Here is a 72089-nt window from a genome sequence, read left to right on the forward strand (position 1 = left end):
CCGGAAATTCTGTATAAATAACATAGTTGAAAATTTTATCGTAATAGCTACAATTATTTTATTTTAAAGGTGGTTCAAGTTGTTTTTCACAGAGATTGAATTTGTATAAATTTGTATTTGTATTGAATTTTGTATTTTTTCCCGAGAAAATATATATATAAATACCAGAGCTGAAAAAAAAATTATTGTCTTTTAAGTTACATTCTATCAATTGTCGTAAGTTTAAAAGTGTTTTTTTTCTAGTTGAATTTTGACTTGATTGTGTGTTTTGTATTTTTCCCTGAGAAAATTTATATATATATAAAACCGAGAAACTTCTATTTAAATAACACCTCGTGAAAATGACAACTCGTATAACCGACTTACCACTCGAACTGCTGCACAAGATTTTTGCGTACACATTCGACGGAGGTAAGGATGTTGCGAGGTTCGTCGACTTAAGCAAAATAGCGCCTGAGTTTCGTCCACCGTGCGAGATGATTTTTATGGACAATCTTCGCAAAATAAGTGGTATGGAAAACTTGCAGAATCCCGATTCTCTTTTTCGGACAGCAGGTAAAAAGTTGACCGATAGGATGGACGAGCTTCATGAGGCGAGGGAAGAAAGGAGACGATATACGGACGATTGGTATGAGTCAAACGCGGAAACAGACAGCATCATCACACAACTCATCGCATTGACTGAGGCGCGAACTTTCTTCCTAACCTCGCATGATATATAAATAAAATACCATCACCATGAAACCCAAAGGTGTCGTCTATCAGGTACCATAGACGGACCATGGTCGAACCCTGTCAAAAAAAAAATATTTTAGCATTATTCTTAATTGTATTTACATCATCTGCATATGCTAACAGTTGAGTCACAGTACTTCGTTAGTTTCTTTTACCTTCCTAACAGCATATTTTAAGGTAAAATTAAAAAGCAATGGATATGATGAATCTTTGTTTTATAACCTTTCATGAATTGTACATTTGTCAGACATATTAAAAAGATTGTTAGGTATTCCAAATTCAAATAATTTATCTTTTTAGCATCTTTAACTTCAATCAAGTTAGTTTCTGGAACTATAGGTTCTGTTTAATTTATTTCTGATTTATCTCCTACATGAACATTTAAAAAGTCATTAAAGCCATTCTTCCATCTATTTGAAATAGTCAGCCATTTTTCATCAAGTTTACTTTAGGTTGCCACCCCTTTCTAAATTCATTTGCACCTCTGATACTTTTATTTCAATTGCGTTAATTTTACTTTTCAAGTAATCTCCTTTTTTTGTTACTTCTAAACATGCTCTTCTTTAACCACCTAAGTCTATTTCTATTAGGTTATGCAAACCATTGCTTACTTTTTTCTTGGTTTATACATTATTTAACTGTTGATTCTATTCTATTATGTAAAAACTCCCAATTCTTATTTAAGTCTGTTTCATTTAAATACTGCAGAATAAAAAAATGTACAATTGTATAGGTTGAGGTTCTTATGTGGAAATAAATTTCATTTTTTAAAAGTTCATTCTATGCCAGGAATTGTATTTTTTATAGTGGCATGTGCTTTCATAACTAACTAACTAACTCTCTAGCCTTCATAAACCCAAAGATTCGTAGCTGCAGCAATACAGGCCTTCCATCTGTCCCTATCTTGAGAAAGATCTATATACTCTTTTTCCATCCCTACCGATTTCCTTTAGGTCCATCTCAATGTTGTCCTTCCATCTTCGTCTTGGCCTTCCTAAAAGTCTCTTACCATCAGGTTTTCCAACAAGAATCCTGTAAACTCCTCTTTCCTCTCCCATTCGTGCCACATGACCTGACCACCTAAGTCTTCTTGATGTAATTATGTAGTTCTAAATTATGTAACCTTCTCCACTCATCTCTTTTAGGTCGAACTATTTTCCTATTTGATTAGTTAGCACGTACCATGTAACCATACACCACACACTACACCGCTCCAGAACATAGTACTACACATACAGACACCAATTCACGTAACTTCGTCACAGGGGGAGGGGTCATGACATTCCCGAGCCAGTATTATCGATGTAACATTCTTAACAGGTTAATATCCACACATAGCTGTAAGTGCATCAATCTCTACGCACACACTTAGGAATGTTTGGAATGCAAAGAATTCTTGTAACAAAACAAGTAATTGGAAAATTCCCCTTAGCCAACCATTCAGCTCAAATCACATGACCCTCTCTCTCTCGTTTTTATAAAGAAAAGGGAAGGGCATAACATTCCCAAGACAGTATTATCGATGTAACATTCTTAACAGGTCAATACCTTAATGTTTACACACACACATAAGCGCATCAATCTCTACACACATACACTCACACAGAAATATTTAGAATGGAAAAAATTCTCAGGAAATTCCCCTTAGCCAAGCAAACCACAAGTTACATGACTCTCTCTCTCTCTTTTTCATAGAGAGAAAAGAAGGCCATGACATTCCCAAGTTAGTATTATTGATGTGACATTCTTAACAGGGTTCGACCATGGTCCGCCTATGGTACCTGATAGACGACACCTTTGGGTTTCATGGTGATGGTATTTTATTTATATATCATGCGAGGTTAGGAAGAAAGTTCGCGCCTCAGTCAATGCGATGAGTTGTGTGATGATGCTGTCTGTTTCCGCGTTTGACTCATACCAATCGTCCGTATATCGTCTCCTTCCTTCCCTCGCCTCATGAAGCTCGTCCATCCTATCGGTCAACTTTTTACCTGCTGTCCGAAAAAGAGAATCGGGATTCTGCAAGTTTTCCATACCACTTATTTTGCGAAGATTGTCCATAAAAATCATCTCGCACGGTGGACGAAACTCAGGCGCTATTTTGCTTAAGTCGACGAACCTCGCAACATCCTTACCTCCGTCGAATGTGTACGCAAAAATCTTGTGCAGCAGTTCGAGTGGTAAGTCGGTTATACGAGTTGTCATTTTCACGAGGTGTTATTTAAATAGAAGTTTCTCGGTTTTATATATATATAAATTTTCTCAGGGAAAAATACAAAACACACAATCAAGTCAAAATTCAACTAGAAAAAAAACACTTTTAAACTTACGACAATTGATAGAATGTAACTTAAAAGACAATAATTTTTTTTTCAGCTCTGGTATTTATATATATATTTTCTCGGGAAAAAATACAAAATTCAATACAAATACAAATTTATACAAATTCAATCTCTGTGAAAAACAACTTGAACCACCTTTAAAATAAAATAATTGTAGCTATTACGATAAAATTTTCAACTATGTTATTTATACAGAATTTCCGGAGACAACAAGTAACATCTGATCACATCAAAACTCAAGCTGATCGAAATTACTATGAAAAAAATCACTTGATACACTTTTCTTAAACTTAAAAATAATAAAATAGTATGTAGCTTTAAAATAAATTAAATACTTAACTTTTAACAAAAAAAAAATATGAGGAGCACTACAACAACACCTCCGTACTCTTCAACTGATCTCGCAAAACTGACTAATCTGTCACGTCACATCTTATCATAACAGGTTAGTATTTTATTAAGTTTCAGTTTTTTGTAAGACTATTGCTCAGTATGTTTGGTCTTTAGTGTTATTTTTCATGTTGGTATATATTGTAAAATGTCAAGAAAATATCAGACTCTGCAAGTATTGCAGAGTATTTTGGTGTGGTATTTAGATAGGTTGCATAAATTCAAATAATGTAATCCAAAAAACTTTTTAAGTACCTAAAAACATCTGAGACAAAAAGCTAATCAGAAGACACTACGTCAAATACAAGTCATTATAATATTACGTAATAACCTGTTTGCATAAACATAATGCAACAAGTTAACTTCCGTGCTATTGTAATGTTGCGTAGTGTTATGTAATAACCTGTTGCATAAGCATGATGCAAGCAATAGTTTACTGTTATAAAAAGACAATAAAGGAAGCTTAATATGAGAGCATCACAATATTATGTAATGTTGCGTACTTTAACTCGAAAAAATTATGACACTCGTACCAAGTAGAGATTTGCAATAGTATAAAATCAACAAAAACATCGTCAAAATAGGTTTTCCAGTTTGGTTAAATTAATAAAAACAATAGGCCTCGTACCAAGTATGAGGTGAAAAAAACACAGATTTGCAATAGTATACAGAAACATCATCAAAAATAGGTTTAACATTGTGGTTAAATTAATAAAACAATAGGGCCTCGTACCAAGTATTGGTTTGAATCGGCAAAATTACACTACTGCAATTTTCTTTAGAATATATAAACTTCTGCCATATTTCTGGTAGCTAGCGAATCCCCTGGCTATAAAACGATGGTGGTTTGTAGACTATAGAATCAACAATGCTATTTTCCACCTCTTGAAGGTTTCCAAAGTGGAAATCCACTAGCTGCTGCTGCTGCACGGACTGGAACAGGTGGTAGTCTGAATGGGTCAGGTCAGGGAAGTAAGCCGAGTGAGGCAAAACTTTCAGACCCACTGAATATAGTTCCTTTTGTCTTGTGCTGCCTAGCGTTATCATGCATAAATATCACCTACCTATACCCAGTCCTGGTAATCTCTAGAGCGAGCGAACGAAACAAGTCTTCCTGCAAGCAGTGACTCGAGGGCTGAACCAATGAACGTGTGTATATTTTAACAGCAGTAGCTGTTCTCCACCAAATCGCTTTCTTCCCTCCTCCTTTGTTCTGCGCGACTTTGCTCCACAGTTTCCAGAGACAGAGTATAGCATCACTGCCGGTAAATTATTTTTCCTCTCAGTTTCGTTACTCCCATGATTCTGTTGAACTTATTATTTTTATTTTCGTTCAACAATTGCTCCAAATCTTTTCTCCTCCACTTTCTTTGGTTGTCCAGGACGTTGCTCATCTTCCAGAATGATATTTCCTCTCGCAATAGCTGAAGCCACTATTTCCAAATGCTGTATGATACAAATCTTCAGCCAAGGTCGAACATATCATTTCTATCGCCTCAGCTGCAATTTCCTTCAGTTTGATAGTGTGCCTTCGGTGCCTGACGTGCTGTTTCTCGAACGGGATCGTACTCACAAAGTTATAATTTGAACAATCGCAACCGTAAAGTATAATAGATGAATAAATTTAGGGACCGAAAATTAATTTTTACAACAAATATTAATATGTGGCCGCGGTGGCTCAGCCAGAGGTTCCAGGGTTCGAGTCCCGGGTAAGGGATGAGTATTTGTGTTTGTCCAGATTATAAGAATTTGATAAACTGTAACAATTGAAAAGTGTAAAGGTGAGAAAAAGTATGAATGGTGAGGGATACCTCCGTCCGTGTAGGGGGTATTTCCTTTATAAAAAAAAAAAGTCGGTAACGCGTCTGACTACCATGCTAAGGGTCCCTGGTTCGATCCCCGGCCGGTTCAAATCCGGGAACTTTTCTAACGTTGGAAGAGGCCCCGGCGCCCACCCAGCGTCGAATGACATGGGTACCTGGGGGTAACCCTGGTGGGTAAAGGCGGTCAGGGGCGTGATGCTGATCACATCACACCACTCACGACCGGATCAAGAAAGTGTGGGGCGTTACCCCCACACCCCCTATACAACTTCATGACGTGGTGCTAAGCACAGGGGAGCACTTTACCTTTTTTTTACACCTGATATTAATAGTTTGGAATGGCGAGTTTAATTGTCTACTTACGATTACTAAAAATACCTATGGATTTATTATTGTAGCATTTTAGGCTAATTGTATATTTCAATTTATGTGTATAAAATATGCTAACAAAAGTATTATTAATTAGATTTTGTCTTAAAAATATTCGCGTACATTTCCACAATAATTGTATTTTAATATTCCAAGTACATTGATTAATATAGATCTTACACCAGGTAAAATGTTCTGTTTCCTAAGTAATTTCGCCTACTGAATTCAAACATGCTTTAAGATTTTCTCCATCATCCACTGTTTTAAGTCGTATTATATGACATATTATTTAGTGTGTTACTAGCTGTGTATAAGGAGAGCGTAAAACAGCTACTGTATATCTGCATATTATACATAATACACCTTTGGCATACATTGATTGTTCTCTAGCTTAAAATCTCTGTCTAGCAGAATAATTCTGAAAGCTGATCCGGAATCAGCGTAACAGCACTATTAAGCCCTGTAAAGGTAAAAATTAAAATACAATTTTGTGGCGGGGTGTTAGGTTTGTAAACGTATTCCAAAATAGTAATTTCAAATGCGAAAAGGCCAAAAATATCATTCTAATCGGTTAAAAAATGTGCTCGAAAAGATGTATAGGAATTTCATATCCAATTAGTCTACATTTTTGGAAAATTTACTTCAAGTTTAAATGTCTGGAAGATATAATACAGTAAACAAAGGGTTAAAACTTATTTTTTAGTAGCCTTACTATTGTTTACCATTTCTCGCAGATGAGAAGTATAACCTCATTCAAACCATCTCCGCAAATGAAACTGAAGTTGTCAAAGCAACAATTGAAATTAATAAAACATTGTTGAACTACTTGGACCATGTTATGTTGCGTATCTTGGAAATGAACACGATTTGCACAGTCTGTTGTATCCAAAGAAATATGGACATTTAAGGATTTAAGGATTCAGAAGAATTAACTACATAATTATTCTTAATTTTAATAGACAATTCTTTTGGACGCTGCAATAGTTTTCATTTGGATTGACAATCGAGTGATGGCAGATAAAGGTGACATGATCTTGGTAAAAGAGGACTTCGTGGATAAATTATGGCTACCCAAAATTTCCTTCTACCCTGCAAGGAGTTTGAATGCAATATCTGGATTGGGAGCTTCGTCGATTCGCATGTATTTCCGAAGGAGGCTGAACTATTTTGGTTACGAAACAAGGTAACGTTCACATATTATTTCTTCTGAGAAGTCACAGGTTCAAATCTTTTATCACAGTTTTACTTTTTCTTTTTCTCCAATTAACAAAAGAGTGCAATTGCTGTAGTAGTCCGTATCCACGAGTCCAATCCGAAAACATGTTATGCTCCTCTTGCATTCCTTGTCACAAAAATATAAAAACTTAAATTAAGACTGGAATTATTTATAACAGAAGACAATTCAATAAAGTAACAACATAAAGAAATCAAAATAATATAGTAACTAGTTACCGTAAGTTTTCAAAAGAAGGCGTTAATGTACACAACTTAATGAAATCCTATTTCAACATTTATTGATACTGTTAAGTACTTAACACACAATGATTGTTAATAGGGCAAATTATGTTTCGTGTAGCGACAGTAACAAGTTTGTGAAATGTATTTCTGTGACAATGAATTTGTTATAATTAAATTGAAGTTTCGTTCATGAAAATTTTTAACAGAGCACGATACAAGAGTATAATTTCCCCCAAACCCCTCTCCAAGACAACCACGGTAACGTAGGTAAAGGGAAAGTTCTACGTGCACCTAGCATCGTGTTATAAAGGCATATTTTACGGGATTTGGGGATAGGACCCCACGCATTCTTGATCTCCGCCATTTTGGAGGTGATGTCATCAGCACCAAGCTCCGGCTGCCTTAAGCGACTATGTAGCGCGCCCTGTTTCTGATCAGTTGGCACCTAGAGCAAACATGGATTTAAAAACAGAAGGAGCATCATGCTGACCTAACCGTCTCCACTATGGCCGACATCGAGAATGTGTCGAGCTCACCATACCACCATATCTCATATGTGCTTTTAAGGGGCGGTGGAATGTGCTCTCTTGACAGTCAAAAATGAAAGATAGAGTTTTTTTATTTTCATATGATTACTTATGATGATTACATGTGATAAATGGTTGAAAACTCACATTTGAATTTTAAATGTGAGAAATGTATATATTATTTCTATTTAAGGAACTTTTCTTTTTTTTTCAGATTATGTACATGTGAAACTACATGCAATTATGTAATTTCCATTTCTAATTCCAGATGGTCTCTTGACTTGATCTGCGAAATGCAATTTGATTCATTTCCAATGGACGTTCAGGCGTGCTCATGGATTATAGAAGGGAGTAAGTGCTGCTCGTTACTGTAGTTCTATTTCAGGAAAGGTTTCTTCCCTTTAGCTGAAAACCAAGCAGCTACCCTTTGATCCCTTATTTGTAAATTTCTCATGAGAATTATAGAAGCAGAATCACATTGTTTGAAAACATTTTCTGACACCTAAACACAGTGCGTTCGTTTTGACTCCTTCCCGAGATAGCGCGTGGATGCAGAACGGCGAGGCACGGCGCGGATGTCGGCAGTTTCAGCCGTGACGTTCAGCTTATTTTCACACCCATATCTTTACCATGCGCGTAATGTGTGAATGTAGTTGGCCATCACCTTGAACAACTCTTATGGCTCAGGTTAGTACTCGCTATGCAATATAAATACAATTTTCTGCATGCTAGAGATATGTGCGTAAAATTCAGGGGGACGTAACCGAAAGAAAATGCCGGCATCTGTGCCATGCCTTGCCATCTGCAGTCACACGCTATTTCGGCCCCGAGCCAAAATGAACGCACTGTGTATTGTATATCTGTTCCTGTAGTAAATGCCACGTTTTTTACGCAATAAACAAGAATCACTTTTTCTCTGATGGCTGTGTTGACAAGTACAGAGGTTCTACATCCATGCAGAAGTGTGTATTTTATATACAGGCAGGATATATAAATTAAATTGAAGTTTTATGCTTCATTCACAGGTAGGTTAATATTTTCAGTTCATTTTACGAGCCCCTTAGCTGTAGCGTCAGATCATCACTTTGTGCAAAGTTTCAGACGTAAGTGGTATTTTATTGTCAGCTAACATAACATTGAAAAGTTTCTTTGCACTTGGACTTACACAAGAGAAAAAATATAATCCATTTTTGGAATAGCAAGTGTAAAGGAAACTTTTAAATAGCTTCAGAGAGCGAAAGTATGCTGAATATGACCAAACATTATGCTCCAGCACATATAAAGTAGTCGATTGTTCATATACCGCGTGAGGCACCTAAAGGTACCACCTGAAATAGCAAAGAAACCAGAAACAGTAGCGATGTGAGGTTTGCAGCAAACAATAATATCAAATGGGGCTCGTAAATCGAAGGTATGGGATGGGTCGAAAAATATCGACAAATGGGGCATCTAGAGCAAAGTCATATTTTTTTTAAATGGAACGATATACAATAACATGCATAATATAAAAGAGCACACGCAGAGAAAAACAACGCCGTTGGTCTCATGCATCTACTGCACATAGGAACGAAGATATGGCCATGTGAAAATATGTAAACAAACTAACAAGTGGCCCACTTGACCGTCAGTACCACGGCATGTACAAGTATGAGATGTCGGAAGCCATTGGACAAGATGAAGACAGAACGTGTTAAAGGAAGAAAAAATACAGTAGACATAGTCAGCACCATGTATTTGACAGTGTTACAGCATAATGAAAATGACCATGACAGTATGTCGAAGAACCACTGCGTAAGAAGGGAAAACCTGTCAAAGTGTGTGTTCAAAGTGGTGGCCGTCAGCTGCGATACAGGCAACGAGGCGCCCACGCAAAGATCGTTGCACAGAATGTAGCATCTCGTAGGGAATGTCCCTACAGGCCCCAGTAATGCGGTGTTGCATTTCCTCTGGAGTTGTTGGCACATCCCGGTAGACAATGTCCTTCAGCTTTCCCCACAGGAAAAAGTCCAACGGTGGCAAATCTGGGGAACGAGCCGGCCATTTGACAGGCCCTCCACGTCCAATCCAACGATTTGGAAATGTATTTTCCACACATGCTGTAGCGCGTCTTGCACTGTGAGCTGGGCACCCGTCATGTTGGTACCACATTTCCCTCCTTGTCTGAAGTGATATGTCCTCCAATAGTACAGGCAGTTCATGTTGTAAAAACTGTATGTATCGGTCAGAATTCATTGTCCCTTGTTTAAAAAAAGGGCCAATGAGATGTTCACCCACTATACCACACCACACGTTCACACTCCATGGGCGCTGGCGTTCCACTTGGCGAAGCCAATGTGGATTTGTCACCGACCAATAGTGCATGTTCCTTAGGTTGACATTTCCATGATTGGTAAAAGTTGCCTCGTCAGTGAAGAGGATACGTGACAAATCGGGTGTGTCGTGTCGTAACATCCATGTGTAAAACCGAACACAGTCCACAAAATCATTCCCGTGAAGTTCCTGACGGAGGGAGATATGATAAGGGTGAAACTTGTGTGTGTGCAGAATGCGCAATACACTTCGCTGACTCATCCCAGCATCCCTGGCAATTTCACGAAAGCTAATGTGCGGATTCACAGCAACAGCGGCGAGAACATTTGTTGCACCTGCCTCACCTGTAGTTGGCTTGTTCCGCACACGTGCTCGTGGTGTTACACTTCCGGTGTCTCTTAATTTAATAAATAACTTACCAAACAGACGTCGAGATGGCTGTCGTCTGTCCGGATATCTCTCTGCGTACACACGGTAGGCTTCTGAGGCATTATTTCGGCATTCACCATAAATCAGGATCATGTCCGCTTTTTCTATGTTTGTGAACACCATAATCTTCGCTCTTACCACTACGACTGCTTGCTATGGACTAACACGATCTCGTGGACCTGCTATCAAAACTTGCTCTGCGTAAAGGCAGTTCTGTCAGGCACCTGAGAAGTCTTACATGCCGTGGTACTGACGGTCAAGTGGGCCACTTGTTAGTTTGTTTACATATTTTCACATGGCCATATCTTCGTTCCTATGTGCAGTAGATGCATGAGACCAATGGCGTTGTGTTTCTCTGCGTGTGCTCTTTTATATTATGCATGTTATTGTATATCGTTCCATTTAAAAAAATATGACTTTGCTCCAGATGCCCCATTTGTCGATATTTTTCGACCCACCCCATACCTCCGATTTACGAGCCAAATTTGATATTATTGTTTCCCGCAAACCTCACATCGCTACTGTTTCTGGTTTCTTCGCTATTTCAGGTGGTACTTTTAGGTGCCTCACGCGGTATATGCCCCATACATAAACTTAATTTGGATTTTCATAAAATGAATTTCTATATCGTTCAGTAACATATCATCCTTACAAGTAATTTAAAATGTGGAAAGTTAAGAAATAACGCTTGATAAAATTCCCTCTGGGACCTTCTTGTTATTTCCTTTCAATATGTAAAAGATCTCCATATTTTTCTGTTGTAATCCACCATTAGCATAATTTCCCCCCGTACTAAATTAAATACATGTTCATAACTTTTCAGCATATACGAAATTATATTTAAATATCTTCAATAGGCCTAATCATATTCACTCGTCCTGTCTACAAATGTCAACAAACTATATATCAGAAATTATATTTGATATTTGTTGTTGCAGTAATTTCAATCTGATAAATTTATCAAGTAATAAGTAAATTAGTCATTAGTCATCTCGAGTGATCCTCTGTCTGACCGTGAGAGATATACGACGATTTCACAATTTTGTAAAAATTCATTTTTCCAGATGCACCTTACAAATATCTGAATTTGACGTGGTCCCCAATAGGAGGACTGAAGCTGAAGAATAGTTCGTGGGGATCCACCGACATGAAGCTCCCGAGCTTCAAACTGAGATTCAAAGCACACGCGAACAACCCCAAGAGAGGTGAGTGTGATTCGATACCATTTAGTCTGTAGACTGAAGTCAGATAACATGAGCGCTTCAAAAGCACAATGGGCAGCAGACCACTTTTAAAGTTTTTGTCTTGAAACGGATTCTATACACTAAGAACGTGCCAGAGGCTGTTGAATTTTCCACTTTTTTCCCCCGACATTGATCAAAAAACAATAGATAATGTATGACATTATGTGTATTAGTGTATTATTCAAAATAAAATATATTATTGTCTAGATTTTCATGGTTGGATCTGAGCGCCTATATGCATTGATCATCGATCATCATATCGCTACATGGAGCTAGACGCCAGATCCTCGTTAGTCCTCAAAATACAGTTCAGGGTGTAGTACGTGGAAGTGAGGTTGGCATTTGGGTGTCTTGAGAAAGGGTCACCCATTATACACCTCGAAACTTAGAGTACACCACTACAGTATGCATCGATCCCGAGGAGCAGAACACATACACACACACACATCACCTAATAAAAGAAAATAATATATAATCTCGTATTACATATGTAAGATGTCTGTTAATTCCTTTCAAGATGGCTTACTTTAAACCTACAAAACTTTGGAATACAACACTTGGCACGGTTGATTTGTAGTAGCGATAATTTTTGAACGATACCTTTATGATAATTTGCCACCAGAAACCCTACACCTACTTTTAGTTATGATACAGGCATGATTTTTGCCCAGGAATCATACACATGCTTTGAATGATGCCTGCATGAAATGTTGCCACCAGAAATCCTATGCATTCTTTTTTCATAATGTCTGCATTATATGTTGCCCCAGGAATCCTGTACGTGCTATTCCTGTATTATTTCTTTTGGCCCAGAAGTTATATCCATGCATTTTGAATAATGCATGTATGACTATTTGTCCCCTGAAATCCTATACATGCGTTTTGAATGAAGGCATTATTTTCTTGATCCAGAAATACTATGCATGTTTTTTGCCCGATTCCTATATATGCTTAATTACCACTGACATTCTACACATATTCTTTGCCTGTATGATTTTGTGTCTGACTAAATCCTACACACTGTGTTTTTAAATTATACCCTTTTGATTTTTTGCCACAAAAATCCTGCACATATTATTTAATAATGTCTGTATGATTATTCTGCTTGAAATTTTACACACAATTTTTGTTTGCCCCAGAAATCCTATATGTGGTATTTGAATGATCCATTATGATCTTGTGCCACCAGAAATCCTACACATACTTTTATAATGATGCCTGCATGATACTTTGCCCTAAGAATTTCAACACGTATTTTCTGAATGATGCCTGTACGTTATTTTTGCCCAGAAATCCCATACATAATTTTTGAATTAGGCCTGTATGACTATCTGTCTCCTTACATTCTACGAATATTTCATTTTGGAATAATACTTATATGATTTTGTGTCCCCAGAAATCCTACACATTTTTTTACGTAATGCCTGTATGACTTTTGCGGTCTGAAATTTTATAATTCTTTTAGATAACGCTTGCGTGATTGTTTGAGCCAGAAATCTTATATATTGTTTTATAATGATCCACGTATGATTTTTTGCAACAAGAATTTGAATTGTAGACATATTTAAGAATGAGGCCTGTAAGACTCTTGGCACCAGAAATCCTCAACATATTTTTTTTAAAGATGCCTGTATGATATTTTACCACAGAAATACTGCACATACTTTTGACTATTTTCACTCTGAAATCCTACACATGTCTTATTAATAGTGCCTGTATGATTTTGTGCCCTCAGAAGACCTACATACATATTTAATGTAGTCTGTATGATTATTTTTCGCAGAAATACTGCACCTTATGTTACAGCGTAAACAGACTGTTGGTTGATGCGATATATGGGAGGGGAGGAGAAGCGATCTCTTTGACTGTGATCAGTAGTAAACTAGTGGTCTCACTGCCAAAGGTTTGTGTTTCGAGTTTCGCCCTGAGTGCGAGCGTTATTTTTCGAGTCCCACTTAATATTTTTAGTTACCATGCATCTCCGTAATGACGATTACATAACAACGACGGAAAGAAAAAAACAATAACAAAAATTAAAAAAAACAGAAATCTACAAACAATAAGGACTCCTCGATAAAGTAGTAATAACGCTGTCGAATGGTAGTGAAGGCGTCCAGGGTTAGGTCGCGTTAAAGGATAATTGCCCAGTAATACGGATTCTAATTTAGACTGCATATGCAGTTTCTATAGCCTATCTGAGTAAATCAAATGGCACTGTCAGTTACTATGATGTTCAATTTTGTTCAAAATAGTGCACTGAGGTTCAATTTAGAGACATTTCACCAATGATTGGAATATTTATATTATTTTCCTCAGTGAAATATTTTACGAGAATATTAATATTATATATATTTAACATAATTTATTTAGGTTCTTCTGTATAATACTGTTAGAGATCTATCCACACATATTTACTTTCAGATTTTCTCATTAAACGACTGTACCTTACTGTGTACCTGTACAGGGATCTCTCCCCTCACTTGCTGATGACGTACTTCCCCAGTGGACTCCTGGTTGCCCTGTCCTGGTGCAGCTTTATTATAAACCCAGAGATGGTTCCAGGGAGGGTGACGCTGATGATGACCACTCTCCTCACTCTCGTCACAATGTTCAACTCCCTCCGGTAAGTGAACTAACACTGACCTTCAGATGTGATTTCCAATTCATTCCCAATTGTGCACTCAGCACCTTCGAAATACGAAGTTAACATAACATAGGCGCCGAATTTAAGAGCCAGGCAGTTTCTGCTCCTCTTCCACCACGGTAACCACTCATATCATATTAGCCAAATAAAATGAGGGCTTCACCAACACAATAGATTGGAAGTTTGTTATAAGTTCTTGACTGCAAATTCAGGTTGTGCACAAAGACTGTGTGCTCATAAGTATTTCCAGACATTTTTTTTCGCAAGTAGTTTGTTTATTATAAGGTATCTATGGTAACCACCTACAAAGGAGCATTGGTTACAATTAGAAATTTATCATCCTCCTTCTGTAGCGATGCCAAATAGACTTCCAACAATAGATTAATAAACTTGAGAGGGAACACCCGACAGTAGCCCAGCCTCCATCATCATACAATCAGGGCTATGTGCTTGTTGTCCTGGTACCTGAAGTTTACACCAGGACCTCATATCCGTTGAATTTCTGTTCCAACGTCTTAATTTTCCTCTATTTCTTTATTTTTCAATTGAACATTACATGTATGTACATCGTTGTTCGGAGATCCAGAACAACGATGTTAATTCTACAAATAATACAATTGATACAACTAGACTTTCATCATTTTTCATTGATGATGGAACATACTGGAAGAGGTATTTATATTTTTCTATTTTTTTTTAATATTTTTTTTATTTCTTATGTTCGTGAGTGGTTTAGTGTGGAAACTAGTGAGAGTAAGAAAGTTAATATTGTTGTTTAGTAGTAGTAATTAGAGTAAAGTAATATGAAGTATAAGTATAGACTTCCAACACACAAATGCACGTATATGCATATATGTGTGAGTGTGTGTGATGTTGACTGATTTTTTATAGCTATTTTTCAGTTTGAAACCGTTTGCAAAGAGAATTTGCCTCACTAGTAGAGTCCATTTTGTAGACAGAAGCCTGGGATAGACTTTCCTCAATCCAACCTGGTGTACGTAAGGAATCACCTAACTGCATTACTCATGAAGCAACACATAGTTGCAATGTATGAAATGCATAGAAAAGTAAGATTTTGAATTTTTTGTTTAAAAAAACACCTGAAAGAAAAGAGTGATTACACGTCGAACTCTCAGATTTTGATAAATTTTCGTGGATGTCGATTCCTTTTTGTTAAATCTGCTGCAAGAGTCGATTTAAAAAAAAATCGCTTATTTACGAGACACGATATTTTCAAATACGTATATCTTTCGAAGTAAATGCCACGAGGTTTTGCAAGAATTCTCCAGGAAAATATTAAGTAACAAGGAACACGATATTATCAGAATTTCCATGCTAGGTGTTTGAAAATGTTCCTAGAATAGCGGAGAGTTAAAACCGGGGTCAGAATTAGAATGAAATAATGTGTTGCGAACATTTAGGGGAATACCGTAAAAATTTTAGCGGTGGTTGTGGGGTATGTGGAGAAATTATTGGCAGTGTAGAAATTTTGGGGGATTTTTGGAGGGTTGAATATTCTTTGACATTTACACAAATAAAACTGTCACACTTCTCTCTTTTGACAGTAGCTATACAATAAGGAATTAAATGTAAAAATATGTGTTGTATTTACTCCGAAGTATGTTGTAAATTGTTATTCAACGCAAGACGAATTTCAGAATGAATGGCTGCGTCTACTTGCAATTCCAAACCGCCAACCACACTACACGTAAGAAATATAAAAGAAAAAAATGCTTGAAATATTATTTTTTTATTATTGAAAACTTCCAAAATTGAACACATCGAATATTTGACCGAATAGTGTTAGAAATACCCTTTGACCGTCTCTATGTTCAAAAGATGACCAGTTTAATCTCTGTAGCTTTACTCCGAGATACACGAATTTTAAAATACAGTGTCTTATAAATAATCCGTTTTTAAAAATCTTAAAAATCGGACAAAACCCTTGACTTAATATTGGGTGAAAAATCGACTCGCTCACCAAAAATAGTCAGATCCGAAGATTAACAGTTAACACCTGCTTATTTGTCTTGGAATCCCGTAAACACTTTTTTAAAATATATTATCAACAGGCAGAAGCTGAGTCCTTCGTTCGAGGTGAAGCCCGTGGAGCAGTGGTTCATCGCTTGCATGATGTTCGTGGTGGGAGCCCTTCTGGAGTACGCAGTCCTTCTGTTGAGCAGCCGCTGCTCACTCATGCGAGAGAAGGCATCGGAACCACACCCCCACGCTGTTCCATCTCTGACGCGCATCAAGCTTTTCGTAAGTATTTTTATACCATAACAGCCGCCACGAAGGTGGCTGAATGAGCTATTGCAATTTATCGGAAAAGCGAAGAGAGCGAGGGAGCAGAGTCGCTGGTACCTCTACACAATAACGTCGTCTAGTTCGCTGAACATTTCTTGTCAGTTCGCAAGCCACCTACTGCATGCCATGCACTAGAAGAACTGCTCAATATGAGCTCAAAATGTTCATAATGTTATTTTTCAGTTCATAAAATATATTAGTTCAGTTATATGCCTCAAGAAGGTCCCCGTGTTTCATTTAGATGAGAATACGGAAATAGACGCCAAAAAATAAAACTTGCTAGCAAAGTGAACATTCAACATTCATAACTTCAATGAAGATTCTTCATGTTGATTGCTATGTTTTTCCCATGAAACAAATTCCAGCCTGGGTATAGGTGTTGTTTGTGAATGTCCCTTCATCAATTTCATCATATCATCACTCATCCTCATATTCACGATTAGCCAAAAATGGTACAAATGCGAAGTAAAATAAACCAAATCTATCAAATGTTTTCTTCCATGCGGTTCTATTTTGTTAGCATTATTAGCTTTGTATGGGCATGAGGTTATCTGCTAAGCTATTCCCCTGAGCATCATGTGATCTTATGACACTTCAATGCAGCATTTGGTAATAGAGATGACTTCTTCAACTCTAGCACTGAAATTGCAGTAAAATCGTCGAATGAGAACGAAAGGAACTTAACTCCAAAAATGAGGTTTTCATTTTGTATAAAAATATTCTTTGAAGAGCACTATTTGTACTCAGATCGACATATCTTCACTTCTAATCAGGGAGTCGTAACGTACCCAATTTGCGTTACACGTTACGTTCCATTTTGTAGGAGGAAGAGTATGGTTCAGCAGCTGGTACCCATGTAACGTAACGAAATGCAATATGTTACAGACTGACGTTACAGAGAACGTAACAAAATGTATTATGGTAGATATTAACGTTATAAAGGAACGGAACGAAATGAGCACATTGGAACATAACGTAATATGCAATATGGTATATACTACCGTTACAAGGATACAAGGAACGTAGTAACGAAATGCATTGTGGTATATACTAGCGTTACAAAAAAACGTAACGAAATGCAACATGGTAGTAAATAACGGTACATAGGAACGTAATGAATGCAATCCTCCGTAACGGAACGAAGTGAAAGGCAATATGGTTAATTAACGTTACATAGGAATGTAACAAAATGTAAACCACTGTAGCGGAACGGAACAAAATGCAGTTGGGTACATACCATCTGCATAAGGAACGTAAATAAATTCAGTATGGTAGATGTTAACGTTACAAGGAAAGAACAATTCACAAATGTTTGCTAGTAACGTTATAGGTGCGTGACAAATATAATCTATTAAACATCAAGGAAGAAAAAGGAATAGCCCAAATCTCTTGCCATTCATTGGAACATTGCGAAAAATAACTCAGTATATTGTGTGGGATTAATGTTTCGTTAAAAATATGGTTGTTTGTAAATTAATGAATTTCCACCAGGGTTGTTAAAGGATCAGGAATTTTAAATCAATTCAATTCAGGTTCAGCAGGGAATATTAGCAAGCATAAATGGATCTGGACCGTAAAGAGCCTTTTTATGTTTAAGGTATTTAAATAAGTTCCAGGAACCTTTTTTCTGGATCAATTGAAATACGGCACAGGGTCCTTCGTTCCGGATCAATTTAAAGACGGTCTAAGTTCCATATTTGAAATGAAACAATACGCAACTTGGACCGAATTTACACTGTGATAGAACAGGTTCCGGTATTGTTGCGGAACCCAATAGAACCCATTAGTTGATGGGTTCGTGGACGTTTAAAAACCCTGATTTGAAAATTACACTTTTGGCTCGAAATTGAATAAACCTTCCATGTAGTGTAGAAATGAGTAGCCATAGGCGTGCGCACGAAGTCCAAAAGGGGGGTTAATGCCCCGCCCTAATCATGGACGTCTGCAGATATTTTCGACGGAGGGAGAAGCGAGGTATTTTTCCATGGGGCATATTACCCCGATAATAGTGTTGCCCCCTCAAGAAACACCACTTGAATTCGAAATTATCGCATTCCTGCATACCCATTATAATAATTAATGTAAATTACTATGACTGGAATCAAATTATACGTGTGAAATATATACTTTTAGCTGACATTCGTTTTCTAAAGGAGAGAGGTGGCCATCCGCACCCCCCTTTCAGATTTCCATGCCCCTATATTATTATACTTTAATCCAGAAAGTTAGGGGAGAGGAATTTTATCGCCGGTTATTAAACTATATTATGCTCTTGAAGAAAATGAAGTATTTTTAAGCCAATGAAAGTTCACAAAACAACTACGGCTAAAGAAGGTGCAGTGGCGCAACCACAGGGGGGGGGGGGAGATTGGGCCTCAACCTTGGACGGAAATCAATTCTAAGGGGTAAGGTTGCAAACATTGAACTATGGAAAGAAAGGTTGCAGAATCTAAGAGTTGCAGGACAAAACGATACTAAAGACGGATTTAGTTTTCACGTCTTTCGTGCATTATTTCTTCCAGACGGTCAAGAGCATCTGCAAGGAGGCACAGAAGGGCAATTGCCCCCTTTCGATTTATATCTTTATACAAATGTAAATAAAGTTATATAAAATTGTCTAGCTCGTTTCGCTCGCAATATCTGCTTTTCTTACAGTCTTGTCAATTTCAAACCCTTAGCTATAGTGGAACCATGAGCAAAACAACCTGCGCAGACCCACGACTCCTGTACACCATACTCCCGCTTGTAGGGGAGGGGGAGAGTGGACCATGCTTCCTTATGGCCCGAGGTGGAGGGAAGAAGGGAAAGCTGCGCGGGGACTTTTCGTCCCAAGGTTTTTTTCCTTGTGGTCGATGTATAGGGGACGGCGGCAGTCAGCCCTGGACGCCGAACGATGTAAATAGAAAAAAAAATGTAAAAGAGAATGTCATGGGCCTCCATGATTTTTTTGCGCCATATTAAATCAATATTGTTTTCAGTTTGCAAAAATTTGGATCTAAACGTTTTCTTGATCGCTTCGCTAGCAATTTATTTTCTGTAATGCATTGTAAATTACCAGAGGGAGAAGTAACAAGAAGTAAGTACGTCAGACTATTACAAACAGTTGAGTCTTAAATGTATGAACAATTGTTTGGGGGAGAAGAAGCGCACACATTTCAGAGGCATATTTTTTGTTGTTTGTTGTGGGGCGAATGAATTCATTATGTAATGTATTAATATAGGCTATATAAATTGTGTACGTATAATAATAGTGCCATTATTACTACTATTATTAATAGTTTATCCAAGTACTCCCCCCGCAGACAAGAATTTGTGGTTACTCCTCTGAGGGGGTGCATCATTTTCTATGTAATTGAAAACTATCGCGCTTCGTTCTCTGGCAAATTTCTTAAAAATAAAAGTAAGGACATTTTGAACAGGACACTTAATAACATAATGGCGATGTCTTCCATTCCTAACTCCCAGGTGTGGGCAGACGTTGTAACATGCACTTTTAGTGACCATTGATTTCTACCATAAATTGCTACTACTAGATAGTGAACATAGAAGTGCATGTTTGGACACACGCCAGAGATTGTGCTTATGGCAATGGTCATCGTTAGTGCTCGAAAGTTGATGTGTGTGTGTGTTCAGTAGACTTTCAGCTATGCAATTGCGGGCGCGCACTTATGTGTGTGTAACAAATTTACTTTGTTTTTATATAGTCTTGTGTAACGTACGCATACTGTACTTTAGCGAGGACAAGAATTTACATGACCCCAACTCAGCCATGCAAAAATTAAACTTTGATAGTTATTGGAGCCCATTTTAATATTACAATTGTGGGTTCAGTATTTTTGAGGTATCGATAAGACATGTGGAACGACTGATTCTAACAAAATGAGTCAAGTTCAAAAGATATGTGGATGCTATTTGTCATCTCCATTTACATTCCATGCTGTTACACGGGATGATTTGGTAGTAGAGTGATTGACTATTCGGTTTCCATTCTTCAAAAACTCATTGTCCAGAACATTAGAAAGTAACATGCTGATTTGGATACACACACAGGCAGACACGTGCGTCCATCAAGGTAATTAATGTACATTAATTTGCATTTGCGTGCGTCTTTTGATAATTTATCAGATGCCATGCAATAATTACTTAGACAAGATAATGACAATGATGTTGCCATTTTTTGATATTTTATTAAGAGAATTTTATAACAAGAGAACTAAACTTAACCTTAGGAAGTAGCGTGTTTGAAAAACAAGAATTGATTTTAGGTTACATATTAGGAGGCTAACAGTAACGTCTGTTATTGAGTGGTGTTCCTGAGTAATGTGCTCTAAATGTTACATTTTGAGGTACATTCTAAAATGGCTGTCAAATTTATCATAAAAAATCTAAAAATTTACACTAATCTCTCACAAAGAAACAGATATCATGGGAATTAATACAATAAAAAAAAATTAGGATTTGTTCACCAACCAAGGAATAACAATATTTGCCATATATTCAACTCCCTACAACATCGAAGCTCAATTTTTTTTAAAAAAATGTAAATATACACATATTTAAAGTATGCATTCGTACTGTATAAGCATAAGAATAGAACGGAGGTTCTGAAAAGTATATATTGAAACAGTTTTTAAAATTTTGTTGAATATCTTTATTATTCTCTTAATCATTCCAAGGTAAATTCTAAAACAAGGAAAAAAAATACCTTATTACTTAAAAAACTAGAGAAATTTTGTATCTTTCAAAACAAAGCAAATACACTGTCATTTCCTTCAGGTGTCAATTTAAAACTAAACAGAATTCCACAAATTTGACATGAATAAAAATATATTTCATACTCTTGTATAACATCAGTATATCTGTGCAATTTTGTGAACAGGTAAGACAGCTACTCAAAACTAAATTTATTAATTACTAGGAAACATTAAACAAGTACGAGCAAAATTGTTCTTTTAATTAAATTACTTCTTATGGAACCTCTGAAAAGATTTTCTTTGGTTACAGCTACTTATGTATAATGAACTATAAGATCACAAAAAAAATCAAGTAATTATATACATTATTAATCTAGACAGTAATATTCCCCACATTTTCAACATGTTGTACAAGATCTTTCTGTGGTGTATCATTGGATTCCACAAAGTTTGCTACAATGTTTGTAGTCAATTCTGTGCTGCTATTTCTGAGATTGCTTTTTAATGAAGATTTAGTTAGATTTTTTTTCATGAAAATATAATTATTTCTAATAACAAGTATGTCATCAATAATTTCGGTTGCCATATTACACCTGAGTGGGTTTAGTATGAATTTCAGAGATGAAAAGAGTCTCTCGACACTAACTTGTGTTGCAGGAGTAGAGAGAACAATACAAGCCAAAATGTACAATTCGGGACAACTTGATTTTCTAATTTCCCAGAAATTTAGAACATTTTCAGTCCTTTTCAGTCTTCGAGTTGAAACAAAGTAAGTGTCCAATAATGACGCAATATTAAACTTTGGTGCAGATATGGTATTCCGCCGCAATAAATCTTGTTTCTTTAAGTAGTTTGTGACATGGTCACTGTCATCATCTTCAGTGCTGGAATCTTCTTGTTTCTTTACCTCTCCACACACTGATAAGGATTTCATGTGTTCAAGTCTTAACCACAACTTCTGGAGATACACCTTCGCCACATGGATGTTTTCTTCACTTAAAACAGAAAAGTACCTGGGATCCATGTAAATAGAAGCAAGAAATCCTGGATACTCAAATAATGATGGAAGTCTCTCTTCGTTATTGACATATAATGCTTGTTTTTCTCGTTTGTCCATGCCCTCTACTATGTGGCGTGCAAGGTCTGTGTTGATTGTTGATGTTTTAAGGCGACACTCCAGCCATATCCCGTAGAAGTCGCCAAGTAGAATCTGTTCTTCTTGCAGCCTCTTTGTGGCTACTTTGGCTGGTTCCAGTGACGTCAAAATAGCCTCAATGTATATCCAGTCTTCTTGCTTTATTTTAACTTGCTCTTGATAGTAATCCCCTATGAACTTTTTAAGTGTAAAAAGTGACTGGAGCATATCATTTGTGCTGTTCCATCTTGTCGGGACATCAAGGGATGGTACCGGCAGTGATTCTGCATTCAATTGACGCCGTGCTGTAGGCGATCGTAAGACACGGCATGCTGCTTGACATGTCACAATAATATCCTTAACTTCAGGAATGGAATTGAGAGCATCATTTACGATTAAATGAAGAGTATGCGACGCGCAACGAACGGATTGGAGACGATAATCTTTACTCGTCAATTCCATTTCAATATCTTCATCTTCGTAAGTGTCTTGAGAAATATTAGACATCTGTGTTTCTTGATCTTCCCCAATAAGTTTCCCGGCTTTAATCATGTTTGCTCCAGTGTCTGTAGTTAAACTATATATATTCTCCACGGGCACATTATACTTATCCAGAATGTTCAACAATTCGTAACGCAAATTGCTACCTGTTTGAGACACAAATAACTCTTGAACTGACAAAGTACGCAATTGGAGAGCCCCATTTACAACAAACTGAACGTTGACACCAAAGAATGATCGTCCATTTTTCGAAGTAGAATCAACTTTTAGATGTATCAATTTTCCCTCCATTTCGCCGCGTATTGTTTCTCTGATCTGCTGGGCCTGACTGAATAGCATGTTCCGTACACCTTCCTTGTTCACGATAAACCTGCAGAGAATAAAATTTGCTTTCATCCTTAATTGATAAGTTGTTTCTTGATTTTTGAAATTTTCAAGACATTTGTTTCAAACCCAAAATAGAATTAAAATTCTTAAAAATATTTTTCAAATAGTATGAATTAATTATATTATCAAGCTTTCATCAACTAGGCAAATGCTACAAATATGAGAAAGCAGAACACTTTTTTGGTGAAAGTGAAAAAGATTGTTATTTAAAACCATAATAGGTTAACCTCTATCAGTGTGTCTAGAAACTAACGCAGCTTGCATGCAATAAACAGTGTTATTTGATGCAATCAACGCTCTTTAGTAAAGTTTGAACTAATGAGGAAGTTATAACACCACCCTCCCTGGTCACAGCACTGGGCTTTGGCAATAGGTCTTTTTGCTTCATTCAGATATACCTAAGGCTGTGAAAAGGATATATGTGACACCTATATTTTTTTTATTTTCTAAAATATATTAACAATAGTATATAGGGGATATCTAAATAAGTTGTACTGCATGCTCAGTTCCATCCAGCACTGGAAAGCTACAGAATGTTAGCATAACCTGTCTCTAGGCATATGGAGTACAGTGAGTTTGTTTTGTCTCTGCGCAGAGTTAGCACGTGATATGGGACAGATGCCGGCACTTTCGTCCCGTAACGTCTAGCATGCAGACAATTATACAGTATTTATATTACATATTCCGACCTAACCTGTGTTATAAGAGTTTAAAACGAACGCACTGTATATGTAACAACTTTGTAAAATTGAGGAAAATTTGACATAATATTTGAAAACTTTATATTAATTAGTTTTGTTTGAGTGTACAAAAGTGTGTTAAATATCATTTGATGAAAAAATGTGTCTCATACATATCAGTCTTCAGAAAATTACTTTTCCAGACAGTTATACTTAGTTTACTTATTCAAAGAGTAACTGTTGCAGTTGAAATTACTCATGATTATGTCAGTGAGTAACTAGTTTTACAGTTATTTGAAAAACTAACTTAACGTAATTGCATTCCTTCTAAACATTGTAAGGATATACAGAACTCTCTACCTTCATTACATGAGGCTGGATCAATAAAATCAATGTATTTGAAGTAACCTGAAATGAATTTCTAAGGAATTCTAACTAAAGAAGGTAGCTGTAACCGTAGCAGAGTTTCATTTTTGCAATAGATGTAACTTTATGACGTTACTTTTACTATTCTTTAAGACAAATTTTTAACTTTAAAATTTGTAGCGTTGGGGGAAAAAGTTAAATTTCGCAACACTGTTTCAACTATGGGCTCCCGCGTAGCCAAATTATTAGTGATTTAACATTTGGCGCTAGCGGTCCAGGGTTAAATTCCTGGTGGGAGCCCTCCAAAATTTCAGTCCTGCCCAGCTACGCGAGGACAGTAGTTGAGCTAGTTAAGGAGTGGGTTCTGTCTTGAAAGCCAGAAATAGCTGCGATGGACTATGCGCGGACCAAGCGTCATCCTTTGAAAAATCAGCTTAGAGTTGTTGGCATTTGAATAATTAGTCTTGTTTGTATACGTCAAATTGATTTAAGGGCCTTTCTCTTAGAGGGGTAGTTTAGCTTCCAACTATTTCTTTTCTGGACGCTTTTGTTTCCTTTTTTTTTCGGAATCTCCTACTAAGGCAAGAAAGCTGGGCTTCGTTCCATTTTGAATTTAGGACATCCACGCTTTGTTGCAATTCGTCATTTCTAGTTGCTCATTAAAACTTCAGTGTTTGGTTTAATCTTGATTGTTGTCATAATATTACAATGCGATGACATACCACAGACATAAAATCCAAAATAAAATTTCTTAAATATTTATTTTCTTGTAATTAATGATCATTGGGTGTGTTCAATTTTTCGCAATAAAATATCCAACAGAAAGTAACTGCAAAAGTAAGTTATTCTTAAATTGAGTAGCTGCACCGAACCTACTTTTTGAACCAAGCAACTGACTCTAGTAACTTTCCGAACACTGATTAAGACTGTCCGTTACTAACAATGAAAATAATTTCATTCGTATACAATGTGAACATACTAAGGAATACATGTAAAGGACAATCTGACGACATTGATGAAAATACGCACCTGTCAGAAGCTGGCATCGCTTCCAAAAGAGGATTCACTATATCTTGAAATGCTTGGTCATTCATCAGTGAAAAAGGACGTCCGTGCTCCGAGATGAGTCGGATGCAAGACTGCCTGAGGATGTCTGCGGTCATCTTTACATTTAGGAGAATATTGGCTTTCGGATTACTAGAGATAGCATTTCTCATTTTCTTCTTCTGCAGAAATGACAGCTTATCTTGATGCCTCCGCTTGATATGTTTCTCTAGGTTACCACTATGATCTCCCTATAAAGAAAATAGTTTTATTCATACTGAAAGAATTAATATCAAAGTAAAATCTATGTGCGAGTTTGTGTATTCGTACAATATACCCATATACGTAAATATATGGAGACCACTAACTGTCATTATATAACAATATGCTTAATGTATGGAGATTAGTCACAAATTGGAATCCCAGCACTTTTTACGCCTGATTAAAATACTATAGAATACCCTACACATAGTGGATGGTAGTGAGCTCGCCCTGTTGAATAGGATGGGATTTCTGAGTGGAATGTTCAATGCAGCATATTGATCAAGATACAACAACTGAATTACGGCGAAGTAGGTTAGAAACCCTGCGTGCTCAAGAGCAGCTTCGATAAGGCACCTGAATTGTCTAGAGCTGAACAAGGAAATGGGCGATCTTTATTTCCCAAGGCCATTCCGCAAAACTAATGCCACAAGAAGTTTCCTGTGTGGATTTGTGAGCATGAAATTGTAGGTTGATGATAGTACTACAAGACGTCAAGTGGATTTTTTCCGTTTCGTTATTTTATATCGCTTTGCTACCTATAGAGTTTGAATAACTAATTAATCATTTGATGAGCAGACAAACACAAAGTAGCCGATCCCGTGGCAAATTAATTAGCGTAATACAATGCGAAGTCTAAAGTCTGATTAGAACCTGGACTAGAAGATATTGTCTTTATACCACTTCCATCATCTATCGCATCCTTTATCATCGCGATTAACAGTGGTAGACGCGAAATAAAAATAGAACCTTTGCAAGGACGTCCGAAAGAGGGGCAAGGGGTGGACGACCCCCCTGGAAAATGAAAGTCAACCAAAAATTATATATATATATATATATATATATCACATATAATGTCATTTCAGCTACAATAATATATGTTAATTATTGCATGAACATAACTTCAAATTAAAGTAATGTTTTTTTTTAAAAGACAACACTTATGGTGTAGGACATGCACCTTGTTTCCCCCCCTGGAAAAAACTACCTTGCTTGCCCTTCCCTGAAAAAAAATGCGGGCGTCCATGAACCATTGGTATCTACTTCGGAGTATAAAGCGTTGTTTCTTCAATGTATAGCGCGGAAGTAGACCGCAACAGCCTCTTATTTGACAGGAAATAGCAACACGAGAATAGGGATTCCTCGTATTTTAGATTTTCTCAAACTAATTTCAAGTATGTGGTGGAAATTCCTTCTATATAGTATGCAAATCGAGGTTTGCAGTTTGAATGGGCGTATTCCTTTTCTCGGTTTTTCCTGGAGACGATATTTTCAATTACTTTGAAGCATTTTGTACCATTTTTTATTTTTATAAGCAATTTCATTAATTATACATATGATAGAATGATCTAAACATGAAACTCATTGTCTCTTCCAATGATTAACAGTTTTCCTTGCCTTTCATTACGCTAGGCCTCTCAGTCGCTATCTTTGTTGTGAACCTAGATTAAGTGTGGGGCTTATCCTCTATGCTTTCATCATACAGCATGGCTGTGGGCTACATGCTTGACATCTTAACACAACTCCTTTCAAATATTTCTCGGGAAACGTATTTCACCTATCGTCCTACGGGAATCAGACGAACGTAACTACAAAAATGCGGTTTTCAGTTTTGTTAAAAAAAAAATCCTCTGAAGGGTATTTGAAGTAAATCGACATTTTTCCACTTCTAATTCTTATCTGTAAGACTGAGTCACGTTTAACAGTCAGACTTTATGCACAGTAAGGCTAATCGGAACTGAACCTACAGTTTATAAAATTGGATCCGAACCACTGTGTGCCTCCACCGGGTATCGAACCCGGGACCCCTGGAATACAAGGCGACGACGCTACCACTGCGACATCGGGGAAGCCGACCTTCACTTCAAGTATTGCTATCACTTTTTAGTAGTCAAGGAGTATTGCATTCATTTCAATTTGGAGTAAGAGTTCAGCATTCACGTAAATCAGCAAACTTTGAGTTTTAGATACAATGTTCAATAACAACTTATATCGTCACGGCCAACAAAATAATGGCCATGAAAAAATTAGTATCAAGACACCATACTAAAATTGCTGCTTGAAGAACACCGTAAAGACTAAAGTCGTTGCCTGCTCCGTGACTGATCAGCTAAGCTGCTATTTGAAACCCTGGCTAAGGTATGGACGTACCATTGAGTTTGTCCCAATATCTATTCAACCTCAACATAGTAAATAACTGAAGAGGTAGGAAAGCTACGTAAAATTGCCGAAATAGGAAATAAAATACTCCTCTACCCCCCACACATGCATATGGAGCCGAGTTTTGAAATGCCGAAGCAACTATTGCCCACGGTCAGACTATATCAGTTGCTTTCAAACGTTAACATGATGAAATGAACGTTTCTATATGCACCTCCATGCAAATAATTTCATAGAATCCCAAATAAAGTTAAATTAATTAATGTATTGAAACTAGGCATTTGAATTTTCCCAAGGCAAACCTGCAGACATGAAAAGATCTGCCCATAGTCTTCAAGCACCTTTAAATACGCTGGCTCATAGCAGAATGTGATGTGTGAGCAAGAGTGCACTCGTGCACAATCCTACGTGTAATTTACAAACGTTAATTATTTTCCATTTCCTTTCGCCTGCATCCTAACATTTTTTTAATCCACGACAATCAGAGCAAAAAGTTTAGTTAGTTTTTTATGATAAGATTGAATTCCTGCAGAAATGAACAGAAACTACTGTGGGACCACAAGGATATAAACCTGAGCAGACTCGCGGCTCGCGTGCACCGTACTCTCGCGTGGAGGAGAGGGGCACAGTAAAGCATGCTTTCTTATGGCCAGAGCTGAATGGAAGAAGGAAAATCTGTGCGTACACTTTTCGGCGTTTTTTTTCCCCCTTGTGGTCGCTCTATACGACGTATAACCCCATTGCACTCTAAACTAAGGCTCTCCGACATTTAGACGAGCTGTTTTCAGTTTCCTTTTTCGAGACCACGTTCTCTACGTTGACCCTCACTGGCAGAACAATTGAGAGGAAGAATGTAACTTATAAGATAGAAAACACTTATGATGTTTAAATAGTAATAACACGATCAAGGTGGCTTCGGTCTAGGACGGCTATGAGATTCGACAAGTTAAGATAAGTCCCATCCTGAAATCCTAAATAACGGAATTTACGGCGAGAACTGAAACATTTCAACCTGCCCGAAGATTGCACTTACCGCAACTTTCTTTCCGCAGCCCGGAATAAGACAGTGAGATTCTCGTCGTATGTCATCAAAGGAGAAAAACATGCGAACGGGATTTTTTCTCTTTCTTCCCTTGGATAGCGAAGAACCTTCTCCTTCCATTGTAACCAATCGTAAAAGACCGAGATTCCCATTCACGCTAGTTTTAAGGATCCCAATTTCTTCATCTACCTCCGCTGTAAAATGTAGTTCTAACCTCCTACCCCTCCCTTAAATCGAACACTGCGAATCTGAGTGGCTCCATGTAGAAGCAGCTTGTGGCGTATTTGTACACTGCTGAAAAATGCAGAAGCAGAAATAGTTATTTCCGTGGGTTAAAGCAAGATATATATATATATATATATATATATATATATATATATATATCTTGCTTTAGTATATATATATACTAAAATGACAAAAAGGTAAGTAAAATAACCTAATTCAATTAATCATATACATATACACACCTGAACGATTATCGCCTGCACCATATTACTGAACAAATCCAAAATAAAACTTTATAATCACTCATTCCACTAAATGCCCTTGAGAACTGGAGATAGGTTGTCGTCGTCTTCTTTGTTTGGCACACACCGCCTATTAGCGATTTCTTGCCAGAGGTCCTATTTGGTAGTATTACACTTCTCTTAAGAAAAACACTTGAGGTGTTTTATCAAACTTTCTAGGGTGCACGCAGTGATTCTAATCCATTTCACCAAAAATATACTTTTGTCCCTATGGATTCATGTCTCACCATATGTACGCTTAGATTTATTTATTGATTTATTTATTTCAGATGTTACCCCTAATGAAGTTAAGGAGTTTTCATTTAATGCCCTTGCATTTTCTTTCTTGTGTCCCTCTGCTTTGATACCGAAATGCTCTTTTGTTGTAAAACACACCTACAAATACTTAAAAAAATAATAATTCTAAAACGTATTAGCTAAAAAATACATTTTTCTTGGACTTCTTTATTAGGCACAAATGTGTACACTAAATACATATTCAACAAATACAAAGTGAGATCACTTACCTTTAAGAAGCCGGGTTCGCATCCAGGATAAAACGTTCAATAAATGTTAGTATTAATATCTCCATTTCCTCTCTTCTTTTTCACTTAGAATTCCATCAAATAAACAGGCGTAATTCTGCAATTCCCCATCATTTGACATTTACAATCAGTGAATATGATAACAAAAGTGCTCACATGTCTACAAATGTCTTTATACTTCACTACCTTCGAGACGTTACGTTGTTCACGTCGCAAACAACAGAAAAACGCTTCGCTAAATAGGTAGACTCTCGAATATTTGGCCAGATAAGACGTTTTCATTTTAAGGCATGTCAGACACATTTTAAATGAAGGAACGTTAGAATTTTTTTTAAAAAAATATCTTCGGTATCGTAGATGTGTGATACAAAGTGGAACAATTTTGAAAAAATACAATTTAGTCAGATATTAAATTATGAACGTTGGACTTTACATAGCAGCAACATTAATATTCGGATACACTTAATAAAATAAGGAACAAAGGAAGTAGCTAAAAATGAGTACATAAAAAATATTACGTGGTAGAGTGGCACAGCACGCTACGACGCCAGGGGTTCCGGTTTCGAATCCCGACCTGTGCAGGAGTGTTCTTTGTGATTGTCCCTTCATCAGTTTCACCATTTCGTCGCTCATACTCATCGTTGCTTTCTTAACCGCCAGATTACCATTTCGGATGTACAGACGGGATAAAATGAAATGTACTTCCGTTTTCCTACCAACTCAGAAGCGAGTTGGAAACTCTTCATTGCTCCTGTATAGATAAGAAAGTGGGGGAGGGCAATAGCAGACAAGGCCAGCACGCAAACTTGTTTCCGGCAAAGCGTCTTGTTGGAGTCTTGGCAGTTTGTGGAAGGATTTTGTGTTCCTCCCCCACCCCAACCCCGCCTTTCTCTCTCTCCTTGAGTTTGTGTTTGTGTGTGTGTGTGTGTGTGCGCGCGCGCCGACACCTGTTTCATTTTAAGTTTGACGTATTTTTATTGCATCGACTAATTGCTGTCATGACTGGAAATGAAACAGGTTAGCAATGGAGACATAATGAGGGATCAAAAATACAAAAATTCCGGGCATGAGTACTTAGTAGTAGTAAAGGTAAGGTAAAGTTCGTCGTGCGTATAGAACCGTGCCATGAAGGCACATTTAAGGGTTTGTGGCAGTAGGGTGTCGCATATTCTCGAGTTCGGACATTTTGGAGGTCATATGACCAGCACCACGCTCCAGCCGTCTTTACTCCCCAAGGATGTAGAAGAAACGAGAAAATAAAAATGTTTTACATTCTGCGTATGTGACAAGTAATTTTTTGGATATTGTCTTTGAAGTATCTGTTAACATCCTAACCCGCAATTTTGTTTAAGGATAAAACTGGTTGAAGGCCGCGAGTGTTCCTGAGAAGTAATGAACATATCACAGAACGCGCAATAGTTTAGCTCGCGTTTTTCTGAAAAAAAGAAAGAATGATATACAAATCAATTCTACGAATGCTTACGTCATTGTGACCATGGAGTGCATTTTGCACACTAACGAGGATCTGGCGTCATGACATAAGGTCAGTATAATGGTCTGTGGGGTTTGGACTGTGTCCTATCCATTTACGTTTGTAGTTGTCCTTTCACAAATTTCATCTTAACACACCTTTCATACTTATCTTTGTGATTACCCAAAAGTGGAAGAAAAGCGAAATAAAATAAATAAACACATCGATTATTGTGTCCCTGCGTTTTTCAATCTTTCTTCATGACCGAAAATTTATGTTTCACTGATGTAATGCATCACTTTAATCATGTGAATTATTTTCCGTCATCGTTGTGTGCTTAATCATTCCTTAAAGCATAGACTCTAATGCTGTTGTCCTTAGTGTAATTGATCTTATTGTGTGGAAGTTTTGATGTGGACAAAATAATGGTGAAGAATAAATCTCAATTGATTGTTCGAAATTTAAAATATAATAACTCCGAGGTGACGCATATTAACTGTTCTTAGTTCGATGTCAAAGAACGATTTCTCCTATACATTAAGAAGGATTCCGGCCTCCGTGGTAGAGTGGTTAGCACAGCTTGCTTAAACACCGGCTTTGGCATTGTGTTCATTCGGTGTTCATTGTGAGTGTCCCTTCATTAATTTCATCATTTCATCGACCATCCTCATCGTCGCGTTTAGCCAAAAGTGGCACAAGAAGCGAATTAAAATAAAGCAAATCAATCAATCAATCGATCATAGGGTCTCCGGTTTCATAGAGCAGTATGCAAAGCACTTCGTCATGGATGCCCTCAAAATTCAAATAATAATTTGCAACAGAAAACCTGCTATTAGAGTATTTTAATAGTTTAGGCATATTAACAATTCACGTCAACCAACAATAAACAATTTATTGATTGATTTTCTTTTATTATACTTCGCTTTTTGTGCCACTTTTGGCTAATTTGCAAAGATCAAACATTCATGGCCAGGCCAGGATTCGAACCCGGAACCCCTGGTTCTGAGATTTCGGCCTGTGTATGGGGTTGGTGGCCATCCACCGTCGTGAGGAAATTGAGGAGCTACAAATTAGTAGCGTGACGCGGCCATGGAAACCTGCAAAGACTGAAGACCACAGATTAGCTGAAGACTTGTCTTGTTAACCACGCGTCACCCCATAATTCCAACCTCGGCAGGTGGAAGTGAAGCCGGCAGTCGGTAGGTAGGACGTGGCCCTCACGGACCGTTGCGTCACGGGTTATTATTATTATTATTATTATTATCATCATCTTCAATCAAATAAAGCTTTATCGTTATATATTACCGTATTTCATCGCATAATCGTCGCACCCTGTTTTTCAATCCAAAGAGAGAGAGGAGGGGGGGAAGGCAGAACACAAAATCCTTCCACAAACTGCCAAGACTCCAACATAAAGCTTGCTGGAAACAAGTTTCCGTGGTGGCCTTGTCTGCTACTGCCCTCCCCCACTTTCTTATCTATACAGGAGCAATGAAGAGTTTCCAACTCGCTTCTGAGTTGGTAGGAAAACGGAAGTACATTTCATTTTATCCCGTCTGTAAAGCAGTCCCAATGTCTGCTCCAAGTTGCACAGCTGCTTTCAGAGCCCTTGGTTTGAGAAGGGGGTGGGGGTGAGGAAAGGGTCTTGATTTTTCATACCGAAGCTCCTTCATTTCTTTCTCCCATTTATCTTGGTTGAATTTTCTGAGATACGGAATTTACCTCATTTTGCTTTTCATTACGTTTTATTGCGTTACCCACGGTACGCTTACATGTACTTAACATTTTCAATTTCCTTGCACGTACCGACACCCTTTGGTTAGATACGGCAAATATAAATAGCTGTCGTTCGTCAAATGTTGTTTTTTTGTTTTGTCACCCATTTTTCTCGTACTTCAGTCAGGGATCAATGCAGTTACTCATAACAGATGTAGTCAGGAAGTAGCATGAATTGTTCTTTCCCCGCATTGTAGTTGACCGGTAAAAAACTATGTAACAGTAACAGAAGGCTTTCAAGATTTGTCTGAATATTAAAGTGATCTTTTTTTTCACACCCAAATATAAATAACTAATTTCAGATTTGAAAACGTAACAGGGGTGTAAGGGGTGACCTTCCACGCAGTACATACACCCAATCGTCAAAATCAGTTCCACGTAGTACACCCTGGGCTGCCTTTTGCTGACTAACAAGTCTCTGGCGACTGGCCAGTATAATTCTGTATGTTCTCCTGCTTTTTGTCATGTGTGCTGAGTGCCCCTTTACAGCCTCAGCTTTTAACCTAAGTCAGAATATTTTCATATTTCAGTTATGCGACCTTACAGTTATGTTATTTGTTGTGGTAAGGGGCTGGACCCAGTATAACGTGGCGGGTGCAAAATAGCCTAAGTGCTGAAACACCCAAAATTAAACAAAAAAAGAAAAACGTAACAGGGAATATAGCTTTAATAAATGCGTATAAATATTTCACAATGGATTATATTTATGTACATGTTGTTAATTGTGAAATATTGTGAAGAAATGAAACAAAATGCTACGTTTCGGTTACTAATGTGAGCCACTGTATATGTAATGTTTTTATTTCATTAACAATGTACAATGGTGAAATACAACTTTGCAGACCTCCGTGGCGGAGCGGTTAGCACATCGCAATACGACGCCACAGGTCCCGAGTTCGTATCCCAGCCTATGCATCATTTTCATTTTTCTTTGTGATGTCCTTTCGTCAATTTTGTAATTTCATCACCCATCCTCGTCTTCGCGATTAGCCAAAAGTGGCAGAAAACCAAAGTTAAATATAACAAATCAAAATCAAACATTACTTGGCATGACAAGAATGGATAGGTTATTTTGAAGCTGCTGTTATTAAAAGCAAATTTTATGTAGCTTTCCTAGACAGAAGTTTCAAACACAGAAACTGATTGATTGGATAACGCCTGTGGATTCCTACTCGAGCAGAAAATGTATATGTTTCCATTTATTACTTACAACAATAGCAGACTGATTTCCCGCTAAATCAAAGAAAACTTGCATTCACAGTTACAAATTGACGTGTTGAATGATTTCTCTCACTCCAATTCTGCTTAATCGAACAGCACACCACAACGTGGGTCATTAAATATTTGCAACTTACTCTCGAGTTCCTCAACTAAAAATAAATTGACTGCGAAACAAGACCTCGTCTGCGATAACTATATACCACGTTATATGAAGAGTATACGCAAGTTGAAATTCCATCATAATAATTTGAATTCTTCTAGTAGCTACAAACATATTTTTTCATACATATTTTCTTAGCAAAATATGAAGTTCCTCACTTCAACAAGGATAACATATACACAGTATTCCACAAGAGTTTTTAGTTCGAGCTAGTCGTAATATGAATATACACGTCACTTCATTACTTAGTTTAAAAAAAGTGCCAGGCAATGTGAATTCGACGGCATGCCTGAAATTATTTGCAGTATCTCATGTATCAAGGGGGCTTTTTAAGTAAAATGAAGGACACATACCACATGCTTGGGTCAATTGAGAGTAGTAGAAACGTAATTATACTGCATGTTGCAACTGAAACAGTATCCTCGAAGCCGAAGTCGTTGAGTGATCCACTCATAAACTCTCTACCAAACATTTCAAGTTCGAGTAGACACCTGGGCATGAGCGTTTTCTTTGGTAACCATCCCTTCATAGATTTAATATGATCATCATTAATGTTCATAGTCGCGATTATCTACAAGTGGCAGAAAAGCGATACAAGAACAATACAAAAGTAGAAGAAACAAAAGAGGATAAAAGGATGAACTTAGTTAATGATAGGAAGTTTTATAAAATTACTGTTTCTTGAAGAATCTTGTCCTTTGTTCCGATTGTATTTCTCAGTCACACGTTGCTCAATGTCCATGTCGACTGTCGTTCTTACATTCTTGAAAATTACTTTAATGTCTGCCTATGCTCTTCTTTCAAACGTGGTAGGCGCTCTGTCTGTTTCCACACCACAAAGTTTAATTCATCTCCTGTCCAAAAAGGCACGAATTACTGAAAGTAATTTTCAAAATTGTAAGCAGATGAGGGCCCTTGTAAAATACGTGTACTGTCCTTTTATTCGCTTAGTTTTGAGAATCACTCTCCATACAATTGTTGCCTACTTCAGAGTCCAAAGGCCCTGTCTAGCTACAGACCAGTTGCGCAAACGCGGTTTCATTTGTTTCGTACACAAATTCCATCCTTTATACGTATTTTCTACTTGCTAAAAGCAGCGGCGGCTCAAGGGGGAGAGCCGCCGTGCCATGGCACTACCCTCAGAAGAAATGCATACCTAGCCCCTAGCCCAAGTATTGTTAAATTAATACATTGATAGTTTACAGACAATGAGATTCGAATCTTTCAATCGGTCAAGCTGACGTGACGACCGCCCCAACCACAGACTAGATATGAACCGCCCCAACCTCCTCACTGCATCGCCAGCTGTTTCGTATCCTCGGCGAGGCAGCGGTCGGCGCCACCCAAGAGCTGGCCTAACCAAGTTGAAACGCGTGCAGAGGGTTGGTGAAGTCTCAGCGAGTAACCTTTGCACCATAAGCCGGGAAGAAGGTGGCAGGGGGTGGTGTTAGCCAATGGGGTTAGCCCATAAGACACCAGCCGTGCCCGTTTAGCACAGCGAGGGAACTTTCTCAGTGTTGACACCGTTGCCATCTTCAGAGATAAGTCGCTAAATACGACGGATTTGTACGACCCGTTGGGGAAGTAATTCGTGAAAAAGGTACTATCTACTTTTCTGCCAACATTTGGAGAAACGAACCTAGTATTTTTCCGAAGTTAAATGAACATTTTGATAATAGATAGATGCGCCTAGAGGGCCATCCAGACTTTTTAAAAATATAAAAGTAAAAATTCCTTTGGCATTTCGACAATTTCTTTTTACATCAAATGTAGAATATTTTCAACGTCCAGTTGGAATACGTGTGCATGGGGGAGGAGAAGGTGAGAAGATTTGCTTTCCCTTCCTCTTGTAATTGTGTTTTTAGTGAAGTGTCCTGTAGTGTTTAAAGATAGGTTAGTGAGTGAAGATGAATCGTATTAGTGTGTTATTACTTAAACACACTGTTTTCCACGTTACCAAACAAGGATATACATCTTGGCCAGTGGGGCAACCTCAAGGAGGGGGGCCAAGGCATTGCGGAGGTTTTTTTTCTTCGATCTCTTGATCACGTTGACAGTACCCGCCGGCCGCCACTGGCTAAAAGTGCCTTTCATATCGCCTCAGGGCGTTGTCTACTCGGATGCTTCGTGATCGAAGGTCACGTGTACAAAGTTTCAGATTTTCCGATTTGCGTGGTGCTGCTGCTATCAGTTCGGTTCGCCTTCTCAAGGTCGCGCAGCAAGCAATTATTTTTCGTCTTCCGATAGGAAAAAGCTTGCCTCTCGCTTATGTGGACGAACGCGTGGCACGGATGACTTTTTGGCTCGACCATGGTTGGTCCTTTATGTTTCGTCCTTCAGCATTTTAATCTAAGAACGAATCATTCTCATCGAAAAACATAATGTATTTTTTTTTAATTGATGTAACACATGTAAACCGAGAGCGAGAGATAGATAGATAGATAGATAGAAACGTTTTCCTTCAACAAACGTTTGTTTTCCTATTGTATAAAGTGAACGCACATGTTAAAATTCATCTTGCATAGATATTCAAATTAGAACAAATTCACGTAAAGTGATTAAGTATGCAGAAAAGAAATATATTTGTGATAAATACATAGTTAGTCAGTAAATTCCGATAACCAGAATTCTGTCACGCCGAATGAAACGTTTTGTTTTACAATTTAATGTTTTCACTGACATCCAAAACGAAAATACGTATTATAACTTAATGACTTTCAAGGTGTCAAAATATTGTAATGTTACTATGCTGCCGATCACAATTATGAGAACGCTACGGGTCCCGGGTCCGAATCCCGGCCTGGGCGTGGATGTTTGTGAGTGTGCATTCATCAATTTCATATTGTTATCACCAATCACCATCTTCGAGAATTAGCCAAAAGTGGCAAAAAAAAAGCGAAGTCAAATACAGCAAATCAAAATCAAACAATTATGAGACTTCTTCGAAAACGCCTTCGATAACGGTATTTGCTATTCGTAACGGATATGTGTATCACTTTTTCGAAACAGACTTTTGTGGAGGAAAAGAACTGTAACGTTACAAAAGTAACGAGCACAATTATACGAGAGACCTATGTTATTCTCTCCGGAACACGGCATCGGACACGGTATTGCACATCGGAACGTCTGTATGATACCAGCTATAAATAACGTTGTTGCTTTGAAAAAAGGAGTGTAACGTTTTTTTCAGTAGTGACCTCAATTAAGTTACTGGTTAATTGTAACGTTACTATCACTTTCCACACACACTAAAGTTACTAGTCAATACGTGACGAACCTCTTTCTTACCCTGTAACGTTACTGGTTGCCGGCAATGGATGTAACGTTAAAGTGTCACGTGAAGACCTACTCCTTTAGAGATCAGTTATGGTTCGGTACCGTTATGCACACCTGTAACGTAATGTTCATATACCTGAGGTAACGTTTCTGTTCACGAAAAAAGTTATTCTGTTTCTGGTTGTAACGTAACGGAAACCTTAATTGAAAATACCGTTCCATTTCGTTACGTTACGACTCCCTGCTTCTAATCCGTAGCAGAAAAGTGCAGTCACGTATTCCTAAAAATACATTATTACCTATCTCCTGTATTTGTTAAGTACACTTTGTGCACAGTAAGTCTAATTGGGACTGGAACTACAGTTTAAAATGTGATCCGAACCACTATGTGCGTCCACTTCGCCTTAGGAGTTGCTTTCCTTTGGTCCTCAGACGATGAAATATGCTCCTGAAGTGGAGCATCAGTATTCCTCTCTAGGAACGTATGTGTTGGAATAACAGTGCCCTCTAAATATTGTATAGCCACACAAATCAAAGTTCTGACTACCATGCGGGGGAGAACCGGAACTTTTTCAACCTGTTCAAGCGGCTCCTGCGCCCACTCAGCGTCGTATAGAGTGGGTACCTGGGTGAAACTCTTGGGGGGAAGGGGTAAAGACGGCCAGGAGCGTGGTGCTGATCACACCACTCCCTCCTCAGCCGAGATCAAGAAAGTGTAGGGCCCTAACCCCACACACCCTATACGCCTTCATGGCGTGGTGCTAAGCACAGGGGAGCACTTTATTTTACTTTTTCTTTACACAAATCAAAGTAAGGTCTAACAATATTATCCACAATGATATTGCTATTTCATGTGTGAAATTGTCCACAAAATGTTTGAGTTCGAGTTAAAGTAAATTTTAATGTATAAATGAGTTGAATGTATGTTAAACATCTGCTTCTTAAAACACATTTATTATCTCCAGGAACACTTACCAAAACACAGAGAAAGACGGATGGTGCAGTTTTGGAAAAACAGAAGATGTGTGCAATCCGTCAAGAGCTTGTTGCGTCGAGAGGGTATTCTTGATACATCATCATTCATCATCTTCCCCCTGGCGTTCATAGGGTTCAACTACTGGTATTGGCACAACCACCTGGACAAGATGAACAAAACATGGAAGGCTTTATCTTCAGACAACTAACAGAAGGAGGAAATGAGATGAAGATATTTAACCTGTTTTGTTACATGCAAGCAGTGTACATTCTATATCTACACTGTGTTGTAGCACATATGTAGTACGATATATCGTACCAGCAATCTGTATCCTACGCTTCTTTGTGATATTTGGTATTGTGAGTGTGTTAGTTTTGGGTTTAAGGCCATTTTATGCACAGATAGGCTGATCGGGACTGGACCTAATTTTAAGCAGCGTTGTTGAAGGTCTGTTAATGTATTTGGTTTCAGAACCACAAGGAACAGATTTATTTAACATGTATTAATTCGGTCCCGGAAGCGAAATCTCAAGCATCGCTTTAAAATGTTAAAAAGAGTTTCCATTGAAATTGGACCTAACTTGATTCTCTGTACAGGAGGTACCATAATACTGGGAAGATATTATTGTGATCCATGTTGTAAATAGTAATAATAATAATAATAATTATTATTATTATTATTATTATTATTTTAATTCAGGTCCAGTCCGTTGGAAAAAGCTGTGGTTCATTCTTCTCAAGCAAGCGTGGTTTCCACGTTCGTGAAAAGCGTCGTTGACATTTTGAGAGTATGAAAGTCTAATCCAGCTGCTGGACGCAAACACATGCAATATGTCCTAAGGTCGACTTTCTCTTTGGATTTTTTAAAGAGTGACGTGTGGGTGATTGTTAAAAAAAAAAAAATATGTATCCGTCGTTCGGATTCTAACTTGCGAGTAGTGGGGTAGAACTGTTAGACCACTTAGTTACAGGATCTACACAGTATTATTTTTATTACTATTATTATCACTTATTAGTTCAGTACAATATGCATCTCCCAATTATGTTGAAAGAGAAAAGGAAAAAAAATATAAAATTAATATTTATATACACAATATTTACACTAATTGATGCACTTGTTGATGTACTTTTTCTTGAGTTCACTAAATGAATCTCTCAATATGTTAAATTCTACAGTTTTCAATAGTTCGTTCACTATGTCCGGCATTCGCACTGCAGGTGAGAACCTATGCACATTGACCATTGATCTCTCTGTGATTTCGCAGACGCTTGTATTTGAGATCTTAGGTTGTGCTGGGATTGGTATTGAAGATCTACTTTCAACCACGGATAGCATGAGAGTTGGCAACACTAAAACTCAACTAAACTCTATGGCGCAGGCGCAACAACCCTATGAGAGTCAGGCCCTGCCAAGCGGCTTTTGTTGGGTGATACGTAGTTAACTCATTGAGTCCCATCGCCGCTGTTTGATGGCTTTCAAGACCGGAGTTGGCAACAAGCGCATTTCTTATTTGAGAGATGTGTGCCACTGGCAGTTGAAGATCGCATCGTTCGGACATGCTGTGTTAGCTGCCCCATTTCTCATCTAATCGTAAATTCTTCATCTCCTATAAAATAGCATGAAAAAGACGGAACCAGAGGCGAAACGTGGTCGAAGACCTTCATATTTCGTACGGAAGTATTTTGAATACTGTACTTCAGTTAAGCGGATTTAAAACCTATTATCCACATTTTCATTCTGGATAAGATTTACGCGTTGAGTTAACGCTTCAAGAAGGAAGAAATATGAATGTGGCTCATGATAGAAAAACTGCCATGTCATTGCTTCGCTGCGTTACGTCTTTTTACAAGCGTGGAGTGTGCCCTTTCAATATAAAACGTTCTCCCGGATCTATTTAAAACGCAACTTTAAATAGGAACAGGTAGAGCATAGAATCAATTTGGAATCCATTTAAAACCTTCGTGGACAAATACCTTTTTGTTCGGACGTATAAATACGGTACAATTTCTGTACCGAAAAGATCAAATACCAAACTTGGACAGTATTTAAATGGTACGAGGAAGAATATTCACATCCCTTTTACCAAATCCAATAGAAACCATTACAATTTATGAGTTACTGGACCTTTATCAATCCTGATTTCAAGTGGGATCGAAACCACTGTGCGCCTTCACTTTATACTGAACCTTTGACCCCTTGATTACAAGGCAAGGGCGTGGTATTTGGTATTGTGGTGATAACGTTTCCAACTCCGTAACTTTTCGGTAATATTATTATCAGTTTTATATTTCAAATACGCAAGTGGAGTATGTAATAAAACAACGTATGTTCCATTTTAGAGAATTATAACTTTTTATTAAGGCGAGTACTCAATCCCATTATTTTACATTGCGTAGTTACAGTCTAACTAAAATAAAGCGTCGATATCTTCTTTGGTTTGTATATTAGTGATTTTGGTTTTTGAAAGAGCGGACATTGAAATTTGTGTACAGCATGACAGTTTTATCGCTCTTCCTCCTTAAAATGCATTTCATATATACTGAGGTGCAAAAAAAACGCAAGACTTGAAAATTTTACAGACAAGGTGATATATTTAATCCAAACTCTTTATGACATGCTTGTAATTATAAGTTTTGCAGAAAATTGTGTATTTTCTTCATGCTACAATATTTCTAACACAGAAAGAGTAATTTATTTAACCAAATCGCCATGAATAACGTAATGTAACGTAAAGTAAACTGTACAGTCATTGTGCACACTGAACATTTCCCATGATTTTGTGAAATTTTTCTTCCACTTTGATCTCAGGCATATTCTTGTGACTCCCTGTAGCACTTCACGAGATTTTTTTTACTATTCCGATCATATTCAATAACGTGTGTTGTTCCCTCTGGTATCAATTACAGCATGCATCCTGTGAGGCATACTCCTTATGATGGTAGCGATGTCCTGCTGGTTGATTCCCTCCCATTCCTGTATGAGGACTTCTCGCAGCTCTTGCAGGGTCTCTGGGGCACGATGGCGAACATTTCTCCCTAAAATGTCCCAAACGTGCTCGATAGGGTTGAGATCTGGTCTACGTGCTGGCCACTGAATAACTTCAATTCCAACATCATTCCAGTAGTTGTATTTGACCTATTATAAACTCAGGAAAGGAAGAGCACCCCTCAAGCAGATTTGGCTATACTTAAAACAAGCTCAACATGCCCATATGAGCTTTTTGCTCAAGTGTGGAACCCTGCCTAATCCAAGATTTTTGTAAAAATGCCCTCGGGAATTTTTCAGAAAGGAAGAGCTCTCCTCAGATTGATTTGCCTATACTTAAAACTATGCCAAGTTCTCTTATCATCTTATTGTTTATAGTATGTTTTTCTGTCAAAATCCCAGGAATCTTGAAGTGATATTTATTGGGTTCTGAGAGCCAGTAGAGTGTGGTGCATGGTTTTTATTGCCCTGTAATCGGGAGGCTCGGGTTTAAGTCCTCATAAAATATGAAGCCCCCCCTGATGGCAAAATGTTAATATTGTTGTCTTGTAATCAGGAGGTTTTTGGGTTTGAGTTCTGAGAGATTGAAATATATGTGGCATTCCATATGTGAGATTTTGAGAATAATTATTGCTAGTTGATAGCCCCCAGATCTTAAACCTAGTAAAAAATGTTGTACAACAGAGCAAAATTATTCTCTATTAAGAATCACCAGAGTTTTGTTATTGCTGTTGTCTGGGTAAAATATCAGCTCAGCTATGCAGGCAAAATTGCCTGATCAATACAATGGGAGAGAGGCGAACAAACATAATTAATTGTTTCCATGTTCTTTATAATCTTTTGATCAGTCCCATGTTTCGGCCAGCAATAAATTATTGCATGCCAGCAGATATAATCTATATTGTGTCTTTTCAGAGAGAAATAACATATTATCCATCATCAAAGAGTAATTGCCTTCTTTCTGTATGCCTGGGAGATTTTATCTGTTGGCTTAACCTGCACTATGTTTTTTTAGAGGGAAATTACATGTCATTTGTCATGGGATTCAAAGAGAAATTCTTATCTACACTGTGCCTTTTTCAGGGACCATCCATCATATTGAGGAAATTCCTAGGTGGCTTCTTGGATATTGTCATGCAAACTGAATTGCATTTAGGTTTGGTCTTGTCGCAATAATATAAGCTCAAGTCTGTAACTTACAGAATAATTACTGCAATATTTCTGTATTTAAGCTTTTGGCTGTGTTATTTGGGTAGGTAATATATATAAAAGCTTTTCTGCCACGAGCAGAGGTGCTATAAAATTTGGGTAAGTAATATATTTTCTGACGGCAAAATGTTGGTATTATTGTTTTATAATCAAAGGGCTTTTATGTTTGAATCGGATTTCTAGAATTGCTCCGTGACTCTCTCATTTCTTACATCATAAACATATGATTTTTCACCTATGAGAATAACACTACATATGGTGTCATCAGGTAATGCCTCATGGAATTCACAGATAATTTTAATGTTTGTCCTGTCATTCACCACAACTTGTTTCCTTTTTGAAGTGTTGATGACAAACATGGGCCTCTGTGCTTTGAATTCATCTGGTGTGTAATACATGTCAGTATTGCCAGTAGTGACCCTTTTGAAGGATGTAAATGCCTCATATAATTTAAGGAAATCATTCTTGGACATGTCTAAATTGTAATTTTCTCTAGGAAATACCTCATTTCTGCCATTTTTAAGATATATGTTTTTGATGTTGCAGTTATCAAATCTACTTGAATTTTTTTCCTGATTATTGTGTCTCCCAGTCTGAAACAGTACCACCACAAAATCAGGCATGTCATATTGAATACTGGAGAATGAATTTGTAGCATCAAACTCATAATAAGAACCAGTTGCGGGCTTCTGTACACATTGATATGTATAAAATTGCAAAAGAACCTGTGGATTTTTTATTATATCTGCTTTGTATTTAAGAGCATAACTGGCCTCATATTCAACAACTGGGATTCTTAGCTCCATAGTCTGAATAATGCACTTGCCTTCATCAGGTAGGGTATTGGGCAGAGCTTCTCCTGTAGGGTTTAATGTGCTGTACCTCATCAAAGCATTATTATCATTTGCAGCTCTTCTAAATGTAATTCTTAAACCACCCTTCCACATAATATCTTTGTAATCTGAGAAGAATCCTGGCAACAGGCGCATAGGGAACAGCACTGTGTGGTTTTTAGATATAATTTTATCACCAGCCTCAAATCCACCTATTTTGTAGTAAGAAGCCTCGGTTTTGGATAATTTTAATGTGGCCAAAGCTGTGGAGGTAATGCCGGGATAATCCACTCTGTTTATAACAACACCATGCTTTCTGATCTCAATTTCAGAGAACAGATGCGGCACAAAATTGTCCACCAATCTTATATTTGAATTTGCCGGATAATCTGTTCCATCGAGCTTTACAACATCAAATTTGATGTATAGATCTGCTCTGTGAGGGTGTATAAATCCATCCCCAACATCAAGATCAACTTCAATTTCTGTGTTGGGTTGATTTAAATTTGCAAATGTCCTCCTGTTTGGGGAGAATGATTGTAGCTCATAACTCTCAATATTTTCCATTGTATGTATTTTTATTTAAATGTTAATCTCTATGATTGCAGTTGTTGTGGCTCCAGCAAAATCAACTAATTCTTCTTTTTCATTAGTGACCATCAATTCAATATAATCTATTCTGTTGTGGCACACAGGAAAATATAATGTTGGGGATGGATTGTAGATGATTGGCTCCATGAATTCGGAATTAGGTTTGAATGTTGCAATGATGCCGGTTTGTTTGTGAGTGCCTATGCCATTTGATTTGGTGATCATACCCTCAGCAACATTACAGTGAATATTCAGAGTCTCTATGGCTAAGAATTTGGGTATATTCATAGCAGTGTGTTTGATGGCTGCTACAAGTTTTGTGTTGTTCTCAAATCCTAGCAGCTCTCCTATAGTACCCAGATCCACTGTTTATGTAGCAGATACAATCTCTACTCTGTGAGTGACAGAATTTTGACTTAACACTACACCTCTGGGTAATTGAGCATTTAGAGTGGATAGATTATATTGCCCTGGAGTGATGACAATTTTTTGATCCCCTACTGCAATTTTGTTGTTGTGGTGTGTAATATTAGGGATCAAGTACATGCCATAAAATGCTCTGAGAGCTATTGTTTTGGGATACACTATGTCATCATGCAATTTGAGTTTCAATATTGAATTTTGGCTGGTGAGATGGAATACCCCCATGATGTTTCAGATACCACAAGGCTTTTTGAAAATCTTCAATTGATGGTTTATTTATTTGAGACATATATCTGAGAACAGATAAGCACAAATGTCCACAATTAACATCTTTGAAATTTTGAACACGGGCATTATTGTAATAAAGATTAGGTGATTTTAAATATTTTATTAAATTTTCAGGTGGAACACCTCGAAATGAATCAAACACAAATGCCTCATTGTTTAAATATTTAAGATAACAGATCCAGTGAGTGCCCTGATTTTTGTACTTATCCAAATTAACAATGCCACACTCTTTGTTGAGTGGTTGTTCTGGTAAAGAATCAGACATGTACACACCTCTAAAATTTTTGATGCCCAGTGGCTTGATTAAAGCTTCAATATCTTGGTTTGTAAGCGGCTCTTGTTTTTTTTAAACTTATTCATGGCTCTCTTAACACCTTTGCCTTGTTTCTCCATGGACAGGTTATGGCGCCTCTGCTCATCTAATTCTGCCTTATTTTTCTTGGCATCTATTACTGTTTTTGCTATGGCAGCTGATCCCCCAGCCAAGCTCCCAACAGCCCCGAGAGCAGCTAAGATGGCCGGGATAGTAAATATAAATCCCCCCACATGTGATTTTTTTCTTGATTGCTGTAATTTTTTTAATTGGGGGGTACTAAGCAACAATTTCATACCATGTCCCTTGGCAATACAAGAGTTTTTTTTCTTGCGCTGCTTTTTGGTTAAAAGGCTATCAATAGTTTTAAGAGATTTGAGACCTGCATAAGGTATTTGATACATAACACCCTTTGCCTTCATTGTAGGTTTATTATATATATATTCACAACCCCCACCCCAGTTTTTGTTTGGTGTTCATAGCTATGGTGGTCCCCAATGCTGCTATTTTTTCACTCAAAGAAGCATCTTTGCTTACAAATCTACCAAATGCAGCCTCTTCTAATTTCTTGTCTGCAACATGTCTCTTGTCAAGATCAGAATGTGTGTTGTATGCTATGTCATGGTCTCTACAAGCAGCATCTAAAGGATTAACACCAGGATCACCTCTGTTTAATCTATGGTCCAATTTTGTGCCTGGGCCACAATACTGATAGCCTGGAATGTGTAGTTCAAATGGCAGCTTGTTTATAATGTCATTAACCAGGCCCCGACCCTCAGAAATATTCCAAAATTTAGGTGGTAGAGTATTAATAATTTTTATGAGATATCCAATCCCCTTAGTGTCATTCACTATAAAATTAGACAATTTTGTGCTTATCATGTCCATAATTCCAACCTTTTCATTGTAAAAATTGTGGTTGCCAGCATTTTCCTCCCCAGCTATCACCAATAACCTATCTACAAGTTTCCTGACATCATCAACCCACACAAATTCTTTAGGCAGGGTGTTGTATTGTTTGATTCCACTGCCAGTCTTAATTTGTGACCATATGGGCTTGATTAAATTGTTGTATTTTGCTCCACTGCTAGGCTTGACTCTTTTTTGTGTGGGATCATTGTTCTGGTATAGAGCATCTGATTTTATTAATATTTCTTTATAATAATCATAATCTTGATCTGTATAGCTGCCAGGCCTTTTCCGAGTCATCAGTTCCCACAATCCAGGTGTGCCGGGGTACTTAACAAAAGCACCTTTTTCTCCGAGACGAGATTCTGAATAAACAATCAGATCATCCCCCATAAAAGTTACTCTGAAATTGCCAATTCTATGTATGATGCTGCCATCAAGCTCTGTGTCAGCATATAAGCCAAACACCTCATCTTTATTGTCTTTAGGTGTTGTTAAATATTTTTGAGCAAGAAGACCCAATTCAATAGGATCCTGAGTAGCTTCAATTCTTCTAGGAGCAACAGGACTAGGTGTATGAATACTGGAAAGTGGGGTGAATGGATAATCTAATATGTTCCTAGCAGCTACAGGTACAAGCTCTGTGATCAAATTTTGATTTTGCTCTGTAACAGTTTTGATATTTTTACCTAATTCACTAATAGCATCAATTACAGGCTGTTCTGCTTGTTTGTGTTTTTCATAAATTCCCCGGTTCTCTGATTTCCATCCCTTAAATCTTTTTACAAGATAATCTCTTAATTTAAGATCATCAATGATTGACCTTTTCATGTTTATTTATATATGTTTCAATGTCTAGAAAATTGTTGATTTTATTTCTGTATTTGCCACTATTGGGTTTTCTTGTCATATCAATTGTGACAAACCCATAACTGTCCTGGTTCCAGCACCTGCTGCAAAACTTGGAAAAATCATTGTAGCTCAAGTCCCCACCTACATATTCATCATGTATGTGTTTGAGGTTGGTATGATCTTGATGAAACACACATATAAAATTGCTGTTGTCTCGGATCAGTTGCTTCGGTATTTTTGAAAAAGTCTGTGCCAGGTAGAAGCAATCAATGTTTTTGTGTCGGCCCTGTGTAAAGAAATTTCTAACCTTGTTTTGATTATCCAGTATAATGTCATCAAACACAACAACAGAATTATCGAGACAGTCATGAAGTGGCTTAACATCTGGTTCAAAAGTGGCTATATCCAATCCATCATATAGCTTCATCAGCTGCTGATATTTTAATTGTTCCAAGCTCTTAGAGAAAACATACAAGTGCCTGTTTTTCCAGTCTAACCAGTTGGGTGCCAATAAAAAAATATCAACCATTAGTGTAGTTTTACCACAAGCAGATGGCCCAACAATAAGACACCTAATATTATCAGGCAGCAAGTTGCCATTTCTCTTATTCTGCTGTTCAGGTTCTGGCAGCCTTTTTATAACATCCCAGGTGTTCATATTATTATTTTGTCTGCATCGATCCAGCTGTGTTCCGGAAGTCCTAGCCATTTGACAAATAACTTGTTGCCTTTTATGCGGATGATTTTTTCTATGAGATATGTGTCAGGCTGTTTAGTTTTGCTGAGCTCTTGTTCATAGAATCGGCCTTTGAGAATTTCTCCTCGATGATCTTTTATTATATATGTGTTAAGGGTCCCGGGTTTAACTTGAACCACTGTAAATAATTCAGTGCTCCAGTTTCTTGTAAAGCCTCTTTTGAATAAGTGCTTATATTTGCTGATTCTTACTTGATCACTCACCCTGTATTTGGCCTTTCTTGTTGTTGGCTGGTATCTAGGATAATAAACAGTCCTGATCAATTTTTGCTCATCAGATGAAGTTACTTCAGAGGGTTTCATGTTGATTGTGGAATGAACCGAGTTGTTATATTTATGTAGAAGTTCTGGAAGAATATTAATCCATTTATAATTACCTTGGAGGGTAAATTGTTTATACATAAGATTTTTTAGGGTTTTGTTGAATCTCTCTACAATTGAGGCTTTGAGATCACTGTAACTCGAGTAATGTTTTATTGCCTGGCTTTTAATAAATTGTTGGAACACAGAATTATAAAATTCTTTGCCATTATCTGTTTGCAAGTAGCGCGGTGATCTTCCACTCTGATTGATGATTGTTCTGATGGCTTCTGTAACACATTTTCCAGTCTTGGATTTGAGTGGCACAGCCCAGGCAAATTTTGAAAATGTGTCTATTACAGTGAGTACATACTTGTAGCCCTTGTTGATTTTGTCTAAGTTTTTCAACTGCCCACTTGCCATTTCAATCAAGTCGCTCTGCCATAAATCATCTATGCCCTTTGTGACTACTGGGAGTCTCTTAAAATTATGTCTGGCTTGTCTGTGTAATTCATCAACAATAATTTGTCTAGACATAATATGTAAACAAGAATATTGCAACTATGGGGTGTTCAGCAGCTGAGACTGCAGGATTTTCTAAATATAATTTGTCTCCTATTTGTATATGAAATTCCAGAGTGCCATCATCTTCAACATAAGATGTTTCCAATGTATTGGGATCTGTAAAATCCTCTAACTCTACACTGGTGATTTTTACTTTGTTGTCAGCATTTGTTATTGATAAGGTGGGGTAGTGATGTGCCTGTGGTTGAAGCCAATATTTGATCTTGATTGGTCTCAGTGTGCCCCCAACAAAAAACTGGTAATAAAATTGTGCAGGGGACAGCATATATATTTTGCCACCTGGTGTAAATGGTGAATCATATTCTTTGTTGGGGATGCTGTACAATTCAAGAATTACTGTATGTTTTGGATTCTCGATTATGCCGGTTATTTCTTTTTCTGCTGTGAGCAATCTGCTTGTTACAGATTCAAGGTGCTCATTGATGGTCCTAACAACATCATCATGGCCTGGCTTAATTTTTATGTCCACAACAAGTTTCTTGTATTGTTGCACAATCTCTTGAAGCTGGGTGGCAAAAACAGACAGAGCATTTGCTTGATTGGATTCCATGGTCCCTAGCTGTTGCTTGATATTAGCTACAATTTGTTGCAAATTTTCAACAACTGCCAATTTTGAATTTTGAGCAGTAAGATCATGGACCTGTCTTCTGATATCCTCAAACAGGGCATGCAGTTCATTAATATGTTGATTGGTTGGTAGAGTGGCCACTGTCTGAGTGAGTTGTTTGATCTCTGCCTGGATATTCTTGATATCTTCTGATTTCAATATCCTATTCACTGCTCTCTTAATATTTTTAAGTTCCTGTGATGTAGGCAGATTTGACACAGTATTTTGCAAAAATTCAAGTGCCAATTTCACATTGTTTAATTCAGAAGCATCAGCCACATTTTGCATAGCATTTTGGAGCAGGGCTATATCTGCCTGAGAGGGTGTGGATTGTTGTAAAATTTCAAGTTTTGTTTGGATATCATCGATCAAGTGATGAAAATGAGATAGCTCAGATTCGGTGTTGAGGTTTTCAAGCTTTGTGATCTGTTCCTGGACACTGACAAGTGTGTCTACAATACCGGGCAGGCGGGATTCTAGTACATTTGCCAAATCACTTTGCACTGCTGCTATTGTACCTTCAAGATGGGTTATGGAACTTTGAATTTTTCCAAAATCTTCATATGTTTCAAGTTGGAGCTTAATATTTGCTACACTCCGAGTTATTGCATTCAAAGCATCAGAAGATGGCAAGTTGTTCATAAAATTTTCAAGTGTCTCAATTTTTTCTTTAACCTCGGCTATGGCATTGTGCAGAGGGTCCAGATAAGGTATCTGGAGTGATTGAATCTGTTCTTTTAGAGTGGAAATCACTAGATCAAAATCTTCTTGTGATTTTATGCTTTTGACAATTGTTTGGAGCTGTGCCTGGACATTATTTATTTGCTCTTCCAATTGTTGTTTCAATTGCTCAGAATTGGTGGCCTGGGTCTTAAATTTGGCTTGAAGAGCTGCTACAGCCTCTTCTAAACTTTGAAAATTATCTAATGTTGCCAGATCAGTATATTTTTGAAGCAACAATTTGAGTTCAGAATCATTTTTAAGAAGAGGGTCCATGCATTGTGATTGTAAATTTGTAATTTCTAATTGAAGACTGGCATTGAGTGTGGTCTGTAAAGCTTGTAAATCACTTCTTAATTTCTTGACTCTGACATCAAGCATCAGAATCTCATCACTGTGATCTTCATGTCTTGTATGGCCAAATATATCATTAGGCATTTTTGTTTTAGTGGTTATTTATTATAGAGTATCTGATTCTTAATTCTATAAAAAAGGGTATAAGCTTGTCATATGATCCCGGGACCTCAATATATAAGCAGTCACCAGCAGAAACAGTATAAACAGTGCCAGAAATCATGTTTGAGTGCTTAATTCTATAAATATTTCTCCCTACTGAAATCTTGACATTACCCTCAGGGGTTGTAATAAATTGCAATTGCCCACCTACAGGTAATTGGTAATGATTTAAATTATTGTTAAATATGTACAATATTTTACCTGTTTCATCATCATTATCTGTAAATATGCTGTTCAGATGAATAATTAACAAGCCACTCAGTTTAGACAGCATATCAGAAGAGGGTTGTGGTGTTGGCAGGTCCATAATAGCCTGTTTTTTGAACCCAAATAAGTTCATAGGCATGTTTATTTATTTCAAATCATGCTCTGTAATTGGGCATTGATTACCACTTTTCAAATCACAATGCCCCCATGGTAAAGTATGTATGCCACATGATAAAATGCATCTCTTATCATCATGTGGGTCCAGGGCCACTTTTCTTACAATATTTGAAGTCAATAAGTGATCCACACTCTGAATTCTGGATTCTGATGTTTTGATTAAATTCTGGGATTTGAGGCAATTTTTATAATCTTCAAATACAAACTCTTTTTCCACAGGCACTCTGCCAATGCCCTTGGCCTTTTTGGCAACAGCGCCACTACATGTTTTAAAAGTGTACACCTTGGCACTTAACCCAGCAAATTCCACAATAACATCACCAAGTGTCTCATCTTTTAATTTGCCAGGCACCTTTTTGTTGTGGGGTTGAATTATTGTATGTTCACTGGTATCAAAATATTTAAACAATTCAGGCTGTGACATATCTTGATAAACATCTTCTGTTTTAATATCAAGAATAAAACTATCCGTATCCATGTACATCAATTTTATATTATCACCATAAAAAGGTTTCAACACATCATAATACAATGTTAACATATGTAATTTGGCCAATTCCAATATCACAGCCCCTACATAAATAGGTTTATCAAACTTAATCTTTGTTTTTTTCATGTTGAAAAGTGCCATGTGCTCATCATAAATTCTTCTATAATTGAAATTAGGCTTTGCAACCAATTTTTTGCTCAGGCTGGGGTCAGTAATTATTTTAACATCGGTATGTTTTCTGACATTTTCAATAGTTTTGCCATACACAGAATTGACCATCAATTTAAACAAGCCCTTATCAAATTGGCTCTTTGCAGATGTTCGAAGCTCTGTGTTTGTATCAATGTATGGTTTCAACCATTCTGAGTGCCTGAACCTCAAAACTTTTCCAATTTTGGTCACTTGGACACCATGTTTCATCAGGAACTGGAGGTTTTTGTAATATATGACATATCCCTGTTTCGGCTCCAGAGTCATCATGAGCTTCCTCTGTTTAGAGCCAGGTGAGCACTGAACCTCGGGAATTGGGGGCAGATCAGAAAATGTATTGTGCAAATCATCAGGAATTATCAGATCAGCCTCTAAGAAGAGGCCATAGTCACTGTCATCAAAATCCTTAAGATCTTCAATATTGAAATTTTCAACCCATTCAAGCCCTGAATAAGGCAGTTTATCCATCATGGCATAACCATAGAGGCTGTTTGCATCCACATACGCTATATAATTTGATGGCCGTGCTGGATCATAATCAGGCATATATTTGTTATTTGCTCTGGCATATCTCTGGGAACATTGCACCATGCCCCCTCTTATACATTGTTCCATAAACAGATACATATCTTGATCCTGGATCAGATCCAATTGCATTTTAGTGTTTAAAAACATTGCAGACCATGCTAGGCGCGGAGAACTGTAAAAATACATTGGATCCAGCTTATATTTTTGCATGGAAGATTTTCTGAATGCCTGCAGTATATCAGCTAAGAGAGTGACATCAAGTTTTAAATATGCCTTGTGATAATCACCAAATGTCTGGCATTTTAAATTGTTCCACATCAACTGGGCATGGTGATAATCATCATCAGTGATTCCAGATGCTCTGATTTTGCTGTAAAACTCTTGTTGTGGTGGCAGAGAACACTCATCAAATTTAGAAAAATCTGTAACATAATCATATGGATATACACCCTTCCGCCTAATTAATTTCAGCTCCTGATTTGAAAACAAAGCACATGTGATTTTGAATTGATCATCAGATAATTGAGTGGCCAGTGTAGCCAGGAGAGCAGATAAAATTCTGTATGAATCAAGAAATCTTAAGTGAATAGGAACACCATTAACTTTAATTATTTTGCTAATGGCAATATATTTCTCATCATTTTCAGCTAAAATATTTAAATTCTGCTTGTCAAACCCCTCGTATCTGATCAGATGATGGAAATCATAATTGGATGCTCCATGGCAAAATATGGGGACAAATCTTGGTCTCTTGATCTTAATATTACAGCTATTACACAGGGCCATTAAGAATTTACCATCTGTATGAGAATGGTGATGTACCTTGATATTTGTATCTGAAAATTCAGAATCACATACCGGGCATTTTTCTGCATTGTTGAAATCCTCAATCTGTTCCTCTGTTAAAGGCAACATAGGCTTTGATTTTAATAAAATATTAGATGCTATGTCACGGCACTCATTTTCTATTCTATGTGCAAATATTTTGATGGCATCTGGTCCCATGTATAAGTGTGGCTCACTAGCTACACCATCCCGTATAACTATATAACAAAAGCTGGAAGGTTCATGTAGCTGGTATGGCGTAATTGCAGATTCTTCAGGATCTGGATTGCAGAATGCAAGAGGTTTGAGGTTTGATTCAAAATCACAGACTATATATGCTGGGTGTTCCAACAAGGCTTCAAACTTTTTGAATTTGCAATTTTCACTTGGATTGGGCATCACCATATGAACAGGTTTATGGTTGCCACAGTATTTCAGATGCTCAATTAACTTGTTTTTAGCAATTTCTGCATTCTTTTCACAAACACCATTCACCATTTTTCTACCATCAAAAACAGTTAAACATCTTCTGCACAACTTGAATATTGTCTTAGATTTGTCTAGTTGTTTTCTGACTAAAGCTTCAAGACTGTGTATCAGAGTGTAATGATATGTGCCATCCCCTTCAATTAAGAGCAGATCAATCGGAATAGCAGATTCATCATCAAATGTACTGATTCTGAGAGGTGCTATCAAGCAATTTCCAGTGGAACAAATAAATATATTAATAGATAATTGTTTGCCATTGATATGCTTGGCCCTTTTTTCAAATTTATCAATATTCTGAACAGACATTGGATATTCTAAACCCTCCATTGCATCGTCAAAAAGATGTTCATGCTGTTTGTAATAACTTATTCTCTGAGGATTCCTTGAAACTGCATACAAAGCAGCTAAAATACACCACAAAAAGCATTTCTGGTCGGTATTTTCTATATTAACCACGGCTCTTCTGTTTTTAATATTATCAGGTAATGGCAAATATGTAGATCCTTGTAATGGAGTGAATTCAGAAATATTAACATATAACTTGTGTGGAGAGCCGCATAGGCTCCATCCAGACTCTTTTGCTGCAAATTCAGAGTGTTTAATATTCAATTGATCCATCAAATTGCTTATTATTGTGTCTGAATTTGAATTTGAATATACAGGTACAGTTTCTGTTATGTGGGGCTGTGTAAATTTTGTACCATTTGGCTTCTTATATTGTGTATACAATTTGAGGGACAGCTTATAAGAACCATTTTGTGCATTTAGAATTGCCTGCAGATCAGGATTTACACTCTTCAAAAAATTCTTAATGCCACATCTTGACTCTGATACAAACCGGTGATCCCTTAATTGGCCGTTAAAACTGCTATGGATGGGTTCATAGCGTGGCTGCTTTGCTGCTCTAGCATTAACAGGTGCTTCATGCTTCCTTTTCAGACCAGAAGTAGATGGTTGTGAGGGCAATGTTGATAACTGTGCAGAGCAAGTATTTTTATGTGTGTATGTGAAGTATTGCATGCTGTATTTTCTATGGCATTTGGGGCAAATTTTTGTGGGAGTTCTGTATTTGTCTGGGTTACAAATCTTTTGGTGTCTGGCCCAATTAGAGCTAAATATATTTTTATTGCACTGATTGCAATATTTTTGATTTGGCATTTTTGCTGTTGTTTATTATATACAATTTCCTGGGTTTCAATTCAAAACTTTATACTGGATAAAAAATATCAGCTGGGTTCAGCACTGTGCTTTGTGTGTGTGTATATATGTGTGTATGTGTATGTATGTGTATGTGTGTTAATATTTTTTGGCTTTGGTATTTATATAAAATTTCTTGGGGTCCAAATCAAAAACTCTATGCTTATCTTATGACAGGTTGTAAAGCCAATAGCCTACAAGTGGAAAAAAAGAATAAATATTCATTCACACTGACCTAGCACAAATGCCTGCACGGACATGCATGTCTAGAATGGCAATGACTTTGTTATGTATTAATTTTTGTATAACAGGCTGGGACAGATATAAGCCTGACCCCCTAAATATGAGTGGATTACAATAAACAAGCTGGATGTCAGGCAAAATATTGTTCAATATACCAGAAATATGATATTAAAACAAACAGGCCTGTAAGTATGAGAAGCACTGTATCAACACATCTATTCTCCTCAGTCACTCTCACAATACTGGCTGATGCAATTTTTTTTGTTTGCACGCAAAGCTTCCATACTCGGGAATTTCTGTAAGGACCGGCGCAGAAGAGAAACATGCAAAGCAAAAATCAATACTACCGTCTCGGGAATTGTACACACTGACACAGAGGAGAAACATGCAAACATATAATATAAAAAATGAGAGAGTCACGGAGCAATTCTAGAGGGTCTCTGCATATTGCATTGTTTTAATATTAGATAAGCAAATTGAACCTGGTTTCCAATTGAACTTAAACTGGAAGTAAATATGTGTGTGTGGGTATGGGTTTTTGGCTTAATTTCAGGTATAGCCAAAAAAATATCAATTTTTGACAAGTTTATAGACAAAAATCTGGCTGATGCAATTTTTGTAAGTATAGGCAAATCAATCTGAGGAGAGCTCTTCCTTTCTGAAAAATTCCCGAGGGCATTTTTACAAAAATCTTGGATTAGGCAGGGTTCCACACTTGAGCAAAAAGCTCATATGGGCATGTTGAGCTTGTTTTAAGTATAGCCAAATCTGCTTGAGGGGTGCTCTTATAATAGGTCAAATACAACTACTCATTCCGGTAACAATTGACACATTGTGCTACATGAGGACGTGCATTGTCATGCATGAGCATGAAATTCTCACCAATGTAGTGAGCAATGGGAATAACTTGATCTCCAAGGATATCTTCAATGTAGCGGTGTGCCGTGAGTGATCCACCATCCACAAGAACCAGGTCTGTTCGTGCAGTCAAGCATATCCCTGCCCAAACCATCACAGAGCTACCGTTTAATGCTGTCCTTGACGAAAATGTGCACGGTAAATACCTTTCTCCTGTCCTTCTCCAAACCTTTTCTCTTCCATCTAGAGATCTAAGGCTAAATCGAGACTCATCAGAGAAGAGAACTGCTCCTCACTGCTCGTCATTCCAGTCACTATGGTGTCTTGCAAAACGCAAGCGATCCTTTCGATGTTTTCTTGTCAGTTCTGGGCCAGTAGCAGGTCTCCTGGATAAGAGTTTCGCATCATGCAACCTTCTTCTCACAGTCCACTTGCTGACATTCACACCTCTCACTTGTTCGAGCTGATTTCTGACTTCAACTGCAGTCATGTGGCGATTAGGGAGAAACTTAAGGCGCAAAAACTGGTCATCTCTTGCAGATGTTGACGGCCGCCGTCCAGAACCCGGCCGTCTAGAATATGTACCAAGCTCTCTGTATCTCTGGATGGTACGCGAAATTGTGGACGGTGTGGTACGCAACACTTGAGCAACATAACGCAAACTGCGCCTATCTTCTACCAATGCAACTGCTTCGACAGCGTCCTCCGTACTTAATGACATCTTACCTCCTTCAAGTGATGGATTTCACATGCAAAGAAAGAAGACACAATCAGTGAGTGGCAATAATGGATTATGTGCTTTTGTTGTTGAAACAAACAAATTTTATTGCACAATAAAGCAGCTTAACGTGTATGTCATTGTGGTTGCGTATACACTTTGTTACCATTGTTGGCCATTGTTGAGCTTATTCTTCTGCTAAATTATCTTTGTATACATTGTTGTCAATTAAAGTTTTTAAAAACTTACATAGTGGTAAGAAAGTAACGGTTAAAATTGACATGTCATCATATTTATCAATATTTTTGAGGTGTTGCGTTTTTTTTGCACCTCAGTGTATATTAACTTTGTGGAGAAAATGGACAAAGTTTAAAATCCGTTTCACAGATTGAAGCCTACCAACCTAAAATTGCTCTTCATAATTTATATTAAATCAAGAAATACTATCATCCATATTTATTTGAGACGAATGTAATCTGTGGATTATGTATTAATATTACTTTTCAGCTTAGTATCTCCTTGATATAAATCGCAAGAGTGTAATGGTTGACCCAGTTTTCTTGTAATCAACTGTTTTGGGTTCGAATCCTGTAGAACTATGTTGCAGAGTGAAATGTAAACTATAGGTACATTTCCGATTTGTCTATCTGACTTTTCATTGATATCAAGCCTATAATGTATTTTCGTAACATTCTTGAAACAAATGTTATTGTAAAAGCAAATGAAGGCTTGTGTGAGAAACGTTCAGTAGAATGCACGAACTTTTGTTTTCGAAACATCTACTACTCATTAGCATATATTATTGATAAAACTAAACAATAAAGTATTGTAGAAGTGAAAAACATAGCAACAATTACAAACGAAAACCATGGAAACAAAACATGCAAATTTATAGACATGAAAATAGTATTCGGCCTAAGACATTTGGTTTCGGTAAGTACATGGCATTCTTCACAAACTTATAATTAACAAATTCTGCTCTGTATTATGGCTCGTTAACGAGAAGAACTTTTGCTTTTGTAGAATACCGTGCTTACTGTACTCGTGTATAAGCAGAAACTTCGTATTTCGCATGAAAATCTATTCTGTTTTCTCAGGGTAGATAAATGCTTTTTATGTGAAAGTAGCCTAGTAGTAGTAGAAGTAGTAGTGACAATAAGTGTAACAAACAATAAAACAATAGCTCATATTGAATCCATCATTTGCTGACAATATTTCTCGAACGTTCACTCTCAATTCCGAACTTCTTATTTTCCATGAATTGTTAATGTGCGAGATATTCTTTTGCTCTAATGAAAATTATCCGTTTTTATAGAACCAAAGTTGTATTTCAAGTAAAAATGTACATATATTTACAGTATAATTATACCAAAGTAGGTCATCAACTTTGTTTCCCTTTGTAAGTATATATTAGTATTGTGAAGAATCGAAAGGTTTTTCTCGACTTACACACGTCTTTTATTGAATTTACCATTTTCAAGTTTCTCCTTTCTAACCAAGAATAAGAAATATTTAATATATTGTTGAGTATTTGTTTATAATAATCTGGATACAGTTCAGTAAGTTTTTGCAAAAGTGAGTTCTAATGTAGGAGTGTTGTCCTCCTCAGTGGCCAAGCGCGTTAAGTGGTCGACTCTCGTAGTCGTAATTACCCCAAAGTAGCAGAAAAGAGATGCTAAACAAAAAAATATACAAATTTTATGTCGTTTGCAAGTACGAAAGCTTTAAAATGTAATGGAAAATATTTCATAGAAATGCGCCTGTTATTTTTGAATGGATATGATCATCCTTGGGCAAGGATGAAAATCTCTCTTTCCTGACATGTATATTTGGATCTACTTGAGGGAGAGTGCGAATTGAAAACTGGTGGCGGGAGGAAAATCTTAAGTTACACACACAAATATGTGTGCATATGTATATGTGTGTGTGTGTGTATATATATATATATATATATATATATATATATATATAAATTATAACATGATTTACATATTTATTATTTTGTTACATATAAAATAAGTAAATTACTAAGTATTTCAATATATATATATATATATATATAAAAAAGTATATATAATACTAAATATGCATAAAGGAACTCATTTGCTACTTATATATCAGATATTTGTAAAGTGGCAGAGTAATTCCAACTGATTCAAATTGGCAATAAATTGCAGGATAGTTGAAGTTGTTTAAGTTTAAGCATCTGAGTCATCGTTTAATTTTTACTTTTTATTAACAATATAAATCAATTATATTTCATACTTATTGTTGTTTTAAATTTATCGTGCATATTTTGTTTATGGTCTCTTGGAAAAAAGAGAGAGAAAGCATGCAACACTCAGAAACACACATACCAACAGTCATAATCGTTCGTTCTTTCTATGTGTTTTTGATAATTTGTTAGAAAAACATATTTCAAGTTAAAACAAATTGTCAATCTTTGTTCTTATATATTAAAAAAACTCTTGTTGGGAGAATTGTTTTAGGACAAGATTCTTGGTGTGGGAAATCCACCCTATCCCCCAAAATTTCCTACCCTTACATCCCCTTCCCGTAAACTCGAACATTGATTGTTGCTCTGGTATACTCGTATAAAGTTTGTAACCTTAAAACTCTACTTGAGAGAAAATGACTACATCCTATGGCACGATAAAACAAACATACCCTCGGCGATGTACCAAATATGAGAGAAGAATAGTGTAGTGGAGCCGGAAATCTTCCATTTCTTTTCACACTTATTTGCAGAGAGAGAGAGAGAGCAGAGGAAAAGAGAGAAGGGAGATAAAGAAAGGAGGAAGAAACAAGAGAAATAAAAGTGAAAAGAGAAATAAGAACAAGAGAAGGAATGAGATAGAGGAGGATGAAGATAGAAAGAGAGGAAGAGGAAAGAGATGGGAAGGGGAAGATGAGGAAGAAGAAAGAGAGAGAAAGAAAAGGAAGAAGAAAGAGAAAGGAAGACAATAGAGAAGAAGAAGATTCAGAAAGGGGCAGAAAATAGGATGAAGAAGAAAGAGAAAAAGAGAATGGGGAGGAAGAAGAAAAGAATCCCCATTAGATAATGTACGTACGTCTCTAGCTTATCTGTTACTGAATATATACAAAAGAAATATATAACAACATGGTATAGGTACAAATAACGGAATCTGAGAAAATATCATGTGGAGGTTTTTGAACTTAGGGAGCACTTGGTTCGAACCCTGACTAAAGCGGGAAAATCATCTATTTTATCAATCCATCATCCATTTTAGACGTAGCGATTACCCTGGAGAGGTAGGATAGGCTCGTAAAATAACAAATATTGAAAAGAGAAAGTATTATGTTAATTATGAATATGCGTTAGTTCATATTGGTATTAGTAATTTCATCCCAATTCAGGTAAATATGAAAGTTAGAATATGAATGGAGACTAAAACCAGTGGCGTAGCGTTATAGTACGCCCGTACGCCCGGCGTTCCCAGATTTAAAATTTCAAAAATGCTTAAATGCTGTGATTATAAAGTAAAACGTGACTAATTTCATATATCTTTGACCTTTATGGCATTATAATGGCTATTTTTCGCGACCCGCTTGCAACGCTCCACTCTCAACACTCGTTCTAGCATCTCTTTTCAATGCCTTTCCCGGCCGGACGCCGAGCACGTTCGGCGTACAGGACTCCTATATTCCTTGCTGCCTTTATGGAGGGAAAGCTTCCATTTCTACAGCACACGCGTAAATGGGCTCTCTTACGCTGGCGTACGAGAGGTCTACCGTGATTGGTTCATGTGACCCTTCCTGCCTTCTGAAGCAGACCACAGCGGCAGAATTCCTACCCGGTTCTTCGCTCTTCGCTCTCATGCAACTCGTGCTGTGTGATGCTACAATACGCAATATTGACTGACGTAACTTTACCAATCTCAAATATACTGCTTCTTAATGGCCACTGCATTGTATAATTTATCGCACGAACAGCGATGTGTATTAGAAACTAAAAGATCAACACAGTTTTTGTCAAATAAGTTGGTGAAGTCCTCGTGATAGAAATTCAGCCTGTGGCTGCTCTACCACTTAACCCGCAAAACTATTATTTTTTTATTGTATTTTTTCGTTATTATCTAACTACTTAATATTGTTTGAATGGAAATGTTTAGCATTCATTTGAAAACTCTTAACATCGAATGGTCTCTGGAGAAAATTATTTTAAAATGTTTACCAGCATTCTCAAGATGTAATAAACAGTGGTCTGAATTACTAATCGGCACTGTTACGTCAGTAGAGTGTACGATATTTGGATCATCCACTATGCTTTTTACAGTGCGCCAAGACGACAGAGGTCCCTGGTTCGAATCCCGGCGAGAGCACGGGTGTTCTTTGTCAGTGTCCCTTCATCAATATCATCACTCATATTCGTATTCGCAATTAACCAAAAGTGGTAGAAAAGCGAAGTAAAATAAACCAAATCAATCAGTAGTTGGATCGCCCACAACAATGACGTCTACTGTTGTGCAGAGGCGCTTGTGATTCAGGTAGGTTTTTAATGACTTGCGTCATGCAGAAAGATATAAAAAAAAAAGGTATAGAACACCAGAGTTCAAAACATCTGTGGAATAGTGAGGCATCTGATTTTCTAGCTAAAACATGCAATGATGATGTTTTATTGAAAAGCCAGCTTACTTCATGCAAATAATACCTGTGGCGACTAATACCATAAGTAAATTATTAAGCAAGAAAGGGCCGACTCTTCCTTCGGACTTGGCGTTCCCACCCGAAATGTCCATGCTACGCCACTGACTAAAACATGTATATAGGAAATGTTTACTATTGCATATAAACTAGTCATTTCTCCACAAAGCAATACAAAGCCAATTCATCCTATCCAGAACTAATCAAAACCAACAGTAAAAAGTCATTCATCCTTTCTTTTATCTGCTATTTTTGCCATTAAGGAGCAATTGATTACTTTAATGAAAGCCTTTTTGTGTATTAGCAAGGAGAGTTAGGTTATACATGAAGCGAGTGAAGTAATTTGTCATTGCTGTTCAATATCATGAACAGGAAATCAGAACAAGAAACAACAACAGAAAATCTGAAGCAATTGATAACAAACTCGACAGTCAACGTGTTTTCTCTTCTTCTTATACACTGACAATAGTTTATAAATAAAAATTAACGTATGTTCAGCATAAAGGTGTTGGCATAAATGATTTGCCAGATTTTGGATTTTTGTTGGTTTTTATTCGTTAATTGGTTGATTAATTGAGTTGGTGCTTTAAGTCCACTTTATGCACAGCAAGGATGATCGAGACTGGACCTACAGTTTAAAGTGGAATCCGAACCACTGTGCAACCACCGGGTATCGAACCCGGAACCCCTTAATTTCAATATGTGTGATATGTAACAAACACTCTCTCAGACACACATATATGTGTATGACCTTTGAATTCAAGCGTACGTATACATGTACATATGAGGCAGAGCCAAAGAGTAACCTTTAGAAACCATTTCATCACTTTTCAACATAGTCTTTACCAGGTTTACAATGCAGGTGTGGCAGCCTTACATAATGTCCGGATTCCATGAGAAAAATTATCTTCTGACCACTAGTGCACCAACTATTTCACCTCGTTGTCAATGTGGAATTTCCTGCCACCTAGTGTCCCCTTAAAAGAGTCAAACACATGATAATCACTCGGTGCTAGGTACGGTAAATATGAAGGATTTGGTAGACACTCCAACAAACGCAGCTCCGTATTTTTTTCTGGTGTTGCATCAGCTGTGTGTGTCCTTGCGTTATCTTGCTGCAAGAGCACACCAGAGCCGAGCAAACAGATAAATTTTGGCTTGATTGCAGGTTTCAAGTTTTTCTAAAGCAGATCGCAACATGTTTGGCTGTTAACATTTTGCCCTCTATCCTTACAATGTTCCAGGATTGGCTCTTTAGAGTCCCTGAAGAACAAGCGCTTACCTTTGACAGCAGACACAGCAGTATGGAACTTGGCGATGATGAATGCGTCCACCACTGGCTCATTTGTTCTCTGGCTTGAAATAAAGGGGCCCAGTATTTGTCACCTTATGACTGTACGCTTGCCTGGGTGCGCAAGATTACGAGCGGCTCATCCAAGCAGCGGTCAAGACAGGTTGACTTAGTAGCCTACACCACGTAGTCTGCTGGAAAAAAAAAATCGGAGTGTTCCAAGTACATTGTGTTTTCAATTTCTTCTCAATATGTATGATTCTGACGAACAGTTGCTTTTGTTATTTGCACGGATTAAAAAAATCCGAAAAGGGAAATGGATGCACACAATTTACAACAAACGACAAGAATTGAGGGAATTCCATGACATTGTTGTAGTCTGGATGATTCATGTCGTACAGAAGTACAGCATCAGGTCGCACACTGTTTGACGAGTATGATGTAAAATCGGTTGAGTGAATGACCGCAGGCGTTAAAAGTTCTTTCTTATACAGGGTGTCCGGCTTAGACCTTTAACATTACAAAAGAGCATAATTTTGCAGAGAAACACAATTTTATTACCAAATTTTATATTTTGGTAGAAAAACTCATGCAATTTTTGTCCCAACACCAGCACTTCACACAACTCACACAACTCGATATGAGCCCCTCCTGTGGCACGGTACATGTCGAACCGATATTCCAATTCCGTCCAGGTACTCACTAGCACATGAGGGGTCACATTGTTAATCGCCTGACGAATTCTGTTACGCAGATCTTCCAAGTTCTCGACAGGCATACTGTAGACATGGTCCTTGATGAACCCCCAAAAGAAAAAGTCTTGGGGGGAAAGATTCGGTGAGCGCGGAGGCCAAGCAAGTGGTTTAGATCTTCTTCCTATCCATCTTTTAGGAAAATGCTCATCGAGAAATTCTCGTACAATGATAGCAAAATGTGCCGGGACTCCGTCTTGTTGGAAAATGGTTTTTGGCATTTGAGGCACATCGTAATGCAGAAGCATGTCCAAATAATTCGTTCCTCTCATTGTTTCTTCAGCAAAGATGAACGGGCCTATTATCATTAACACACATTAACTTTTGGCGAGTCTCTCATAATTTCACGAAACTCATGAGGATTGTCACTTCCCCAAATACGGCAATTATGCTTGTTAACTTTGCCACACGTGTGGAATGCAGCTTCATCAGAAAAGCACACCTTGTCCAGAAAAGCATTGTTGTTGTCAATTTCGGTTAACATTTTTCCCGAAAACGTCTGTCTTTTAGGTTTATCATCAGGATAAATTCGTTAATGTAACTGGATCTTGTACGCCCGTAGACATAACCTTTTTTTGCACAACGTCATGGATAGTAGACCGAGGAATCTTGAGCACTAAACGTGCACGTCTTATGGATTTTCTTGGACTTATTGTGAATGCAGTGCAAATTACTTCAATGTTTTCCTCTGATACCTCCCTCTTCGCGTACTTACCGCGCACCGACACAGCACTTCCAGTTTCTCTTAGTTGTTTATCCCATTTAGCAGTACTCACATAGGAAGGACTATTGTCATGACGTTGAACATTGAATTCACGCCTAAAAGCACGGTGAACAAGCTTCACAGATTTGTTTTATGCCAGTGAAAGAACGCAGAACACTTTCTGCTGAACCGTCCACTCCGCCATCTTGGAATTTATGTGTTACAAACGCATGCGCGTCACGTCAACTCTAAGTACTGGTGATTCTCGCAAATGACCACAGTTGCAAGTCCCATACAAACAATAAGTTTCATTTGAAATTGAATGTAACTAAAGTTATACTGTTTTGTAATGTTAAAGGTCTAAGTCGGACACCCTGTACATATAATATTATCAACCTGGAAGCCAAATGAAGAAGGCGGGTGGAGGGCTAGGGAAAATTGAATCTTTCAGTCTAATTTTATTATTGACTGATCAATGTAAAGTCTTGTAGTGGATGAATATCACTTCTAAGTTATTATATGCAGACTCTCTTGATGTGGCTGGGAACGCCACAAAGCTTAGGGAACGCTATCTTAGAAATGATTGAGCTATGGGGATAATGCGAATCAGCACTTGTTGAAATGATGAAAATATGTGCCAAGTAGGAGGAATTAAAGTGAATTCCCTGACAAAAGAATCAAAAATATAAAAAACATTTTGATGAACTCTGTCCAAAGACTTGCCAACGTATCAATATTTTATCCGAGGCACAATTTGCTCACAAGTGGGCAATTGTTTTGAAGGCGCAAATGAAGTTATAGACACGTAGAAAGAGATACAACCTTCCAATGGCGTGCACAGAATTTTCGAAGGCTTACACATACTTTTTTCAGTATTTAGCCCTCATTTTAAAATCTTTACCTGCCTTTGGCGTTCTACTTTTAGGAATACTGAACCAAAGAGGCGTTATGGCGCCCACTAACATGTTCTTGGGCTCGCCACTGCAATCTTCTTTTGTCAAGATCTATAAACACTGAGCTTCGCAAATAACCTGAAAAAATTGCAAAACCATTCCAAAACTTTTATTTCAGTCACCATGTATTATCAGAAGTTCTTTCGGACAGAAGATAGAAGACACGGATGATGTGAAAGAACTTGCTCATCTCCTTGTGATACAATATAGTTCATTGACTTCCAGTTATCCTTATACACGGTTTGTTTTATGTAGAATCACCGGTAATAAAATTATGACACTTAGATCCTGAAAAAAGCCAGCCTCCTTGTTGGAGTGGTTAACACAGCGCGCTACAACACCAGGGGTCCCGGGTTCGAATCCCGACCTCTGCATGAGTGTTTCTGAGTGGAGTGTCATCATATCATTTCTCATCCTCATCTTCCCGATTAGCCAAAAGTGGCAGGAAAGCGAAGTAAAATAAACCAAATCAATGAACCCTGCAATGCGTTATGTGTGTTGCCTAATTCTACGGCGATCAGCCGACTTCAATAGCAACTTTATAATCGAAAGCCTTGGTAACGCCATAAACTTAGGCAACAAACATAACGCATTGCAGAGAAGGATCTAGGTGTCTCATTTTCATTGCCGGTGACTGTACCGTACTGTTCCTCTCAAAGTAGCAAAGGCGGAGAGATCGTTTTCTAAATTTAAAATAATAAAAACATATTTACGCAGTACCATGAGTCAGGAACGTCTTAGTGGGCTGGCTTTACTTTCAACTCAACACCTTCGCAATTATGGCACTGTCTGTGGAAGTTGAGGAACGTAAACATTGTCTTTGATGAAACCCCACAGCAAGATATCGCACTTGCCCCCCCCCCCCACAAAAAAATAAGCTTTTTTAAAATTTGCAAGTTAGGGAGCAAGTTACAAGAGCAAAATAATAAAGAGTAATATATGCGATTTCAAAACAATACAGTTAAATCCAAGTGATAATGAACAATAATAATAAATATTAATTAATGACAACTCACCTCACTGCAGTCTTCATGGCTTTACTTTGTTGGAGCAAATTTGGGAGGGCCGAATGTTAAAATGTTCTTTTTTTCACTTAAACAGAAGCTCCCGAAAGGCTTTTGAAAATTACATTCAATTAAACAGTCACACGTATCACTTGTACTAGTCATTGAACTTGTCACGTAAAAACACTGGACACACTACACATACTTCCACAAAAATGATATTGACATCTCAGTAAGAGATATCACTCGCTGCACTACCAGAAGGTCGTCACGACTTTTCGTCTCCAGATCACTGATGTTCCTGGATCAGAAGTAAATTTCCCTGTAGTATTCCAGAAATTTCCCTCTTCGATCTTAAAATTCCCTTTTTCGCAAACAATAATTACAAAAAAAAACCTATTAAGGGTTTATCCATAGGAGGCTGTTCGAACTTTTGTAAGGGGTGTGGGAGCAAATTAGGCCTCTGTGGATACTTTTATGGGCGCGTGTCACAAAAAAATGATTAGGATGATAATTGGGGTAGATAAATCTTGTACTATGTATTTATTTTTTCTATTTTATTAGACATTAAAATTCCAAAATTTGCTATATCTTGAGATTTCAATATTAATTAAACTTACAACTTGTAAGGTCTTACACTTCTCATGACAATTAATCAGCTGAGCTCAGATTGATTCATATTCAGCAAGCGCTTTTCTCCACTAGAACAGAAAAAAGCAAATCTGAGACAAGCAATTGTTAAGTGCATTAATGAATGATGCCTGATTTCCTTGTTTCTTGCACTTTTGGGGTGTTTCTCCCTTTTTCCCATTTCTCTTAATTTTCGGCTCCAAAATTCCCCTTTCCTGGGAAAATTTCATGTTGGGAACCTCATTGTTCCAGATGTGGGAGAGTGAAATGAACAGAGCCGTGTGGCCTTATGCTCGAATTTTCCTCTGTCCTGTACGACACCTCTCCTCTGTCAGCATCACCCTTCGCCCGCACTTCAGGGGAAGCAGAGAATGGGAGACCCATTCACTTGCTACCTGGCGGCCTGGCCGCGCCACCCGCTTCAAACACAACCCCAAACTTTCGTGGTCAGTAATAAGTTTTGAAACGCAGTATACTACAATAATTTTGCCCCAGCAGGGCAAGTAACAAAGCTGATTGGTTGAACGTTCGTGGTGTTCACCCTGCCTGTAGTCATGTGGATTGAGGAACCTGCTGCTCGGCAACCTCCCCCCTCCCCATCTGGCTGTAAGTTTAGGAGTAAGGTTCCTCGCCTCGGCATCGGTCCTTCGTCTTTGGCCGGAAGCTGGATCGAGTGATAACAGCTGACTCCTGACAGTAGCGAACGCTCATTAATTTGGAATTTGGAATTTGGAAATAACCTTTAGTGGGTTATTATTAGAGACTGGATTTGTATGTAACTGCATATTCTATTCCTTTGTAGAAACCTACCTTGAACAGGATAACGTCAACAAATTATATAACTGACATGATTTTGCATAAGTTTTATGTTACATATTCTTGCATACTTGCCAGGATATTACATACTTTACATACTTTCTAATTTACTTTACATATAACAACATATTTCGGTATTTCTTTTCCATATCTTGATCCTTTTACCTATATTTTTGCTTTCTTAAACATCATGAAGAAAATTTGTAGCTCACGTGATGTCATATTTTCTAATCAATGAGATGCTGAGTGTTTACAGTCACCTAAAATTGACTGCCAAGTCGAAAGGCTGGCTGAAGACCTAAAAAAAATTTAAAAATAAGTAAATTTAAAAATACGGAACTGTTATTGATCGATAGATACTGGAGTTTCTCCCCCCTCCCCCCATCTCCTTCTGGTTACATATTTTCGTTACACTTTTAGGATTAGGCAACGCACCTAGTAACTTGTGATCGGTGGACAAGAAAGCTACTTTCCTGTACGTTGCAAGTTACACAGTATGTTCCCTTCTGTAGCTGTAATACTTTTTACATTCGAAAGTTACAAATAGCTCTCTTACATATTTACATATTATACAATAATTTGCGATGTGAAAAGTAATTAATAGTTGGCAAAATTGGTTTCTTAAATATGTACACGTTGCTGTGTTTTTTGAGTTTATAAATCTAGTACAAATTTTAATTTGAACAACTTATGTCCTTGAAATTATGTTGAATATGTTCAAATGAAACAAATATCTAACAGAATTCTTGAAATTGCCTGGATGCTCGATTGCTATTAAATACATATTCTTTGATACTACATATTAGCTGCATATCCTTTTGATAATACTTATTTAGGTACATATTTTATCAATTAAGATTACACATTTATGTACATATTTTGTGCTTTGCAGTGGCGTATACTGGATTAAGAACCAGTATCACCATATCATAGTGTTCGAATGGACAAAAATTTGCTCGTTTTTTTTTTAACTCATTTGGGGTGGCGGGTTGAACTGATGTGACTCTGTGATTAAAAATATATACCTCATAAATAAAACATGGAAATGTACACTGTCAGTAAGGAAAGGATTTCAAGATTTGGTGTTTTAAGTCCACTTTATGCACAGTAAGGCTAATCGGGACTGGACCTACGGTTTAAAGTGGGATCCGAACCACTATGCCATGTGCCTTCAACCAAGTATCGAACCCGGGACCCCTTGATTACAAGGCTACGATTTATAGAATTTCATTCTTATTTGCATAAATAAGAGGCCCATATTGTGAAATATTATGTAAGCCTATATACGAGAATAAAAATAAAATTTCAACCTACCTATTTTCACGATTTTAAGTTCGGGTATTCCTTGTTGGCGCAGTGGTAACGTCGTTGCCTTGAAACTAAGGGGTTCCGGGTTCGATACATGTTGGTTTAGATACCACTTTAACTGTAGGTCCGATCCCCATTAGTTTATCTGTTCATAAAGTGGACATACAAGATAAATCCACAATGATTTGGAGCTTATCGTTATTCGTAAGCCGAATAGACAGCTTGTTAATTATGTCCCTCATAACAGTTCATTACACAACACAGCACATATCATTCACAAAAATACAGTCCACTCACTACTGTATTCACACGCTGCCTCTAAATAAATTCCACGCACCAAGACCACTCGACGCGATCTTGACTAGAACTGGTCCTTCATTTCGGTAATTTGTAGATGCACTCATAAACCATTCCCGCTCAGCCAACAATTTTCTACTCCCCACTGTATCTCTAGTTGTTTGAAGGTCAACGACCTCTTTTTCAACTCCTCTGCAAGCGCTCAATGATGTTCTTGTCCCTGCATGTGACACACTTTCCCCTTGCTGCGATAATTTAGCTTCAAAATTCCCCATTCCTGGGAAAATTACCATGCTGGGAAAAATTGGTTTGCAACATTGATCGGGGTCCTGTAAAGCTTGACCACGGCGACCCCCGTGGAGTTGCCCGCCGGCGCTGGGGCAGCGGTCTCGCGAATACAAAGAAAGCGGGCAATGTTTCCAATTCCTCTAAGAAATCAGGTTCATCATCTTATTGAAATGAACAGTTTTATGCGCATTTTCTGATAGATATTTTTTTGTGTATTTTATTCACTGAGTCTGGGCTTTGCAGAAAGCCTAGAAAGCCCCGAATATACGCCTCTGGTGCTTTGATATTACATAAGAATCCGGGGTATTTTTTTATTATAAACTCTTTCAGCATTAAGTATTGATGAGTCCTTATAGAACTTTATATTTGTGCTTATGTTTGTATGTATGCTTCATTTCATATCATTCGCAAAATGATTTTTTAAACTTTAAATTTCAGTTGGCCCTGACTTTAAGTTAGGTTAAGTACGTGATTGAAAGATTTAAGTTATTTCACGTCACTTTTCTGCTTTTAGCTAATTACAGGTAATTATTTATGCACAGGCACACACCACGGCAGGGGTCCCATGTACGAATCCCGGTCGCGTATTTACAAACCCTATAGTGCTGCAGAACCTCCAGCGATATTCGGCTTCTGATTGGCTGTCATTCCGGAAGTTAATGTTGTGTTCCTCCAAGGTAACGCTAGATGGCAGGGATCAAGTTGACAGTGTAGATTTCAGAGATCTATCCCAACAAGATAAGAAACCCCTTTAAACTGAAGTTGATTTTTAGCACATTTTTTAAATTAATGTTTTGAAAGACAGAAATCAGAACTCTTCTTGAAGTGAATGATTTTCCAATTTAAAGTCACATTAGTAGAAACATTGCAACTACTTACGACTATTGAGAAATTTATGTATTTCAGCTTATTGCAAACAATACCACAATGAAGCCACTGGTATATATGATGAAGTAGTTTGCCCAGTAAACTTAATATGTAGGCCTATAATTTATTGTATTTTCATTGACATTTCCAAAGATTCTTGATATTGTTCAACAATATTATGCTTCTAATTTCTCATTGCAACAGTTTGTTGTGCAGTACAGAAATTGCATTATTTAGCATATTTCAAGTTATAAAATTTCTCCTGTAATACAGAAATCACTTCACATACATTGCAAGCCCTTTCAGAGATATTCAACCAATTTGATTACAAACATTATTACTAAATAAAAACGAGTGTAATTTTTCAATACTTTTCCTGTAAACCATAGACATACTACTCTGTAAACGAACAAGCAAGGAACGATGGACAAGAAACATAAACACTTCCGGTGCGCACAGCCAATAAGAAAGCGTTATATACCTCTGGTTCTGAAACACTGTAGGGTTTGTAAACACGCATCCCGGTCTGGGCATGGGTGTTCTCTGTGAGTCCCTTCATCAATATCATCACTCATCTTCGGGATTAGCCAAAAGTGGCAGAAATGCGAAGTAAAATATACCAAATTAATCAGTCAATCAACACACACAACCGCCACCGAAGATTCATGTCCTACATATGCGAGTCCTGCCATATTGTTCTTTCAGGAAACAGTGGGTTGGTTTGTTGAGTTGTGTTTTAAGTCCACTTTATGCGTAGTAAGGCTAATTGTGACTCGACTTATAGTTTAAAGTGAGGCCCGAACCACTATGTGGCTCCAACGGGTATCGAACCTGGATCCCTTGATTACAAGGCGACGAGGCTACTTTTAGGAAAGAAAATTAATCGAAGAATGATGAATACAAATTTTGTTCATGAGATGAAGTTGGTGAAAAGTAAGTCACAAACACGTGTGGACTTCACACAGAATATTAACCCTCACTCTGGTTAGTACATCGCGCTACGACACCACGGGTCCCGGGATCGAATCCTGGCCTAGGCATGGATGTTTGCGAGTGTCCATTGATCATATTATCACTCATCCTCATCTTTGCATCGCAAACTATCTAAAAGTGGCACAAGAAGCAAAGAAAATTAAACAAATCAATCAATCAATCAAAAACTCACAAATGATTTTCTTGTCTGTGAATCCAGCTACCAGATCCTCGTTAGTCTGTGCTACAAATCTTTGTTAGTAAAACGAAATTATTATGAAGAATTTTAAATACAGCAAAGGTCATGACAACAATTTTGTTTCGCTAGAATGCGGGACCAGCACGAAAATATACAAGTGGATGGGAGCAGTGTATGGTATTGTGTAATGTATGAACAGTGCACATCTAGTGTACCAGATGTGGGATAGGGAAGAGAGAACACATCCTTAAGGATAGCATTATGCCACATGTGTTTACAAGTCTGAAAGCATAGAAACATTACAGGAACAAAACATACTACGATATGACACTGTTCTCAAATAGTTTACACCAGCTTCCTGTGGCATTTTCTGTCATTTCTTTCCCGAAGAACAGCTATTTTGATACACAAACGATGTTCACGCCGTGGCACGACGGTTGAATTAACAATGAATTACCACTGCCCTCTGTACAATAACAGTTCATCACACGGCCATCTAGTGATGTGTCCACATACTACGGGTGTCATGTTCTCAGGGACATACTATCTTTTTGTGGTACCACGTTTAACTTTGAGAAAAAATACAGTTGGAATGACTTTTGCTGTAACCCTCGTCTTAGTATTATTACACTTAAATACATTTTCACCTTGATGTGGAAACTACTATGTGATTTTCTTCATCATATTTAACCTGCTTTTAAAATATTAACGCCAAAGGAAGCAAATGGATTTAGTG

The 72089-nt window shown here is 37.4% G+C and overlaps 2 protein-coding genes across 2 annotated transcripts; one reads left to right on the forward strand and one right to left on the reverse strand.

Moving 5' to 3' along the window:
- The first annotated feature begins 6723 nt into the window (after window positions 1–6723).
- On the forward strand, window positions 6724–39152 carry LOC145992606 (glutamate-gated chloride channel alpha-like). The gene is made up of 6 exons (XM_083128959.1): window positions 6724–6842; window positions 7913–7995; window positions 11448–11588; window positions 14049–14250; window positions 16344–16533; window positions 38769–39152. Exons 1-6 carry the CDS (start codon window positions 6799–6801, stop codon window positions 38985–38987), a joined length of 879 nt encoding a protein of 292 aa, XP_082985085.1. The 5' UTR covers window positions 6724–6798; the 3' UTR covers window positions 38988–39152.
- A 17030-nt stretch (window positions 39153–56182) lies between these two features.
- Window positions 56183–56611, reverse strand: LOC145992358 (uncharacterized). Its single transcript, XM_083128739.1, has one exon. It carries the CDS (start codon window positions 56609–56611, stop codon window positions 56183–56185), a length of 429 nt encoding a protein of 142 aa, XP_082984865.1.
- Window positions 56612–72089: the final 15478 nt, after the last annotated feature.

The sequence above is a fragment of the Lepisma saccharinum genome, chromosome 9 (genome assembly GCF_977018435.1).
Source record: "Lepisma saccharinum chromosome 9, izLepSacc3.1, whole genome shotgun sequence".
Lineage (NCBI taxonomy): Eukaryota > Metazoa > Arthropoda > Insecta > Zygentoma > Lepismatidae > Lepisma > Lepisma saccharinum.

What these genes read in the sequence shown, in the direction of transcription:
- LOC145992358 (XM_083128739.1), bottom strand. Translation starts at nt 56,611, where the DNA reads ATGTCATTAAGTACGGAGGACGCTGTCGAAGCAGTTGCATTGGTAGAA.
- LOC145992606 (XM_083128959.1), top strand. Translation starts at nt 6,799, where the DNA reads ATGTATTTCCGAAGGAGGCTGAACTATTTTGGTTACGAAACAAG. An exon ending in CGCGAACAACCCCAAGAGAG is followed by an intron (nt 11,589 to 14,048) that starts GTGAGTGTGATT and finishes ATTTACTTTCAG; the next exon opens with ATTTTCTCATTAAACGACTG. An exon ending in ACAATGTTCAACTCCCTCCG is followed by an intron (nt 14,251 to 16,343) that starts GTAAGTGAACTA and finishes TATTATCAACAG; the next exon opens with GCAGAAGCTGAGTCCTTCGT.